This window comes from Hemiscyllium ocellatum, chromosome 23, assembly GCF_020745735.1.
Source record: "Hemiscyllium ocellatum isolate sHemOce1 chromosome 23, sHemOce1.pat.X.cur, whole genome shotgun sequence".
NCBI classification, from domain to species: Eukaryota; Metazoa; Chordata; class Chondrichthyes; order Orectolobiformes; family Hemiscylliidae; genus Hemiscyllium; species Hemiscyllium ocellatum.
In genome coordinates this window covers 32,297,047-32,369,135 of record NC_083423.1, presented here as the reverse complement: position 1 = coordinate 32,369,135, position 72,089 = coordinate 32,297,047, and positions in this window count along the sequence as shown.

The following is a 72,089-nucleotide window of genomic DNA, read 5'->3' as shown; positions in this document are numbered from 1 at the left end:
ACTTTTAATGGCTCTCTGAAATTGTACAGTGAGCCAATCAGTTGTGTAAAACTGCTGCAGAATTTGAGCACTGCACATGTACCTGCACTACATGGACTTTAACAGTTTTAAAAAGGCAGCTCATCAGCACCTTTTTAAGGGCAATTAGTTGTGGCTTTGCTTGCTATACAATTGTGTTTGACCCAACACAATTTTGAGCTTTACATTTTCCACGCGTTTTTGGTATAGTATGTGGTTTAGGGGGAGTGGTATAGATATGCTTGTGCTTTGAGGCAGAGTTTGGATGTTAGTGGAACATTGGACACTGCCCATCTTAAACTAGTGCACGTTCCCTCCTAAGACACATAGCCAGAGTCAACCTTTGCCCCCAGAAAAATGGGCACTCATGAAAGCTCATCTAGTGGTCATAAGTGAGAAACATGAATGGAAGCAAAGATCTAGAACTTATTACGAGGTACACCCTCGCATTTTACTCAGTGTTTTCCTCAACAAGCTGTTAGGTTTTGCTACACTGATTTATGTAAGGGTTGAAGGATCCCTAAAGCTGCTGCTATCCAGGATGCTGCTCACCAACATAACGTCTGTCCTCTTTGGAGTGTCTGAGAAGGCTGCTTCACTCTGACATGGTAGCTACATAACCCAGTACGACAACAAGAATGACAGTTGATCAAACATGTACAATATTAATGGTTATATATTTGCAGATGTGGAGTTTATTAATTACTTATATTACAACAAAATATCGGCCATGCCACCTATGTTCCCTCAGAGTTTTTTTTTCATTTTTTGCCCTAGGCACAGGCTCAGGGTCTGCAACAGGATGGAGGGGAATTGTTCTATACTGTGGTGTTTTTGCCTGGAGGATTTGGGAGGGAAGTCTCAGGTTATTTGTGACTAGAGGGTGCAGAAATGCTGGGAGCATCCTGACCAGATGCAAGCTCACTCTCCTTGCCTGCAACTTCCACATGATTTGGGGATTGCAGGCAGAACAGAGCTGGAGGGGTGTGGGATATCTGGAGTGACCTAGGAGGAGATGTCTGCAGGGCATATGTGCAGTTCCTCCTCTATCTGGGCACCTATTGGCACCACGCTGTCTCCTTCAGAGGAATCAACAGCTGGATGGAAGTTTGCCCCTCTCTCTCTTTGCTGCTGAAGCTGAGCATCAAAGACTACAGTAATGAAATGTAAGTCTGCATGCATTTCCAGCATCCACTGAGCATCCTGTTGGGCTCAGCCTTGAACCTGTCCATGGAGACAGCTAAACATACATCCCCGAGACCTAGAGGGGACTTAAAACATTAGTGAAGACCTCCATCCTTTGAACTAGTTTAAAAACCTTGACTGCCAGCTCTTTGACTATTTGATTCGAGAGTTTGACTTATTTAGAAAGCTCATACCTGCAAGCAAAATCATGAAATGTATTTTCCACTTGAATGAGAAACCAGCTTGGATTGACATGAATAGGAAGGGTTTAGAGAGATGAGGGCCAAGTACTGGCAAATGGGACTAGATTAGTTTAGGATATCTGGTCAGCATGGTCGAGTTGGACCGAAAGGCCTGTTTCCCTACATCTCTATGACATTATTATTTGCAAGACATCTCCTGGCTGCATTTTCCACATGGAGAGCTCATCACTCAGTAAACATTGCAGAACAAGTTGGTATGTTTTCAAAAGTGTGGAAACAAAATTGTGCATTGTGCTTCAACAGGAATTAACTTGTCAGGAGAGGAGATTGTTATACCTAATATAAAGGCAATGAAGCATTTAGAGAGGAAAGCCCAGCATAATGGACAGGTGATAAAATGGTAGAGATTACTAGAAATATCTTTTCCTGAAATATAACCTGTTTCTTTTTTCAGGTGTTGACAGATGTACTTTAATAACCTTCAGAGCAATTAAGTAGTATTTCCCCTCATGAGGATTGATAAATAAAGAAGGCTTTTTTACATTCTTTCTTATACAACCATGATATTTGTAAAAAACCTTTTGCTATTTTATACTGAGAAAGTGACAAAATATGCTGACAATCCTGAATTGACAGGACTTACAGGTGAAAGTTGCTTGTACATCAAAAAGGCTAATTTGAAATATTAACACAATCTGTGAGTACAATGCTCGTCTCATTTTTTTCCTTTCTCTATAGCAGAAACTTCAGAAAAGTTGCAATTAATTGCAAATAAAAACAGAAAATGCTGGAGAAACTCAGCAGGTCTGGCAGTATCAGTGGATAGGGAAACAGAGGGAAGAATCTTACCGGGGTCTTGTGAGTTGGGCTATGATGAGATGCTTGTCAGTATTGGGAGACAAGCATGGCAGGAACCATCTCAACACAAAGACCATTTCATTCCATATTATATGATTGTCATAAGAGGCATGCCAAGATTCTGACTGGGTATTGGCAAGATACAAATTGAAGGTGATTGCTGCTTGATAAACACCTTGTTGTTTATACTACAACTCACCTCATTAATATTTAGACTCTGATCTTAACAAACTCATCAAATAAACTTGGTACTGGGAAATATTGACAGGTAAATAGGCCTGGTGGATTCAGCTCGCTGCTTGCTCCGAATAACCTCCATTTTGGAAACTGGGGCATGCTCCACGGGCACTGGTTGCAAACTTTGTATTCCCAAGGACATTGGCACCTAACGTACGTCAGCTTTTAAGAACCCTCATGGCACACCTCTCACTCCACCCAAACATTGCTTCTTCAGTTTTTCACCTTGGAGTACATCAACAATGATCACTGCAATGCTCTGGGCGGCACGGTGGGCCATGGTGGGTCTACCGCTTTGGGCGGCACGGTGGCACAGTGGTTAGCACTGCTGCCTGACAGCGCCAGAGACCTGGGTTCAATTCCCGCCCCAGGCGATTGAGTGTGTGGAGTTTGCACATTCTCCCCGTGTCTGCGTGGGTTTCCTCCGGGTGCTCCTCTTTCCTCCCACAATCCAAAGATGTGCGGGTCAGGTGAATTGGCCATGCTAAATTGCCCGTAGTGTTAGGTAAGGGGTAAATGTAGGGGTATGGGTGGGTTGCGCTTCGGTGGGTTGGTATGGACTTGTTGGGCCGTAGGGCCTGTTTCCACACTGTAAGTAATCTAACCTAATCTCCTGCAAGGACACTGTGTGCTCAGGGATTCACACTCAGCTCCTGGACTGAACCAGGCTGTATCACAGAGCTCTTATCTTGTTATCATAAGGCTCATATCCTTTGATCCTACTTGGATGTTCATGGCATCTCTGCCTTGCATTGTCTTGTCTTGCCTTTTTGGCTTTTGCCCCTTCGGCCCATAATACCAGGCTCAAATTGCTATCTTGTCATACTATAGAGCAAACACACAACCAAGAAGCTTTCCATAATGGTCAGCAGGTCTCAGTTAAATTAAGAGGGGTTTCAGGGGTTTATTCAGGGGTTTCTGGCACAATAAATTAAGCATTGTCTCCAACACTAGTCCAGTCCAAGACTGGGGCAGTGAGAGGTAGGATCATCTCCTCATAAAGAAGTGAAGGGTCAATTGAGACCACACTCATTTAATTCTTTCTGCCCCATTGTGGCCAGTTTTCATTATGGGCTGAAAGAGGTTGGCATTATGGGAGATGAAAGCGGTCACCCTGCTATTACCCTTGGTGCAGGCAGGAGGTGTCCCAGGCATGCGAGTAGGCAACCCCGTGGTAGGTGAGAGCATTTGGGAAGATGTGGTGGGCAATAGTGAAAGTGGTAGGGCGTGAGCCTTGGTGAGCTTTGGGCACAGTAACCGAGGTAGAGTGAGAGCGAATTATCACAGAGAAGATGCTGGCACTTATGCTGGCAGAGTGGAGAAGGACATTGACTTTAAAACCAGGTTGACATAGTCTGGTCTCATGGCCTCAACTGCTGATCCTGGTGGGAATGGGAGCAGGCAGGGATGGGGAGGTGGTCGGGGGTGGAGAAGAGGAGGGTGCCCTGCATTGAACAGATCCTCCAGGAACTTGCCTGTTAGCCTTGTCTGTGACAAATGTCAGCATCCATGCATATGCAGGTCTGGACTGACAGTCCTTGCCCAGGCACACAATCACCCTTTACAATATTGTGGGTGCAGGGGATGTTGGTGAATTCCAGGATGCCCATTGACAGGTGAGTTGTAGGAACAACACATGGTAAGATGGGTGGAAATCAGAACTGGAGGATCACATTGAGGCATAGATAGTAATTAATGGATACCGCGAGAATTGATTAGGCTTTGCAGCAATAAACTGTCCAAAAGAAAAACTTGATTGCAAATCAATTTTAGCCAAAAAACAAGCAAGATTCAGTCCAGAGTTGACACTAAATGTCAGTAAATGTAGTAAACTTTATGTGATCACTCATATTTGTATCATGGCTTAGCACATTTCTCAGGATATACCCAAACACTTCAGATGCCTTGAATTGCTTTGAAGTTCATAAAATGCTGTTATCAACCTCTAAATAACATGGTATTGCTGAGCACATAATGCTACACAATATTGAAGTTCACATGTTAATAGAAATTTCCGCCACTGCGCTTTAGTTTTGCCTTCTAGATATGCTGCATCACAGCAACATAACACACACCCTTAACATTAATGAAGATAGAGACACCAGCCGCCCACAGGAGATTGTTTGATGCATGCAGTGCAATTTCCTATTAGACTAGCCTCTGTATCTCCACTGAGTTGATCTTTTCAAATGTAATTGTGCCATTTCCCACTTTTTACTCTGCTGGTCATTTTGCCTTTTAGACTGTGAGGGTAATATTTTTCTTGAGAGTCAAAGCATGGACATTTAGCAGGAGCTCTTCAACTGTTTACCAATGAAAACTTGCCCACTGCATCTGTGGGTAATGTGCATTACAAATCTTAACCAGCATGTTCTTTTTCCCTCAGTAACTGAGAAACGGAAAACCTGTCCTCTTACTGCAAAATTCTCAAAATGATCACAGCTGATGTACAATCTGACTGAAATATAACTTGAAAGAAGCTGTGAAACAAGTCTTGGTGAATTAGTGAACCATGCAAATGACACCTGATTTATTTTCTACTGAAGGAAAAAGAAATCAGATGAAGTGCAAAGATGGGCTGCTAATCGTTCACAACAGTTTTCACGTTACTTCTTGAGATGGATGTAAATACTTGTCTGTATGTGCGCAAATTCAAAAGTTTAGAACACCTGTGTGAGGTACAAACCTTCCACAAAGACAGGAGAAAGCTAAATAAAAAAGCAGGAACATCCCATTAGATACACATAAATTAAGAATTAGAAAAATGTCAGAAATTAAACTTTTTAATCATTAAGAGGTTTATAATTTGTTATTTTAGTACAGGCCCTTATCTGCAAGTTACATGGCCTGTTTATGTAAAATAGTTTGATACATATTTTGTGTTTACTTAGAAGTCAAAAGAACTGAATTCAACAGCGTCTTTTCAGTATAACAGTTTAGAATGTAACAATAACACATTGCAGTAGTTGTGATTAACCTTCAGTTCCTTGTGACAACAAGGACATATCACAGCGAAAAGGCTACAATTGAGAACAGAATTGGTGACCAAGACAAAGTACAGAAAGTAATGATATAACTTTGTGTGGAACAAGATGGTTTTGAAACTACAAGGAATGTAGAAACATGTTTAAAAGAGGCACAATGTTTGAGGTGAATAATGTAAAGTATTTGATCATTTGGATGAGCAAGAAGGTTTCTTCATGCAATGTATTAAGAGAAACACTTGATAGAGCAGACTTCGCAGGCATGGGGAAAAGTGAAATCAGTTTTTAACCAAGAAAAACTCCAGCTCTTTATATCTGGATGGTGAATTCTTGAAAAAAATTCTTCCAAATTTATAAAGGAAATCAGTCTTCCATTACTTTCTTTGTAAAGTCAAGAATTTGACAGTAAGTCGGCTTTATTTTGTTTGACTTTAGGCTAGGGAGGTGATGGCACAGTGGGAATGTAACTTTACTAGAAATCACAGGTTAACACTCTAGGGACATGGGTTCACATTCCACTAGTGAAATGTACATGCACCTTGGGCCTGGAGAATCCATCAACAATATTCAGGGCCTAGTCTGTCCTATCAGGAGGACTGTCTAGTTGTTGGTTTATGACCTCAGCCCATCTATATATGTTAATTGTTTTCCTGGAAGTGTCGCAATGCAGAGCTGCAGTCTTGTTAAACAGATGTATTGTCAATTCATAATTTTTCAATTTGATTGGATTTATTATTCTCAGATGCTCCTAGGCACAGTGAAAAGTTTGGTTTTGCATGCAGTACAGGCAGATCATACCACAGAAAGTGGATTAGGGTAATAGAACAGAGTGAAGAATACACTGTTACGGCTGCAGAGAAGGTGCACAAACAGCGAGATCAACATTAAGTTTAAAATTTGAGCAGTCCATTCAGAAGTCTAATATCAGCGAGGAAGAAGCTGTTCTTGAATCTATTGGTATGCGTGTTTAACCTTTTGTATCTTCCACCAGATAGAAGAGGTTGGGGATAACCGGGACGGTAGAGGTGTTTGATTATGTTGTTTACCTTCCCGAGGTGATGAGAAGTATAGATGGAGTCAATGGATGGAAGGCTGGCATTGCTAGAGTGTTTGCCACTGTGTGTGAAAAAACAAACTGTCTGTTTTGCTTAACATCACCTTACATTTCGACCAGTTTTGTGAGTGGAAAGGTGCAGCCATTTTGTCTTACCAATTTTTCAACTGTGGTTTGTTTCGTTCTTAATTTATGAGTTTATTTCAGTATTTCAATAACAACTTTCACAGCTCTGAACATTCCTATGTTGTATTGTCAGTGCACTAAATTCTTGTTATTGATGCAGAAACAGGCAGGGAGCTATCGTTAGGCTAAAATGTAGCTAGGGCTACAATAGAAATCACCTCTGTACTGTTGGGACCTGACAATTAGGGGAAAAAAATGGAATTTGGAGCTGAACTTATGAGTATGAAAATTCACAGGTAGCCAATCTATGTAGAATGAGGAGTGAGTCGAGTTGTGCTTCTTTGTTGCTCGTCCATTGTCAGGTTCAGCTTCACATCCGATACCATGTTCTGTATTTGCATAGTAGCAGTCTGCTCAGAATAGGGTTTTTCACAAAATGTCTCAAAGATGGCTTCATGCCACATGCATGTGCCTTATAGTAGAGGTCATGTGACTATGGCAGACCAGGAAAGATGTTTTTGCAGACGGATTTCAAAATTTGAATTCACACCACGCATTCACGCTGTTCAACTGTTTTTTAGCAAGAAAGGAAATGAAGGTCATTTAGTTAGTATCATTGCTAAGGGAGCTTGGACCTTCTTTTTTTAACCACTATAAAGACAACCACTGGGAATAATCTTGAAACATTTCTGTCAATTTTCTGGTATAACTTTGGTGGAGGATCATTGTGATCCCAAGATAGAGACATAAACAGAATGCCTCTCTGTCTATCTTCTCCTGAAGTTGAAACAGTAAATCTGGAATGGCCCAGTGGGTATTTTCAGTGAACACTTTTAGTGCCACTGCAGATTTTAATAAATAATTCCTGGTTAAGGATGAAGGGCAGCAGGGCAGTGACATAATTACCACAGCTATAACTTATAACGATTAAAATCCTCAATCAATGGCTAACTCATCAAGTAACAAGGGATTATCACAAGGAAGATCACAGATTTTGTCATCTGCAGCAACATTTTTTTTCCACTGTATTAGCATCAGTTAAGTAGCTGCAAATACAATTTAAAATGTTTTCTAATCCCTATTTAGCGATGTTAGTACACACCTCTGGAGAAGATAGGAGTCGAACTTGAGTCTCCTGGCTCAGAGGTAGGGATAGTACCAATGCATCACCACAGCCCCTGCTGCAGTAGTTAATCTTAAATTGTTGAGGAGTATTCAAGTGTAAATGGGTTTTAATAATAATGGGTTATCATTTAATTAATCTTATTTTGTTCCCTTACTTGGTTAATTTTAGTGATCAAAATGAAAACTAAATCCAACTGATTTCCTCTCTTATTTCATCAGGTAAAGGGTCTTTTTTTTTCCCAATGACTTTCTCCTTTCTGTACTCCAAATGAATCCTGAGAAACAGATTTTGAATTGCCAATTAAAACTGACTTTTAAAATCCTTGCACATTGTCTGTAGTAGAGTCAGATGAATGCACTGAATGACCTTTTCTCATTCTGTGTTTTCCAATTATCAGGCTCTAACATCCTTTGTAATAAAGTGGGTTGCACTGTACGGTAACCAATGAGATTACTGCTTGAATTCTTGTGACATTCTTCAACTGTATGGCCATTTTTTTTCACTGAAATAACACACTTGGTCAAATGCTCTTAGAGTGGATTTAACTGCATCCCTTATTGACTGAGATTTTTTTCTGCTTTTAATTCTTTAACTATATAGGAAAAGAGAGAAAGTATTCTATTAGTCAAATTTACAGACAATTATGTTTGTAGCTGAATACATTTTAAACAGAAAATAATTTCAGAACAGATCTCAATGGATGTCTCCTCAGTTTGAGTTTTAGTGTCACTGCAGCATTTTAATGTGCGGATTAGTACTGAAGTCACTGTATTAAGCATTTGGTGAATAAAAGCACACAACAATGAAACACAACACAATTTCAGGCTATTACAGGATAACATCAAGCATCAGCAGGGACACAAAACATTGTGAATTTTCATTTTCAATTATGTACAAACCGATTTGCCAGAAATAGCTTATTTTACACAATTGCACTAAGTCAAGACAGAGTTTACAAATTGCTGCAATCTCAGAATGGAGAATATAGCAAGAAATATATTTCTGCAAAAAGCCTGAAGCTGCAGCAATAAGATTGCACTGTTTTGAGAAAAATAAGACATCAATAAACTATCAGAATACCAATTTCAACAACTGATGTAGATTTATCAACCTTGAGGAATGCAAACTAAAATTCCTTCAGAGCATGTCATTTCCTGAAGTTTCATGTAACCGCTAAATGCATTTAAGAACATCTAAAATTTCAATAGATCCTGATAACTTAAATGAAAGATGCAATCACTCAAAACAAAAACAGTGAAATGCAACACAGGCAAGGTTCAATGTTCTGACTTTGAATTTTACGAGAAAGAGATGTCAAAGTTGAAGCAACTAAATGAAAAATGACCATATATTGTAGGTTTTATTTACAATAATGAAATGGGAAGTCAATCACTCAACTTCAAAACATCACAGATTCTTATACCATTGACAAAATGCATTTAACCCTAGTGGGCCTATGTAACTGTTGATTCTGCCCATGGCTGAGAGCAGAACAAGATGGCTGAAAAGCTGCCCATGGCTGAAATCAGCACAATATGGCTGAAAGTAGTTTCAGTTAACGTAAAATAACTTGTTTGGTGCAGTTTGTTTTGAAATAAATCAGAAGTTAGAACAATAATACCTCTGTAGACAGAAGATATCCAAGGTAACAGAATAAAATAATGTATACAGGCAGGCGGCAGCTAGAACAACTAGATAAGAGCACCCTGTGTGCTGATAGAAGAATTTTATACTTCATTAAATTGGAATCCAAGATCTTTTAGAAATAGTCTATTTACTTTCGTTAAGAATTCCAGACAATCATAGTTATAGATTTTGAACCAGTTGTAGATTTTAGTTACATATAACTTAAAAAAAAGCACAATAAGCTTTAAAGAGAATCCATTATGACTTCTATAAAAAGATAGCCTTGGAGAGTAAGAAAAGTGCCAATCTTACATACACACACACTTCCTCTCTCTCTCTCTTTCTATTAGCAGGGAATATGAACTTTAAGAAAACTGATTAACTGTGTGAATAGAAAGAATTATAATTGCAGCTGCAAAATGGACTGGCTGTGTTTGTTTGACCTTCCAAGGCTACCTGAGAAAGAAGCTGCTCCCATTCTAACATTGGATGCAATATATAAGTTTAGATATAACTAACTTTATATCGGGACTGATATCACAAATTTACAACACTTGGTAGCATTTAGCATCCTCTGTATCATTTACAATAAGATTGGTAGAGAATATAAATTGCACAACAGAATTTGAAAAGTCCTTAGCAATTGGCTAATTTATTAGCAATGAATTTAATGCAATGGGCAAAGGTCTGTGATGGAGTATAAATGTCACTAAATTGGAATGTGTTAAATAGTTCATCCATTGTGAAAAATCCCTAAGAAGATGATTAGGGTGTCTGGGAAACATGAGATCAAGAGATACTAAAGGTTGTCCATAAGCCATCATTGACCATGCAGTCACATGATTAACCTGATTGGAAGTGTATGTCATTAATTAATAATATGATAGGTCTGTAACTATTAAAGTTGGGCTGAACAGTTTCTTTCCACCTGTTTGATGTTGGAAGTGGACCTCCTGCCAGTGTTGACTGATTCATTTGGTCATTCCAGCTCAAGAGACAACTTTTGAAAAAGTTTGCCAATTAATTGTGGACTTGTTGGGCCGAAGGGCCTATTTCCACACTGTAAGTAATCTAATCTAATCTAATCTAATTCGAATTCCCTGATTTCCCCATAGCGGGGCAGCACAGTGGCTTTGTGGTTAGTGCTGCTGCCTCACAACACCAGAGACCCGGGTTCGATTCCAACGTCAAGCAACTGTCTGCGTGGGTTACCTCACACAAGCCAAGATGTGCAGGTTAAGTGCATTGGCTATGCTAAATTGCCCATAGTATTCAGGGATGTGAAGCTGAGGTGCATTAGTCAGGGTAAATGTGGAGTACTAGGGTAAGAGAATGGGCCTGGGTGGATTACTCTTCAGAGGGTCAGTATAGACTTGTTGGGCTGAAGGGATATGTAGGTGAAGTGCATTAGTAAGGGTAAATGTAGAGTAATAAAGTAGGAGAATCGATCTGGGTGGGTTACTCTTCAGAGGATTGGTGTGGACTTGTTGGGCCGAAGAGCCTGTTTCCACACTGTAGTGATTCTATGATTATTTTTCCTTTTCAAGTGTATATCAAATCCTCTTTTCAAATTTATGATTGAATCTGTTTCCATCATTTTATCAGATTGTGTATTTGAAATCATCATAACATGCTGTATGAAGAAAGAATATCCCTTTACTTTTGATTATTTTGCTCATGATTGCGAATGCTTGCCTTCAATCACTGACTCTCCTGCCAGAGGAAACAAGTTTCCCTGTCAATCCTGCTGAATTCCAGTATGGATTTGAATATATTTATTAAATCTTGTTTTACATATCTTTGAAAGGCAAGCATGATTTGGAGATGCCGGTGTTGGACTGGGGTGTACAAAGTTAAAGATCGTACAACACCAGGTTATAGTCCAACAGGTTTATTTGGAAGCACTAGCTTACAGAGCGCTGCTCCTTCATCACCCGATGAAGGTGCACAATCACCTGATGAAGGAGCAGCGCTCCGAAAGCTAGTGCTTCCAAATAAACCTATTGGACTCTAACCTGGTTTTGTGTGATTTTTAACTCTAAAAACACAACACCAGTTTCTCTGATCTGAAAGGTAGCTGGAGTCTGTCATCATTGGTGGCATATCGGTAAACATTCTAGCCCTCTCAAATATAAACCCATAAATTGTGGTCCTCCTTCAATATGATTCTTCATTCATGATTTAAAAACAAAGCCAATGTGACAGAAAATGAAGATGTTTGCTGTGAGTTTTCTGTAAATCAACTCTCTTTAAAGGTTTGGCTTCACGTCTTCTGATTCCTTACGAACTACCATTATTAATGCAATTTTCCAGTCAAGTTTGGTCCTGGATTTTTCCCATAATGGAGAGCATCTCAGTCATGGCAAAAATGGGCCCTGAGCCCAGAAATCCCGAGTTATGCTCCTCAACACGACATTCTCCATTTTTCTGAGTGGGAATGGGCTTGGTGGGAGGAAATGGAAACGGGATTGGGATGATTTATGCATGATTCATGGAAAGAATTAGATAGTTAAATCATTGGCTGCCTCCACTTCTGCATAATTTTGAATGTCTGTGAATGCAAACTCCAAAGTGTGTGTCTCCGAAAAGCAGGTCTGAGTTTTGTGAAATCACTTGGGTGGACAGATTGCCCCTTACAGAGGTATCATACCTCTTTAGCTACAATCCAAGACACCTGGGGGGAGGTGAGACACACTTTGGAGGAATAAGGTGCCTTTCGGAATGTTTAAATGTTGGCATGAATATGCTTAAAAAGTAGATTAACTCATGAGCTGGAAATTCCATTAGAGCTATCAACGGACATCTTAAAATTCATTACATAAAGCGTCGAAAGCAACTAACACGACAACCTATCATAATTGTAGAGATAACCTGCAAAGGTGGGCCTGTCAAAACCAATTGCAAAATGGAGCTGTCCAGCAGTCAAAACTTTTCCATGTCCTGCATGTCAACTCTTAGAAGGAATGTGTGCAGTGTTCAAAAAAACATTTCTTATTATTTCATTCCATTTGTTGACAGATGTCTTAAAGCTTTCATGACTGGGTTATTGCTATTTGATTGATTTCACAACCATCCATCACCACAGTAAAGCTCCTTCCATTTCACTGTTTGATTGGTAGCTCCAAATGATTATGGATTCTGTGAAGTGAGACTGTAAATGAATGGCAATGCTTGTTGTTATAAGGTATTGTACTCTTAAATGAAATGTTTGTTCATATAAAGAATTATATGGTCGAAGAAATGTAAAACAAAATAAATTGAGAATTGTGGTGAATGAGTGTTTTCTTCAATAGTGTTGTTTGCAATGCCAACTCAGAATTTTATTTTATCTTATCCATGCTGGGTTCTGGGGTCTGACCATAGTGGATTGTAGATGGTTTGGCAGGTTAGGATTAAAGGTTAAATTTGGTCATTAGGAAGGCATGAATTGAAATGAGTTGGTATAAAGTTAGCATAGAAGCTTTAAAGTAGGTGCACACAAATACATAGGTTGGCACAGAGAGTTTGCAGGGCCGAGGAGTAGATACCTAAGCAAACATTGGCATAGAGCATGTAAGAAGCCATTGTGGCTGAGTTTGGAGTCAGGACATGGCATGGGCTGGCATGATTAAGCATGAAGAATGTACAGGAGAATGAAGGATCCTGAAGGGTGTAAGTGGTGAGGCCTTGGAGGGTTGCTTTATTCTTCTTTTTGAAGCATCAACACAGTTTCAATGCATGTGGGAACACCTTCCACCCAGTGGCCTCAAGACCTGAGTCACCACCCCTTCACTCCAATCTCTCCAGACCGATAATCTGATCTCAGGGCAGTCAATTTTTAAGGGCAGATTTATGTAGCTTGGAATTTTCCCAACTTTCCACCTGACTCATGGACAAGATCCAGGCCTTGGTGTCAATTTAATGTTGGGGAACGAGAAAAAATGGGGGATGTCATGTTGAGGAGCATAACTTTGGATTTCTGGGCTCAGGGACCATTTTTGCCATGACTGAGATGCTCTCCAACATGGAAAAAATCCAGGACTAAATTCAAATGGAAAATTACATTTATAATAATAGTTTAACTGTTTAACTTATGGTTTATGTTGCCAAGATATAGGCTATTACAACATGTAGGTAAAAACAATGACTGCAGATGCTGGAAACCAGATTCTGGATTAGTAGTGCTGGAAAAGCACAGCAGTTCAGGCAGCATCCGTGGAGCAGGAAAATCGACGTTTTGGGCAAAAGCCCTTGATCAGGAAGCAGGCAGAGAGCCTGAAGGGTGGAGAGATAAATGAGAGGAGGATGGGGGTGGGGAGAAAGTAGCATAGAGTACAATAGGTGAGAGAGGGAGGGGATGAAGGTGATAGGTCAGGGAGGAGGGTGGGGGAAGGTAGCAAAGGGTACAATAAGTGGATGGGCGTGGGATGAAGGTGATAGGTCAGAGAGGAGGGTGGAGTGGATAGGTGGAAAAGAAGATAGGCAGGTATGACAGTCATGGGGACAGTGCTGAGCTGGAAGTTTGGAACTAGGGTGAGGTGGGGCAAGGGGAAATGAGGAAACTGTTAAAGTCCACGTTGATGCCCTGGGGTTGAAGTGTTCCGAGGCAGAAGATGAGGCATTCTTCCTCCAGGCGTTGAGTAGTGAGGGAGCAGCAACGAAGGAGGCCCAGGACCTCCATGTCCTTGGCAGAGTGGGAGGTGGAGTTGAAATGTTGGGCCACAGGGTGGTATGGTTGATTGGTGCGGATGTCTCAGAGATGTTCCCTAAAGTGCTCTGCAAGGAGGTGCCCAGTCTCTCCAATGTAGAGGAGACCGCATTGGGAGCAACGGATACAATAAATGATATTGTTGGATGTGCAGGTAAAACTTTGGATGTGGAAGGCTCCTTTACGGCCTTGGATAGAGGTGAGGGAGGAGGTGTGGGCGCAGGTTTTACAATTCCTGCGGTGGCAGGAGAAGGTGCCAGGATGGGAGGGTTGGTTGTAGGGGGGCGTGGACCTGACCAGGTAGTCGTGGAGGGAACGGTCTTTGCGGAAGGCAGAAAGGGGTGGGGATGGAAATATATCCCTAGTGGTGGGGCCCATTTGGAGATGGTGGAAATGTCGGCGGATGATTTGGTTTATGCGAAGGTTGGTAGGGTGGAAGGTAAGCACCAGGAGGGTTCTGTCCTTGTTACGGTTGGATGTTTAACTGGAGGAGAGTGGGAGCCAAATAGGTAACTTGTTAATACACAGGGATAATATATTTGCTTGATTAGAGGATTGACTTCCAGAAAGCAAACAGTTGGGATAAATGGATCAATTTTTGCTTAGCAACCTGGAATTATTGGGGTGCCAAATGGTTTGGTTCTCAGGCCATAACAATTTACAATTTATATTGATGACTTGAATACAGCGATAGAATGTTGTTTAGCCAAATTCGTAGATGGCATTTAATTAAGTGGGCAAGTAAGCTGTATTGAAGAAATGAAATATCTACAAATGGAAATAGATAAATCAAACCAATGAACATGGCAGGTGGAGTTGAATGTAGGTAAGTGTGACATTATCCATTTTTATCAGAAAAATCTAAATAAACGAGAACTTCAAATTGCTTCGGCCCTGAGAGTTTTGGGTGTTATTGTGAATGTATTGCAGAAAATTAGAATGCAGATGCAACAGGTAAGAAGGAGAGAATATGGAATATTGGCATTCACTGCTAAAGGGTTGGAATGTAGAAGTAGGGTAGTGCTGTTGCAAATATACAAGGGTTGGTGAGATCCCATCAGGAGTACCAAGTTCTGTTTTGATCCCCTTACTTGAGGAAGAATGATGAGGAGGTGCAAGTGTTGGACTGGGGTGGACAAAGTTAAAAACCACACAACACTAGATTATAGTCCAACAGGTTTATTTAGAAGCACTAGCTTTTGGAGTGCTGCTTCTTCATCAGGCAGCTAGTAGGGCAGGATCATAATACACAGAATTTATAGATCTTGTTCCATAAATTCTGTATCTTATGATCCTACCCCACCAGCTACCTGACGAAGGAGCAGCACTTCGAAAGCTAGTACTTCCAAATAAACCTGTTGGACCATAACCAGGTGTTGTGTGGTTTTTAACTTTGAAGAAGAATGAATTGTATTGGAGGCAGGTCAAAGTATGATCACTAGATTAATCCCAAAAATGAGAGGTTTGTCTTATGAGGAGAGATTGAGCAGTTTAGGTCTACACTCACTAGAGTTTAGAAGAACGAGAGGAGGTCTAAATGAAGTATATAACATACTAAAGGGCTTTAACAAAATCGACATGTTTCCCTGTGGGGAAATCTAGAATGAGAGGTGAGAGTGTCTGATGTGGAGAAACTACTTTTCTCAAAGGGTTATGCATCTGTGGAATTCATTACCCCAGTATGTGATGGATGCTGGGATATTGAGAATATTTAAAGTGGAGATAAACAGATTTTAAATTGGTAATCCGTTAAATTTTAAGGTACGGACAAAGTAGTAGAGTTGAGGCTGAGATGAGACCAACAATGTTTGTATTGAATGGCAGAGCAGGCACGATGGGCTGAATGGCCTACTCCTGCTCTTAGTTCTATTGTCTTATGTTCTTATTTTACATACAAAGTACTTTGACTTGTTCCTTTTCTGAAAATTGTTACTGTAAAACATGCTTTCTGATAACACATTGTTCAGATTCTTTATTGGTATTTCGTCACTTCAATGTCAGTGTTCAGTTTTATTATTGTGATCAGGGTGTCATCTGTCATTGCTATTCGGTATTTGTTTTGTTACCTGAATAGTTACCAATTCCCTGAAGGCCATTTTTTAAAACTAATACATTGCACAGCAAAAAGTTCTTGTGCACATTCTACAAAATAGCAGTAAGTCATTGATAATGGACATGTAGGGAGTTTCTCTTTTGATCTTGGTATGTATTTGCATGAGCAACACAAACTGGTCCAAACTCCTGTTTGTTTATGAGAACCCTGATGACCTTTTTTTCAGATTAGATTCCCTACAGTGTGGAAAGAGGCCCTTCGGCCCAACAGGTCCACACCGACCGTCCGAAGAGTAACCCACCCAAACCCCTTTTCCCTCTGACTAATGCGCCTAATTGACGATTTAAGCATGGCCAATTCACCTAACCTGCACCTCTTTGGACTGTGGGAGGAAACAGGAGCACCCGAAGAAAACCCACGCAGACACGGGGAGAATGTGCAAACTCCACACAGACCCAATGTGCAAACCCAAGGTTGGAATCGAACCCGGGACCCTGGCGCTGTGAGGCAACAGTACTAACCACCGAGCCACAGTGCTGCCCATGCTATAAATGCTATATTTTCATCCAGGAAGGGCAGGCAATTCAGACGAATGTAATCAGAATTAAATGGAGTTTCCCTGCCTCAGAATATCAGTTAACCATAGCCACAGTGTGGCCTATCTATGAAATCCTTTGCAACAACTTACAAAGTTGCTTCAGCAGCACTTTTCAAATTGTGATTCTTCCTCTTAGAATAAAAGCAGTAGGTGCAAAGGCACAGCCATATCCCCAGAGAGCCTTCCACATCAGAAAACAATTGCTTTCATTGGCATCGGGTCAAATTCACAACTCTCAAACAATAGCAATGCGAGAGCACCTTCTCGAGAAGAGCAGCAACCCAACCTTTGAGAAGTAGTTAGGGATCGGAGTGTCATCAGTGCTCATAACACAAGAGTGAATTGTTAAACAAGACCCTGATCTGGATCCAGTTTATGCACTATGTTATGCATAGGGTAATTAGATGAATCTATACTTTCAGCTGCTTTTCCTTGTACATAATGGGATGATGATTGATAGACAGATGATTGTTCAAGTCTCTGTTATGAGTCCTGTTGTCCATGATCAAGGTCAGCTCTGCTTGCATGATTGTGTCCATGTTTGGAGTAAATGTCACCCTATTGTTTATCCTGCAATAGTTGGTGTGAGTCAGTTGGTGAATGCGAGTACAAACATACAGCTGCAGCACAAAGAGCCAATATTACTTTAAGGGGAACACCTGGAACATTAGAGGTAACGTCACAGCTGACTTTCACCTGAGGCATCTTTATTTCAGTCAAGTAACCGCAAGTTGTCATTTTGCAAAGCGATGAATCAAAGATCAAATGTGTCCACGTACTGATGATGTGGGAAAGTAGAAAACACTTCTTCAGTAAGTTGGAGTCTCTGTGTGAATAGCCTTTAAAACATCTTCTGCAAACAGGTATTTAAATTTCTCTAAGTTTTTCTTTTCCTCTGAATGCTTTGCTTGCTTCACCCACAAATATGACAAAGTTGCCATTCTTACTTTACTTTCCCCATGCAGCTTCACAGAAGGTAAAGTTTAATTTTGTTCCCATAAATTTAACTTCTGCATAACTCTGCTCAGTAAAGTTGGTGATTAACATAATAACATTTAGCTTTCACAACGTGGGGTCATTTTACAAAAATAATTTAAATATTATTGAAAGAAGAACCCAGGTGCAGCTATGAGTCACGTGAACCCCAACTCTTTGATGGTATTTCAGTTTATTTATATTATGTTCCAGGCTTTGTTAGTGGTCTTTGTTCAAACAATGGGAACCTGTAGTAACTGAAAGATAATGCTAACATAGCCTGGGAACTCACTGCACTCACTGATACTGTTTGGGCCTGTTGTGCAGAAACCAGTCAACATGCAGTGATAACAAAGGAAATATAAAGTAGCAATTCCGTATCATTCCATGAGAAAACTCCTTCAGGCAGTTCTTGCACCCAGTGACCACCTATAAAACACAGAGATACAAGTGTTTTTATGTGTTTGGTCTTCACCTCATTAGATGCATTGCCAGTCAAAGGTGTGACGTTTGCCACTCCAGTGTACTTGTGATAGCTGTCACATACTAATACCAATTTAGCAAAACTGAAGTGACCTTATGGTGCTATATATAACCTGTTAAATTTATGTATTTTGAAAGTGGCTGTCCCTTTTTTTAGTTTGGATGTTTTCTTGAAGTATCAACAACTCAGGACTGTTAAAACGCATTTATTCAGCACTCTATGAAGGGAGAGCCCAGCATGTCAATGTAAAACACAAGGCTGAAGCATTCACAATAATCTTCTACCAGAAGTGCCAAATGGCTGGTACATCTATGCCTTCACCTGAGGTCGCCAGCATTACAATACCAGTCTTCAGAATTCAATTCACCCCAAGTCATATTAGGAAACAGTTGGAACCACTGGATACTGTGAAGGCATGACAACATTCTGGCAATAGCACTGAACACTTTAACTCCAGATCCTGTATCTCCAAATTTGCCATCCTCTTGGCTAAGCTGCTGCAGCATATTGGCTTATACCCAAGAATGTGGAAATTGCCATAATATGTCTTGTATCTAAAAAGAACGATAAGACTAATCTAGTTAATTATCATCCCATCAGTCTACTTATTATCATTATTATTCCCATTATCATTAGAAAAATAACGGTGGGTTTCACATGCTCAGCAATAACCTGCTCAGTAATGCCTTGTGTGAGTTATGCAATGGCCACTCAACTCGTAACCTCACTACAGCCTTGGATCAAATATGAGCAGCAAAGTTGAATTACAGAGGTGAGTTGGAAATGACAGCCGTAGCCAGCCCTTGATGAAATATGGTGTCAAGGAACCCGAGCAAAACTGGAATCAATGGGAGTCAGGGGGAAAACTGTCTGCTGGTTGGAATCATACCTGGCACATAGGAAGATTGTTGTGGTTGTTGAAAGGTCAGCCATCTCAGCTCCAGGACATCTCTGCAGGAGTTACTCAAGGTAGTGTCCTAGGCTTAACCATCTTCAGCTGCTTCGTCAATGACCTGCCCACCATCATAAGGAAGGAGGTCTTTGGTGATGATGACACATTGTTCAGCACAATTCATGACTCCTCAGATACTAAAGCAGTCTTTGTCCAAAAGCAGCATTACCTGGGCAATATCCAGGCCTGGGCTGAAAAGTGGCAAGTAACATTGCACCAGCCGTATACATGCAATAGCTACAAGAAGTCAGAAGCAAGAAATCTTGCATTGAGTACCTCACCTCCTGACTCCCAAGGCCGGGCAATCATCTGCAAATCAGAATTCAGGAGCGTGACGGACTCCCCAGTTGCTTGCTTGGAGCTTAACACAATCTAGGACAAGGCAGCCCACTTGATTGGAACCACATCCACTCCCTCTATCACTGCCAGTCAGTAACAGAAATTGTGTACCATCTATACAATGCACTGCTGAAATTTGTCAAAGATTCTTAAACAGCAGCTTCCAGGACCACCTTTATTTAGAGTGTTAAGGGCATCAGATACATGGGAACACTACCACCTGCAAGCTTCCCTCCACACACTATTCAGACTTAGAAATATATCACTGTTCCTTCAGTGTGATTGGGACAAAATCCTGGAATACGCTCCCTAACAAGACTGTGGATCCAACTACAACAAGAAGACTGCAGTGATTCAAGAAGGCAGTTCACCACCACCTTCACAAAGTCAACTAGGGACAGGCAGTAAATGCTGGCCAGCCAGTGATGCCTAAATCTCTGAATGAGCAAAACATTAAAGAAATTAAGATATGCAAATAGTGCTGTCACTGCCTACTAAAGAATCTCATCTCGTTGTTGAAACCTTAAGGGCAAAATAGGACCTTTTTCTCTCCACACTGAGATTCTCACTTCTACTTTCTCACACTGTGCTCCCAAATGTCTTGTCTTTGCTCATGCCATTCTGTCTCTGGGAAATGTTTGCCTCCTTCAAATATATCATTGCTTTGCCTAAGAGATGAGATGTAACAAATGTTCACCAGATCCTGGGTTGATAATAATGCCCAAAGTGAAAAGGTTGAATAAGATGGACGACAACCCGTGGACTTCATAAGGACTGAGGTGTTCTCTTTGAAACACGTACAGTTCTAAGAGAGGTACAGTTCCAATAGGGTAACTGTTGAGCAGCTGTTGCTTCCGGCTGGAGTGTCCTGAATTAGCAGTTTTAGATTCAGGATAAAGCCCGGACTGAGATGAAGTGGAATTTCTTCTTAAACATCCTGTGCCTGATTGATGGTTGAATAATTTGAATTTTCAAGTTTGGCACAAGATGAACAAGTATATGATGCAAATTTTGACAATTTGATTGTGTCCTGATTTTGTACTCATTTCAATCCATTTTATGTTCAGGAGTGAGATTCACAGTAAATTTGTTTGCAGCTTGGCATGGGCTGAATGAGGGTAGAAAAAGACATAATTCTAAGCCTTTGATCTGGTTTGTAACTACAGAAAAAATTCCAGAGCTACATTTCCGCCTGTGATATCATAAGTAAAATAATTTCTTTTCCTGCGGATCTTGTTCAGTGAGCAGATCATTACTAGCTCATGGCTCAGTTGCCAGATCCTTCTTAATTGCAGGTTCCGCAGTGCCAAGACTAAAATTCTCTAGTGTGTCAGCTGCTATACCCAAGCAGCTGACAAATGAGCTCCTTAAGATAATTAACAAGAGTATCAGAGCATCAAGGTAAGGGCACAGGATAGCTTCTGATCTCTACATCCTATTAATGTGCCATTCTGTGCAGATTCCCATCCAACCCAAGCAATCAGACATGCTTAGATTCTTTGACACTCACTACTTGAGCACTGACTCGGGTGACTGAATTAGATGAAAGTTGAATCTCAGAGCTAGTTATCAGCCTTTAGAACCACTATTGGTGTATTTTCCCTTTGCTTTCTATGTCAATTGGTTAGGAATGGGTCAGGTTCTTCCACTTCTACTCTAAAGCTTTATGCAAGAAAGCCATAAAAGTTACACATTCAACAATTACATTTTATTGCCGGGAACAACAATCTCATTAATAAACCAAGACTTCGAATTATTAATGAAGGCAGAGCTTAGCACTGCCTGAGGTGTATAATATGTCCTGTAACTGTTTGGTAATAACAAGTCCCAAGCAGCAAACACATTTAGTGTGTCATTTAAAAGCCAATCAGTGAATGCCTTATAAGGTCAATAAATCACACTGCTGCCAACATCATTCTTTCTCAATGTAAGTTGCAGCAGAGTGTAAACTGGCAAAAGTGCAAAGCAACAATAATTCCAGTGGGGTGGAGTGTTATGACAATAACAAGGAAATCGCAGGAAAAGAATGCTTATAACTAATGACATAAGTCACATGTTTCAAACATTTATCCTTTCTTGAGACCATTCAAGTGTTCCTGTGTGGTAGATACACCGTTATGATAGTGCAAGTGCCCAGTAAAACCATTATACTCTAGAAGCATGATACAACATGCATAACTTATTAAAGGCATTAGTTAGCAATAATGCCTTAACACTTCTCAACTGCCAAAAAACCTGAGTAACCTATGACAGAAGCATCAGTTGATTACTGCCAATTAGACTACTGCTACAGTTCAGCCTCTGATCTGTTTCTGTTGCTAGTGAACCATTAAATCTATCCACCAACAATCCAACAATTAGAATGTATCTAAAATGATATGAAAATCATTTTGAATATTGAAACATGATTTGTATTGAGGCAAAGTCACTGTTTTCATGTCGTTGGGCTAAACACACCTGTAGCCTTACCTAACTTGCCAGAGAGCACCTGACAGTGTGGCAAAGCAGTTAGATCACTATTTCTAGAATTATACAGCACAGGAAAAAGCTATCATACCCTGTATTAGCATCTTACTTCTGTTATTTTGGTTGGCAGTACCTCAATTGAATGAAGTTGGGACTGGTATTGAAAACAAATTTAAATTTAAAAGCACACCTTCAGTGATTTTGATGCAGTGATTAAATCCAACATGTTGTGTGCATTTAGTTATTTAAACCAGGATGTTTTTGCTTTCATTATAGTTCAATACTGGAGTATCTTATGCTTATAAAAGGTGTTATACAAATGCAAAACCCTTCTTCTTACCTTCTCAATTGATTTAAAATGAAATAGCAGTGAAAATTCTGCAGTTGGTTGATGCCATGGGTTTTTGTCAATTATCTAAAGGCTTCAAGCGTGTGGGGACAAAGTTTTACAAAGAAAATGATTGATCACCCATCACCGTCTTTCTTAGCGAGCAGCCTACAGACCACCATGAAGTCTGTCCTGCAGCTATAACATGCCACGGATGAGGTACATTACTGGCATGTGAGGTCTTCACTGCTAAGTGGGGAAGGTCTCATCTTCTGGCATAGCTAGCCAATCTGATTTGGGGGTAGGGGGGCATGTGATTAATGGATAGAGAGGGAGTTGCCACCTGCAAAGCAGGTCACTGGGATTGAGTATTGGTGAACTGGTGAGTGAGATGGAAGGAACAATGGTAGGGACAATACTAACTTCTGTAGCTAGTTGTGTTCCCATTGCGTGAAAGGTAACCCTCTAAGGTAGTACTGTCTTCCTTTCCACCCTTTCACAAGCAATTTTGTTCAAAGCAGGCAGCCCACATCTATCCATCAGCATATGCCATCCATATTATGGCATTGGCAGCATATTTAGACCACCAGTTGGGGGCTAGGTAAGTTCAATTGATCCTTAATTATATATTAACATGCAGTGGGTGGGCTGCCGCTCTATTATGTATGTATGCTCAGAGTTGGCTGAGTACCTGATCCTACCTGAGATGGGGAACGAACATAAAATCCAACCCTATTTGTACAGTGCTGAGTGTGTATGAGATCAGGACAACTCTGTAGGCCCAGTGCACCATTGATATTCACCATTCAAGGTCCCAGGAAAACCAACAAGGCATTTCGGCTTACTGTAGAAAATGGTGCTGTAACTGTAGTACCCTATCAGAATACAAATCACCATATTTAGCAAAGAAAGAAAAGAAAGTAAAGAAATGAATTCAACAGAACGCAGTTGTTGAGATGCAAAAATTTCAAAATAAAAGATTGTTGAAAACCTTAAGAGATATCGATTTCTAAAAAGCATGTTCAACTTGTGACAAATGCCATTTTATTAAATTCAACTTTTGCAGAGCTTTCATTTCACTTCGTAAAGTTTCTATTATCTGATTCTTTTTGAACTTATCCTCCTGAATTATTGAATTGCATTTTTCTAGTCTGTGTAAACCTAAGGCTGGAACAAGAACTGTTTCACGTGTGATAGCTGTGAAACGTGTAGCAGCAGAATTGGGGCGATTCTTCCATTTCCTATCATTTCATCTTGAGGTAAGTTCAGCTTGAGCTACTTATATCCTGTTACGGCAGCTTCAGCTGTTCAAACACCCTGCCGTTGTTCATGTGCCCTGACACTACACCTTGAATTCTCGTAAATCTTATTTCATCACATTGAAGCATCCATTTCAATGTTACTTCAGCTCAAAGTTTACCTATCACTCCGTCCTCAGGCAACCATCCCCTTCTTTGATTTAGAGAGATAACCTCATTTATCTTGAAGTTTCTCATACACCCCCTTGTACATTTCATGAAATTTCTTTTTCTCTCCTGGGTCCCCCCAAACTCCGCAAAACTGAGTAGATTTTAGGGATCTTCGGAGAGCAGATAATAAGAAGACTTCTTGCAAAAAAGATGTGCTACCAAATGGAATAGCACTACTCATTGCCGTCAGTTAATGTTGAAGTGCTGATAAGTGATCCTTTCATCTGTAAGTTCTTAGATGCCATTCCATCACCTTAAGATGAAGGTGCACAACAACTTACCTTGGCATACTCTTATACTTGTCAATTTACTTTAAAGAGCTTATTACACCGTGCTGCTTAGACATGAATATTTATACCACAATTACAAGAACATTTATTATTTATATATCATTCAAGACTAGGGGGTTGAATGGTTGGGGAGGGTGGAGTTGGAGGCACGAGAATCATGATTATTTAAAAGTGTGTTAAATCAATATATTTCCAGTCAATAAAAAAATGTGTTCCTTTGCAGGAATAAATTGGCTGTTGAAGCCACAAATAAAATTTAATAAAGACATAATTGAACCGTAAGTAAATATGTGGCTGGATTAGATATTGATTTGAGTTCATAAATTAAGACCTATTTAAAACAGAGCAATTTTTGAAATTCTCCAGCTTTATTTGTTGTTTTTCTCTATCATCTATCTTGAGTTTCATTGCTTAAGCATTGATGTTATGGAGTTTCTAAATAACCCAGATTTCTTCTGAAGGTTTCATGTGTTTCCAGTACCTATTATAATTTGCCTGCATTTCCATTGAGTAAGAAGCTGTTTGCTTCTTTTGACATCAATAACTCTTCATCTGTTTGATGGAAGTATTTCTCAGTCTGATGCTATTTTCGCAGCAGGCTATGTTAATTTCTTGATGTGTGATTTAATTCACTTCATTCAAAAACTGAGAAATTGGGTAAAAAAATAGGACAAATTGCATTTAAGCTCTTGCAGTCAAAGTCATGTTGTACACTATTTACATTTTTTTTGTAAAAAATGGAGACAGTAAGATGTGCTATCGGAGCAGGAAGCAGATTGATATCACTCTGGGAGCAACTCAACTTAAAGAGGGCAGTCAGAGCAATAACAGCAGAAGCAACAGAGTGAAGAAGAGTGACCCTGGGGGTGAACAGCAGGTTAAATACCTGAGGAGTGAGGTCAGTCTGAGTGACCCTGGGGGTGAACAGCACGTTAAATACCTGAGGGACGGGGTCAGTCAGAGTGACCCTGGGAGTGAACAGCAGGTTAAATACCTGAGGGAAGGGGTCAGTCAGAGTGACCCTGGGAGTGAACAGCAGGATAAATACCTGAGGGGTGGGGTCAGTCAGAGTGACCCTGGGGGGGAACAGCAGAATACATACCTGAGGAGCAACGTCAGTAAGAGCATCCTGGGAATGAATAGCAGGATAAATACCTGAGGACTGGGGTCGGTCAAAGTGGTCCTCGGGGTGAATACCAGGTTAAATACCTGTGGAGCGGGGACAGTCAGAGCGAACCTGGGGATGAACAGCAGGTTAAAAAGCTGAAGAGGCGGGTCAGTCAGAGTGACACTGGGAGTGAACACCAGCTGAAATATCTGTGGAGCAGGGACAGTCAGAGTGAACCTGGGGATGAACAGCAGTATATGTACCTGAGGGGTGGGGTCAGTCAGAGTGATCCTGGGGGTGAGCAACAGGATAAATACCTGAAGAGAGGCTTTCCTTTATTTGTCAGAGTAATGAGTACAGGAGTTGGGAGGTCATGTTGTGGCTGCACAGGACATTGGTTAGGCCACTGTTGGAATATTGTGTGCAATTCTGCTCTTCTTCTTATCGGGAAAGATGTTGTGAAACTTAGAACAAAGAACAAAGAAAATTTACAGCCCAGGAACAGGCCCTTTGCCCCTCCAAGCCTGATCCGATCTAAATCCACTATCTAAACCTATCGCCCAATTCCAAAGCATCTGGATCCCTCTGCTCCCCAAGTATTCATGCATCTGTCCAGACAGACCTTAAATGAATCAACTATGTCTGCCACCACCTCCTCTGCTGGCACAGCATTCCTGGCATCTACCACCCTCTGTGTAAAGTACTTGTTGCACATATCACCCTTAAACTTTTCACCTCTCACCTTGAGTGCGTGACTTCTCGTTATTTAATCCCTCACGCTGGGAAAAAGCTTATCTCTATCTACTCTGTCTATACTCTTCTTGATTTTGTAGACCTCAAGCAGGTCCCCTCTCAATCTCCTTTTTTCTAATGAAAATAATCCTAACCTACTCAACCTCTCTTAATAGCTAGCACCTTCTATACCAGGCAACATCCTCATAAACCTTCTCTGCACCCTTCCAGTGTGACCATATCCTTTTGGTAATGTGGCGATCAGAACTGTACACAGTATTCTAAATGCAGCCGATCCAAAGTCTTGCACAATTTTAACATGACCTGCCAGCTCTTACACTCAGTACCCCGTCTGATGAAGGCAAGCATACCATACGCCTTTTTGACCACTCTATACATCTGTGCAGCCGCCTTCAGGGTACAATGGATCTAAACTCCCAGATCTCTCTGTTCATCACCTTTTTCCAAGGCTCTTCCGTTTACAGTATAGTTTGCTCTAGAATTATGCTTCCCGAAGTGCATTACCTACACTTGCCTGGATTGAACTCCATCTGCCACTTCTCTGCCCAACTCTCCAGTTTATCTATATTATCATGGATTCTTTGACAGTCCCCTATGCTTTCTGCTCTTCCACTAATCTTGGTGTCATCTGCAAACTTACTGATCAGACCAACAATGCCCTCTTCCAGATCATTCATGTATATTACAAACAATAATGGCCCCAGCACTGATTTTTGTGGAACACCACTTTCTCCATTTAAAGAAATCCCCTTCAACTACTACTCTCTGTCTCCTGTTGCTTAACCAGTTCTTTATCCACCTAGCTAGAACACTCTGCATACCATGTGACTTCACTTTCTCCATTAGTTTACTTTATATATGTAAAGTATATGAAATGAATATGAAATCTTCTTTCATCTATCAACTTGGTCACTTCCTCAAAGAGTTCTATTAAGTTTGTAAATCACAATCTACCCCGCACAAAACCATGTTCCTATCACTGATAAGCCCATTCCTTTCCAAATATAAATAGATTTTATTCCTCAGTACCTTCTCCAGCAACTTGCCCTCCACTGCTGTCAGGCTCACTGGTCTGTAGTTACCTGGAATATCCCTACTACCCTCCTTGTACAGGGGGACAACATGAGCAACCCTCCAGTCCTCCGGCACCTCACCTGTGTTTAAGGATGCTACAAAAGATATCTGTCAAGGCTCCAGATATTTCCTCACTCACCTCCCTCAGCATGCTGCCTGACCTACTGTGCTTTTCCAGCAGGACTCTAATCTTGAACCTGGGATAGATCCCATCTGGTCCTGGGGATTTGTCCACATGAGTATCCTTTAGCCTACCCAATACATCTTCCCTCCTTATGTCAATGTGATCCAGAATAAACAAACTTCTATCTCTAATCTCAGCATTCATCACCTCCCCTTCCTCAGTGAACACTGATGCAAAGTAATCATTAAGAAACTCACCCATTTTTCTCAGAATTGACACAGAGTCTTCCTTCTTTATCCTTTAGTGGCCACACCCTCTCTTTGGTTAACCTATTGCTACTTATATAAGAACTTGAATGGGTTCAGAAAAAAATTACAAGGATGTTGCCAGGGTTGGAGGATTTGAGGTAAAGGGAGAGGTTGAATAGGGTAGGGCTGTTTTCCCTGGAGCATCGGAGACTGAGGTGTGACCTTATAGAGGTTTATAAAATCATGAAGGGCATGGATAGGATAAATAGACAAAGTCTGTGAGAAGATTTGTAACTCGGGTGCTCGTTGATGTGGTTCTGTTCGCCGAGCTGGGAATTTGTGTTGCAGACATTTCATCCCCTGTCTAGGTGACATCCTCAGTGCTTAGGAGCCTCCTGTGAAGCGCTTCGATGATCTTTCCTCCGGCATTTGTAGTGGTTTGAATCTGCCGCTTCCGGTTGTCAGTTCCAGCTGTCCGCTGTAGTGGCCGGTATATTGGGTCCAGGTCGATGTGCTTATTGATTGAATCTGCGGATGAGTGCCATGCCTCTAGGAATTCCCTGGCTGTTCTCTGTTTGGCTTGTCCGATAATAGTAATGTTGGCCCAGTCGAATTCATGTTGCTTGTCTGAACACAATGGGAGAAATTTTCAACATTACTACCTGGTCTACACCTTGGTTGAAATTGCCTATTGCTGAAACTGCCCAAACAAATTTTGAGAGGGTTCTTTCCAGGTTGGTGTTTGAGCAATCCAAGTGAAGCAGTTAGTATTTTTAAATGGCTCGCCGAACCATGTCCATGTGAGCTATCTTTACTCCGCTTTTATTCATGACAAATCCGTACAATGGTATTTGATTTTCATCTGAAATGAAATTGCAATTTTTATTAGATTTTGTGTTTGCTTCACATTGAATTCCATGAGCACCTGCAGCACACACCCATATATGTGTGATTTGACAATGAAATAGACCACACAGTCAGGGAAGACATGAGCAAAGCCTGACCTGATCTTAATCCAACATCCACACTTTTTACAGTTCGCAGACTACATCATGAAATCGTGAATAAGTCAAGGTCAGCTTCAGTACTGCCACTGTCACCCTGACGTAGATCGACTGGTAATACATAAACCAGGAGTTCAAACTGAAGACTTTTCTGGACAGTGCAGTTCATCGGGCAGTACATTTAATCATCAGTCACAGGAGGAACTATTTGTAACTAAGAAGAAATGCTGAAAATATTTAGTTTTGATGCAGGGAGTGCATATGGAGATTAAGAGAGTTTAACTTGTCTTGCTAATTAGTTACACAATATTCAGCAGTAACACTGTGTTTTGACTGAATGGACTGCTTTAATGTTACAAGTGGAATTGAGGTTTGAACGCATCATTCAATGTACTTGAATTTAAAACAAAATGAAGGAGTATGGATTCCAGACTAGAGACTGGTAAGTAACGATCCCCCTATGGCCATGCTGGAATGAAGCAAATATCAAGGGAGTCTGGTTTAACATTGGTGGAATTAGCTTTTCATATTTCTTGTCTGTCTCTAAGCAATAAAAGAAACCAGTGTCATAGCTCGGAGTCTCTAAATGAGCAACCCCAATTCGACACCTGCTGCTTGAAGTCTCAAAGGACTGGCACTCACTCCAATGTAAATATTGTTTGCCTCGGAGTTATTAAAAAATGAAGAACAGGAATAGGCCCTTCGGCCCACCAGGACTGCGCCAACGCATGATGCTTTTATAAACTAAAAACCATTCACCTCTACCCAGTTTGTATCCCTCTATTCTCTGCCTATTCACGTATCTGTCAAGAAACCTCTTAAATGCGCCACCTCTACCACCTCCTCTGGCAGTGCATTCCAGGGACTTAGCACCCTCTCTGTAAAAAAAAAACTCGCCCCTCACATCTTTGTTAAACTTACTCCCTTAGACCTATATCCCTTAATAATTGACACTTCTACCCTGGGAAAAAGACTCCAACTATCCATTTTATCCATGCCTCTCACAATTTTTAAAATTTCTATCGGGTTGCCCCATCCTTCAACATTCAAGGGAAAACAAATCAAGTTTGTTCAATCTCTCCTCATTGCTAATAGCCTTCAAACCAGGTAAAGTATTGCTGTATCCTTTCTTAGGTCTCCACGTCCTTCCAATTTTGTTCAAAGCCACTGCAATTTTGGCAGCTGCCTCATTCAGCATTCTGGATTAGATCCTGTCAGGCCCTGAGGACTTGTCTACCGGAAAGCTTTGTAAAACACCCAATACCTTGTTTTTTTTTTGGACTTACTGTAATGATAGGAATGAGGTTGACGAGGTGGTTTTCATTGAGTATGAGTTCCCTGATTAGGGCTGTTAGCCTGGGTCAATCAGGGAATCCCAGCTGACAGATATAAACAGGAGTTTCTTCCCCCTCCAACTCTATTTTGATTTAGTCCCTGCCCTCCCCTTCTCTGTTTGATCACACAGCATTGCCCTTTGATGTGAAGGGCACTGCTTGTCACTGGCCACTCGGGTGTTTCCTATCTTCCTGGTGGTGGAAATTGAATAAAGATTCGTGCACTTTGTGTCTGTTACTGTGTCTCACACCTGCACACACACACCATGAGTGCTGGGGAAAAATAAGCACTACCGCAGTTAGGCAGTAGTGTGGGGGTTAAGAGAGAGAAAAATAAACAGGAGTTTCAGGGATTCTCCTGACTCTAGAGGCTGGCTCTAAGTCAGCTGATCGGAGTCCATGTACTATACACACTGGGTGATAGGATACCAGCCTCCAAGGAGTTTATTCATGACACACCCTAGAATATCAACACACCACTCCCAAGACTCATCATCCACCTTTGTGAATACTGTTGCAAAATATTCGTTAGGACCTCACCCACGTCCTGTGGCTCTATGTGTATATTCCCTCCTTTGCCCTTTCCCCAGCTACCCTCTTGTTCCTTATGTTTGTATAAAATGACTTAAGATTTTCCTTAATTCTGTTTAACAAAGACACTTCATGGTTCCTTCTAGCCTTCCTAACTCCTAATTTGAGTTCTTTCCTGCTATCTTTATATTCTTTGAGGGATCTGTCTATCTTCAGCTTCCTAAATCTTACGTGTGCCTCTTCTTTCTTTTTGACTAAGTTCTCAATTTCTCTTGTCATCCAAGGTTGCCGAATCTTGCATCTTTTTCCTTCATTTCACAGGAACATGCTGATCCTGAACTCTAATCAGCTGGCCTTTACAAGATTCCCACATGCCAGATGTGGATTTAATAACAAACAGCTGCCCACAATCTACACTTCCAGGTCTTGCTGAATTTGTAGTGGTTAGCCTTCTCCTGATTTAAAAGTTTCACCCAAGACTACTCTTATCCTTATCCATAAGTAGCTTATGTGTTAAAGGTCTCTGCAAGAGCTAAAACATCATTGTTATGTGTATTAATCCAAGCTCTACGTTCACTACCACACCTGTCATATTCCTGGCAATGAAACAAAAACACCTCAGTCAGCCAGTCCTTCTGTGTTCAATAACCTCCCTTGATTGTTCCTCCTCTTAGTCATACTTGTCTTTGTCTCAAACTTCTCCTCATTTTACAACCTACTACTCTGGTTCCCGCCCCCGCCACACTAGTTTAAACCTTCCCGAGTGGCACTGGCAGAGCTCCCTGTCAGGATAATCCTCCTGATACAGGTTCGTCCAATGATCCATAAGAGGCCTCCCTCTTACACCAGTTCTTTAGCCATTATCTAACTGTACTATCTTCCTATTCCTAGTCTCACTGGCACATGGCACAGGAAGTAATTGTGAGATTACAACCCTGCTTTTCAACTTCCTTCCGAACTGCCTGAACTTTCTTTGCAGGACATCATCACTCTTTCTGCCTATATCGTTGGTAGCAATATGGAGCAGAACCTCTGGCTGCTCACCATTCTCCTTCAGAATGTCCTGTGCCCACTCGGAGACATCCTTCATCCTGGCACCAGAGAAGCAACGCACCATCCTGGAATCTCACTTGTGACCACAGAAGGGCCTATCTGTGCCTCGGTCTATAGAGTCCCCAATCATCACCACTCACTTACACTTTAACAGCCTCTGCTGTATAATAGTCTCAGTCATGGTGCCAGTGCTGCTGCTGTTGCTTTCTCCCCAACAATATCCAAAACATTTTCCCTGTTTGAGAGGGGAATGGCCAGGGGGTCTCCTGCACTGCCTGCCATGCTTATCCATCTTCCCAGTGGTCACATGACCCTCCTCCATTTGTGGTGTGACCAGCTCAGTCCACATGCTATTCACAACATCCCCAACCTCAGGCATGCTCCACAGTGAATCAATCCGTAATTCCAGACCTTCCATGCAACAACTCAGGAGCTGCAGCTAAACACACTGCCTGCATTCATGGTCACCTCAGAGATAGGAAGTTATCCTGATTTCCCACAACTTGCAGAAGGACAATTCCAAGAGAGCTGAGTATTTCTGCTTCTAATCTCATTGCTAAATCAACCTTATCAACTACAGACAATAATCCTGGAACTGATGACACAACCCAATTCACTTGTCAACAAATTTAAGATTCACTCTTTATTCTGAGCAGTCTACAATTATAAAGAGTAAGTACTTTATCTCTCTCCAGATACTACTCCCTCAGTCTGTAAACCCAGTTCCTTAGCAGACAAGTTTACATCACTTTTGAGTTATGGTGCCACCTCCAGAGCTCCGTCCTAGATTCAGTTTCATGTTTGCTCTGACTGATACCATTCCTCAGGTATTTATCCTGTATTTCACCCCTAGGATCACTCTGATTGACCCCACTCCTCATAGAATCATAGAGATGTATGCACAGAAACATAACTCTTCAGTCCAATGCATCCATGCTGACCAGATATCCCACTCCAATCTAGTCCCACCTGCCAGCACCCAGCCCATATCCCTCCAAACCCTTCCTATTGAAATACCCATCCAGATGCCTTTTAAATGATGTAATTGTACTAGCATCCACCACTTCCTCTGGCAACTCATTCCATACACATACCACCCTCTGCGTGAAAAGTTGCCCCTGAGGTCTCTCTTATATCTTTCTCCTCTCAGCCTCAACCTTTGTCTTCTAGTTCTGGACTCACCCACTCCAGGGAAAGACTTTGTCTATTTATTGTTGTGGTTCTGTTCGCCGAGCTGGGAATTTGTGTTGCAGACGTTTTGTCCCCTGTATAGGTGACATCCTCAGTGCTTGGGAGCCTCCTGTGAAGTGCTTCTGTGATCTTTTCTCCAGAATTTATAGTGATTTGCCTTCTGCCGCTTCCGGTTGTCAGTTCCAGCTGTCCGTTGCAGTGGCCAGTATATTGTGTCCAGATCAATGTGCTTATTGATTGAATCTGTGGATGAGTGCCATGCCTCTAGGAATTCCCTGGCTGTTCTCTGTTTGGCTTGTCCTATAATAGTAGTGTTGTCCCAGTCGGATTCATGTTGCTTGTCACATCTAGACAAGATAGAGGAATGAAAATGATTGCATGGGTTGTGCCAGTAATTTACGTGGAGAACTTCGTAACACCAAGTGAATTGCTTTCATTGTGACCAGTGTTAATAAGACACATATCCATCCATGTAGAGGATTAGTGTCCTGGAACAATACATTGATTCATTGTTGACAGCAATGGATGCTTCATCCAAGCAGGGAAAGTAAATAAAACACCTGACCCAAATCTTCATGGAGATTTCCTTGCATAACATAAAGTACTAAAGTGCTTTACACAACAACCTGGATAAGTAGGCCAATCAGTGATAAAGTCTTGGGAACGAAATGCATATGGAGATTAAGAGAGTTTATCTTTCCTTGCTAATTAGTTACACAATAGTCAGCAGTAACACTGTGTTTTGACTGAATGGACTGGATCTTCGCCTTGTGTACCCGCCAGCCCATAATTTCCCACCGATTCACTTTAATAGACATTAATTATGGGTTGGCAAATACAGAAGAGGAAATCCCTGGCTTGTCTCTTTAGGCAATCCCAAAGGTTATTTTACAAGCTTGTATCACTGCTGGAGAGCTCAGCAGTAGCACAGGCTCATAAAATTCTTCTCCTAATATCATTCTATAAATATAGAGATATTATCCTAAAAAGCAGTTGGACTTTGGATTGAGTTCAGGCTATATGTTAAAGAATATAATCCAAATGAAAGTGTTTAGCAAACTGCCTTGTAGTTGTGAGCAAACAGAAGCACAATAGCGTGGGTCCAGTGATACCCTCTCACCTATCTGTCTCGACATCACAAATGCTCAGTAATCCAGGAACAGCTTTAATGCTTCTGGTTGAAGTGAAGCTCGTTTGTTTATCCTGCTAGCAACTCTAATAACAACAACTTATATTCATATAGCACCTTTAATATAATAAAATGTCCCAAGGTGTGCCATAGGAGTATTATCCATCAAAGTGTTGAGACTGAACTATATAAGGAAACATCATGAAAAATTTGGCAAAAGTGCAGGATTTAAGTAATGTCTGAAAGAAGGAAGGAGAGATTGAGAAGCAGAAAAGATTGTGGTGGGAATACAAGGATTGAGGACTTATTCGTCTGTAGCTGCCAATGGCGGAGCAATTAAACTTAGGAATGCCCAAGGAGCGAACATTTGGAGGAGCGTTGGAGAGATTTGTAAACAAGGTCGAAAATTGTAAAAGCAAAGATTTGCTCAACCAGGAACCAATGTGTATCAGTGAGAACAGGAATAGGAGGTGAATAAGAGTCATGCAAGTTAGGCTGCAGGCAGCACGGGGTGTAAATGTTTCTCAGAGCTCCAGGTTAAATACTGCCCCTCTCCCCAAAGACTCGGTCCTTTTGCTGGGCTTAGTTTCATGAATGAATGACATGAATACTTGGAGTGCTCATTCCAGTGAAATGGGATTCTTCTACATTAAGAGATGAAACCAGCATTATAAATCATGCCGTTATTAAACAGCAGTTGACCTGTACCTATGCTGTTGTCAACTCCGGCAAAATCAAAACATTGTTTTCTCAGTTTGTCTTTTCACCAATTCACTGATAAGTCTTCCACATCTCAGTTTTTCTTTTCCATTTCTGATTCCTCTGTGAATTGTCAATACTCAAGATTGGAAGGAACAACTCAATGATATCAAGAAACAGTGGAGGTAGGGTGAAGATTTGGGAGTTAAGTCTGTTGCCGATTTAAACTGGCAAAAATTTACATAGAAACTTGTGCGCAATGTACTCATTTTTAATTAGGTTCAAGTAATGCTCATTTTGCAGCACAATAGCCTCGACCTACTCTACACAGACGTAGATCCCATTTCTGAACATATCGCAATCATTTATTAAACACCACATGTGGTAAATCTGACTGCATGAGGCTTAATCACCAGGGGAGATGTTGTTCAAAGGTAGGTGTTTTCAAAACCTATTGCTTGAAAGTAGAGACTGAACAACATAGGAGGTCCTCCCACTCCACAGTATTTCTGAAAACCATTATCAGTCCAATTCAGACACCCCCTCATCTATCTTGAGGATTACTTCAGTTGAATAATAACTGCCCAAAATTGTTGTCAGTTTTGATGGTGAGTTATCTGAAGGAGAATATATGCTGATGTCTTTCCATTATTTAACCTTTTCTTAGATAGTATTTTTCTTTTGGCGTTTAGTTGATTTTTATAATTTTCTGTTTACTGTCCTTCCTGCTCAGGTTGCTGAAAGTTGCCTCTATTTAGTAAACATTAATCCAGTTCTTTCTCATCTAATGTCTAATTTAATGTCTCTCTTATATTTCACATGCAATTCAAACATTCAGCCTCTGGCACAGAAACATTCTGAAGCATTTTACTGAAATGTTGTCATGGCAATCATTTCATTTTAAACAGACTTAACTGTATATAAGCATGTATTCATGACAATATATAGCTGTTCATGATAATAAAAAGCATGCATCATAGATATGATTTTTGGATATCTGAATTTTTTTGATGTAGGAAACCTATAAGATGGACCGAGACATTTTCTTTTTTATTTTTGGCATGGTATAATCATATCTACATTCATTATAGTATGGTACCTTTTCAAATGTTCACCAGTAATCTTTCTGAAGTAAAAGTAAGATGACTTCACAGCTCCAAAAAATTAGTGACAGGTCCCCCCTTCAAACATTGCTACCAAGATGCAACACTTTCAAAATATCAGACCAGATATTATTGGAAGAATAGTTGTGTTCACTGTTATTGAAGTGTAAATCAGGTTGTAATTTTCAGCAAATGTACACACAGAGACAAATGTGATAATCTGAATGTTACTGAGATAATTCTTTCTCTATCAAAAATTATTCTTCTTGCAATCTGATTTATAGTTTAAATGTACTGAACAGCATGATGTTTGTTTATTTTGAAAAGTGTTACCTCAAAAATTAGCAACAAACACAGACACTACTGGAGAAACTCAGCAGGAGTTTAACTGAACCTGAACAACTGAAGAACCTCACTTTTGAAGGAGTGTCATAAAAGATTTGAAATGTTATCTCTAATTTTCTCCACAACGGCTGCCAGACCTATTGAGTTTCTTCAGCATTCCAAACCATGTTTGGTTCAGATTTCCAGCGCCTGTAATACTTCGCTCTTATTCAAAAATTCACACTTGTTCATAACCATCTAATTGCCCTTAATTCATTCTGATAAGTTTTAATTCATGCCCAATAACCTCTCTCATGATGAAAAGTAATGTTTACAAGTGTGTAATTCTGTCTGTCCCTTTTATTCCTCTTGACACAGTCTTCCTTTACTGCTCTTTAATTTGTTTTCTTTACCTAATTTGATACCAAATTCATGTTTCTAACTCTCACTTCCTAATTCACTAATACTTTCTCACTCACACTTCCTAGTTCAGGATCTGTACTGCTCATTGACTTTTAAAGTTAAGGGGCTGCAATGTATTTTGCTCTGTTCACACATGTTCTGAGTAGAGCACATTGGAAGGTTGGCCAACAGCAATTTTTCACTTAAAAGCACATACAACTATGAGTGAGTTGTCAAGTTACTGCTCCAATTTGCATTTTTCCTAAATACAATATTTAACAGTATAACCTATTTGGGTAGAAAAGTGAAATGAACTTTCAATTGGGAATCTTTGGCATAGTGTCAGTGGGAAGAATGGGCGTGTCCCCTGCTGCCATAAGGTAAATTTAAATGTCCAGTGTAAATGACAGTGAATATGTGAGCGAATGAATGTTTGAAAGGGTAGGTTAGTAGAGTAGGCAGATGGGTTTGATAACTGCGTTGAGTAGATAGTGTGGGTGAGGTAAATGGATTAGGGTGGTAAGTTCATAGGCTGGCAGATGGGTAGCATGACATCTGAGTGAGGGTGATAGGTTGGAATGAGACACAGTTGTTTGTGCTGTTCCATCAGTTCTCAGATGGTAAAGTTCTCCCTCAGTGATGGCATCAACATGCACCATCAGCAGATTGACATGTAAACATTTAGTAATGTGCAAAGTTATTTCAAACCAACTTTGAACCATTAAGTTCTATGTGACAGAAAAGAAATAGACACTTTGAAAAATTTCTAATTGAGCTGACTTTTCCCATCATGCCAATTTGCTGAAAATTGGAAAGTGTTGGAAATACTCACATTGGACAGCATTTGAAACTTCGGGGCACAATTTTCCATCATGCATTGAAATCCTGCCTCAGGGTTCATACAAAGAGAGCACCATGCTGTCAATGCTCCCACAGGCACAAACTTCTGTAAGTCAGCCTTTTAAATGGTCACCACTGCATATGCAGTGCTATTAAAAAGTTGCATGCTCCTCAGAGTCTGGCATAGAGTTTGGCTGACCTGCTAGCAGATATAATACCTGCTGAGGCAGGCAGGTATAGTCAGGCAAATGCTGAATAAAGCTGGTGGCTTCGATATTCAGTAGGGGGATATGCTAACAGCACAAAAATACCAGCACCAGTGCATAATGGCCCTTAAGTACTTCCAGCATTTTATTTTCATCGAATGATTCAGTACAATTTGTTTCAAGTATGGCTCAATATTTGGTGTGTCCACTTTAAAATGGTCACTGTAGTTATCCAGAAAAGCAGGGCAACCCTATTCAAATTACAGTCAAACTCAACAAAACAAGATTCTATGTAAGTCTTTGTTATTTGAATTCATAAGACTAAAAGACATTGGAGCAGAAATGGACCATTCAGCCAAATGGGCCATTCATTCAATGAGATTATTGTTGATCTGATTATCCTTAAATCCACTTTCCTGCATTTTGTATACAACACTTGATTCCCATACTGTCTATGTCAGAATCCCCATGTAAAAACTCTTCCCATGTAGGATGCAATATTCTGGTCACAAAGGTATTGTTTGTAATCCATGTGATTGATGCAAGTTATGTGAATCTTCCTTCATATGACATTCAACTTGTAGGCTTCATTGTGCTTTATTCCTTAGTAAAACAAATAAAGATTGAGATAATATCATAACTCTTATCTTTAAATCCCACACAGTTTGTTAGCATTATTTGAAATTTTAGGAAGTTGATTTATGGTAACCAGATAAGTAAAATTGTGTTTTTATTTCAATGGATTCTGGAACCTTTCCAGTGATTCTGGCATTAAGATCATTGATCTCTGCTGAACAAGTTAGATTTTGTTTGTTAAATATGGGATGCCTGAATCTCCTGTCCTAAGTTCATTTATGTCTCCCCTTAAATCTATTCTTTTACAAACCTTCTCAGAACAAAACTGTCCTTTGATCCAACATTTTCACTCGTTCTCATCCTTCCCACTATGGCACGCATCCATTTTCCTGTCCCTTTTCATTTCTGAGCTGTCAATGTGGACTCATTTTCATGCTGCAGGCTGTTTAAAAATATTTACCTTTGGGGATTGAGCTCTTCATACAATCAGCATTCCCATTGCTTTATATTTATCTTCTGAGTATACTTCATCTGAGTTATTTTATAAAATATGTACTGGTGGAGTTTCTGGAAATGTCTTTAAATGCCTTTTTTTTTCATTTTTGCTGACAGAACACAACAACTGAAACCAGATTCTTCCTATCTAGATAATATTTTGCTGCATGTAACTAAGGAATTATAAACTAGGGTTTAACCCACGGTTAATCTTTGTTTCCTTTATAAAGTACAAAGCTAAAGACTAGAATCTTTAGTAGGATTATCCTGAATGCATTACCAAAATACAGAGGGCTTGAATATATTGTTCCCTTGGTAGCTCAAGAATGATTAGCAGGGCAAAATACTTCATGGCATTATATTAAAGTGAATGCAGACAGACTATAAATCATTCAGACTGACCACAGTAGTTCATAAAAATCCTGAATGACATCTAATGAAAATGCTCCATCACCTTTACATTAAGTTGTATTGGAAGGAATGAGCAATATTTGTGTTTGGCAATAAGAATCTGCATAACATTGCTGCATCTGGCCGTAGGCACTCTTTATAAATATTAAACGATATTCATTGTAGCTCAATATTTATTTCTAGAATAATTCTGCAAAATCATCTGCAGTGATTGAATAGCTGTTTATATTGCAGGAGAGTTCAGTATGTAAAAGAACAAAGAGCTAAATTTTACCGAAAAACATGGTGAAGAGTCAAATTTGGGAAATTTATTGGAAAATTTCTTTCCATGAGCTGTAGCGAGTTATCTCACACAAATCTCTGCAGCTTGTATTATGTACGCGCCACACTTTGTGGGGGCCCTGATCGTGCCACTACGCACTGACCAATGGAGGACACATCACTGCTCAGCCTTCCCATGACTCCTGGTATTGGTGCCATATCTAATTCCTAGCCATGTACCAAGTCAAGCACAGTCAATCAGGACCTACCTTTCACTGTGTGTGTAGTGGGAGATGAATGAACAAGGGTAGCTTCTGAGACACGTAGATGGCACAGATGATAGTTCATTATGAATACAAATTGAGATGTTAAGGCCTTTGGCAAGGTCCCACATCTGGCACTAATAAAGAAGGCAAAAGCACATGGGATCCAGGGTAACTTGTCAAGTTGATCCAAGTTGACTTCGTGGCAGAAGACAGAGGGAGCTAGTAGTAGGCTGTTTGTGTGACTCAGTCAGTGTCAGTGTCTCGTGGCATACACAGGCATTGGCAGTGGCTCCTTTATTGTTTGAAATAAATATAAACTGTGTAGATTAGAACATGATGCAGATGACACAAAGATTACCCATGTGATTGATTGTGAAGAAAAGGGTTGTAGGTTATAATCAAATATAAACGGATTGGTCAAGTGGGCAGATCAATGGCAGATGGAATTTAACCCTGATATGTATGAGGTGATGCACTATGCAAGAAGTGAAAAGATAAGAGAGTACTCAATTATTGGCCGGACCCTAAGAAGAACAGTGGGATCTTGGAGTGCTTACCTACAAATCACTGAAGGTGGCAGAGTAAGTTAACAGGGTAGTTGAACAGGCAAACAGAAAGCTTTCCTTTATTAGTCGAAGCATAGCTTACAAGAACAGGGAGGTTATGTTGGAACTGTACAGAAATTTGGTAATACCACCGTTGGAGTATTGTGTGCAGTCTGCTCAGCAGACTATAGGAAGGACAGGATTGCACAATAGAGGAGATTCACCAGGATGTTGCTTGGGATCAAGCACTTTTTCCTGTCATTTTCTTTGGAGTGTAAAAAGCTGAAGGGGATATTGATAGATGTATGTGAGATTATAAAGTGCATGGGACAGGAGAGATAGAAAACGATACTGCTCTTTAGTTGACCAGTCAATATCAAGGGAGTACATGTTTAAGGTGAAAAGCAGGAGATTTGAGGAAAATTGTTTTCACCCAGAGCATGTGAAGGTCGACAATGTACTGCCTGGGATGGTAGTTGAGATGGGAATCCACACAACCTTTATGAAGTACATAGATGAGCATTTGAAGTGTAATAACATTCAGGCAGTTGGTTTAGTGACAGAAAGTTGGACTAGTGTGGATTTAGAGCAGTTTTTCTGTTACAGACTCAATAGGCCCAAGGGTCTCTTCTGTACTGTATAATTTTATGATCATTATTTGTCTCATTTATGGTTGTCACAACTGCAGCCACAAGAATCAAGCTACACAAGTTAACCTCAGCACCGTCCCAACTTAGAGCCCTCTCGAAGGGGATGCTACACTCTCCTTAAGGCCCACACAGCACATCTTCTCAGTGTCCAAGGCAGATGTGTCATGTATCAGAAGGTCTTCAAATTGTTGAAAATGTTCATTTTTATACAACAGCAGTAAAAGCCGTTACAGTGATTCCTTCTGGTAACAACAGGGATTGCTTACCTTTAAAGCAACAGAAAGATTTCCAGTCAATAAATGATCACTGCACCTAGCTCTTACCTATTGGAAATGAATATCAGTGAAGTCATGCCTGCCTCGTTGAGCCTTTCTCTGCACCATTCCACCATGCTGGAGATGATGATCCTCCTCAATGCCCTCACCGTCAGTGGAAGACTGCTGCCACTCTTGGAGTCATGAACTTTGGTTGAACAGCATAGCTCTAACACAAATAGTCAACATTTCTGTCACATATAAAGATGGATTACATAGTCCTTCATACAGTGGAGAACTCTGATTAGGAATCTCTCTGCAAAGACCTTTGACATATGGGACCTAATTGTTATATGCAGTATAAGCCATGCCACATAAATACAATAGGAGATTATAAATGTGGAAGCATTACTGAAACATTGACACTCACCCCACACACCCCACATTGTCCAAGGATTGCAGCATTGCATATAAGAGAATGCTGATGAATTTGTACTGTTCAGGGTGAGAGAAAATCCGTTCCATATCCTTTGCAGTCTCTGAGACCTTTGGATTGTCTTTGTGAATTGTCACCCAGAGGTGACACATTTAAACTCACCTGTGATTACTTTTGTTTTACAGATAACAAAATCCAATCTGCAATGACCAGTGACATGGTTGATTACTTGTGACTAGGATTTGAATCCCACACAGTTAGATATAATATGCATTTCATACACAGGACATTATGACTACAGTTGCCTTCAACCTATATTGTGATAATGGTGATTATCCCTTGAAGCCCAGGTACCGCCTACATATTCAAACATTTACTCTGTTTACTCCCAGCTTGGTCACAGCCATTTTCCACTTCCCATGTGCATCTACATGTCACAGGGGGCAGAAGGCATTGCAGGTTTTGCTTGGCACTGTGTCACAGTCTCAGCTGGGAAATCAAGTATTCCAACTCCCCGACCCTCCATCTTCCTTTTCTGTTTGCACTCTCCGTCATCCCCATCATTATTGAACTTCCACATATTTCTTCCTGTTTACATCTTTATGCTGCCTCTACTTCCCACAGTTGACTTACCCAACGTCCCGAATATAGCAGATCTCCTTAAAAACCTCCTCCTTTTTGGTTTGCACTGAGCAGACCCCCACCATGAGCAACTTGAATGGGCAGCTCCAGTTGATGAGTGAGTGGCCACCTGATCTCTCTGCAGCTCACTGACTGACTTATCATGAACCCCCTGGATCTATTGTGCTGGCATTGCTGGATTTATCAATGGCTACTCCCCAGATTACAGTGGAACAGAACTTCTGTCCCTGATTGCTGCAAACAGCCAACTGACTATATCCATGTTGCTGGACTGAGATCAGACTATGCCGTTGACTGACTGCGGTAGGAGTCTCTGACTGATGACAGCCACTTGACTTTGGCAAAGACTCCATCCGTTAACCTAAGGGCCATAGCTACTTGATTGAAACGCATTTGATGTGTTTGCCATATAAAACTGCCACCACATACCTGTCATTGCCCAATGCCGCCCAGCAATATGTGCACCCCTCCACCTGATGTCTGCTGACAACCAAGACATTTTAACTGTGTCAGTACTAAATGGTAAGATAAGATAGAAGTACTGTGGGTATTTAAGTTCTGAATGAGACAGCAAGGCTCCAAAAGGCAAAGCAAAGCAAATGGCTGTGAGCATCTAATTATGAGCAAAGTGAGTAAACACTAAGAGAGCAAGCAGGAAGTCCTGATGTATAGGCTGCTCCGGTCCATGAAGTGGGTGCTTGTCTCTGCGTGTAGTGTAGCCAGCCAGCAGCATTGCATTACAAGGTGCTGGCAATCTCCAAAGTGTAACATTAAACTGTAGGACTGTTGTAGTTACGTTCGAGATGTGCCATGATGATGCAATGTCTGATGCCAATCTCTTGTGGGTGGGATGGGCAGGCAGTCACTGCCCATTGTGATCTTCTGTCCAGGAAGATGTCCCGGAGGAACAAGTGGTGAGCTAGAGACATGAGGTATCCATTTTAAACTTTGATATTGGAAATTGTCATCATTTAGTTTCTCTCAAGTGGATTGGTGAATATGAAACTACATAACAGTGAGGTGAGATTAGGTTCTAACAAGATGTACATGCATGCAAATAGGCCTCTTGTCACTCAGTCGCAAAATTCTTATCTTGATGTTCGAAAATGTGATTGCAGAGTCAGGCTGTTTGTTTCTTGACTTGGCAAATTGCACTGTGTCAAACTTGTCATATCGTTTCCAACTGACTTGCCATTGTCCAATCCATTCAGGGGCTTAGAAAATTCAGCCCAATAAGTGAGATGTCATATGATTTGATTTAATTCGATTTATTATTAGCACATATACTGAGGTATAGTGAAAAGTTTTGTTTTGCATGCAGTACAGGTGATTATACTATCCAAAGTGCATTCGAGTAAGAGAACAAAGTGAAGAATACAATGTTACAGCTGCAGGGAATGTGCACAAAGAGTGAAATCAACATTAAATTTAAAATTTGAGTGGTCTATTTAGAAGTCCAATAACAGTGGGGAAGAAGCTATTCTTGAATCTGTTGATACCTGTGTTTAATATTTTGCATCTTGAGCCCAGTAGAAGAGGTTGCAAGAGATTATAATTGGGATGGGAGTGGTCTTTGACTATCTGAGCTGACATCTCAAGGCAGAATGCTTTCTATGGTGCATTCATAAAAATTGGTAAGAACTTTTATGGTCATGCCAAATCTCCTTAGCTTCCTGAGGAAGTAAAGGCAATGAAGTGCTTCATGTTGTCACATTAGCAAATTACATCTCTTGTCCTCTTGGCCATTTAGTAATTTCTGGAAAAATGATGAGACATCTTGAATCTTGGTGAGATACTTATTTTTAAGCATTTACTTGTGGCTCTATTGGGGATTACTATGCACTTGTAGCAGTTTAGAGGTCTACAAACCTCTTAATAGTATGATTAATGTTCCATTTAATGCTGCAATTATTATGTTACTGACAGTTTTTTAAATATAATGCTGTACAGTTCAGTAGGTGAAGCCAGATCCCCACTTGTGTACTTCCAATACTTATAAGTGGTGTTAGTTATTAGCATCTGACTGCTGAAGTGATTTTGAATGCTTGGAAAGGGTTGACAGGAAGGGAAGCTTTTTTTCATTCATTAGAAAGTTAATGAGGATAAAACAGGTTGCAAGAGTAAAAAAAAACCTTAAATAGTAACGCATTCCAGGGTGTTCACAGCTCTGATGCCAAACTATACATGTTTGTGAAACCAGTGGGAGTTTGTTGCATGCTTTCCATTAATGCAATGTGATAGATTCTGTGCCTAATGTAGAGAGTAACTGGCACATCAGATTGGATCAGAGATGTGTTATAACATGATCCATGAGGTTGCACAGATTCACAAGACAGCACGAGAAAGCAGACAGCAGGCTTTAGACCAACGAGATACGATTAATTACTGACCTCATAATGAAAGTGTCCCTCAGTAACAGCGACCATCAAATGGGTGAATTTTACACACCGTTAAGGGAGAGAAATGTGGGTCTAAGATTACTGATTTGAATGTAAACCTGTGCAATTATGAGGTCATGAAAAAGGAGGTAATTAAAGTGAACTGACATTTTAGTTTCAGGAAAGGGTCAATAGCATTGAAATAGCAAATAGTTATGGGAATATTCCAGAAAATGCAGAATAGAGACTTTCCACAAATTAAGAAAAATCTAAGGGCAGGCCTACCATCTGTAGTTAAGTAAAACGTCAGTCTCAATGACAAGATATACAATTGTGCAGAGGTAGGTGGCAGTTCAGCGGATTGGACGAGTATAAAAGAAAACAAAGAATTGCTAAAAGATTTATAAGGAGGTAAAATAATGTATAGCAGAAAGTTAAGTAAAATAAAAAAAATAGATCCAATGGAAAATGAATCTGGGGAATTAGTCATGGAGGATAAAAAAAATGGCAGACAGATTGGACAGATATTCTGCATTAGTCTTCACTGCAGACCATGAGACATAGGAGCAGAAATGAAGCCATTCAGCCCATTGAGGATGCTCTGCTATTTACTTATGGCTGATCAGTTTCTCAACCTCATTCTCCCACTTACTCCCTATAACCCTTGATCCCCTTGAAATCAGGAACCTCTGTCTGTCTTAAATATAATCAATGACCTGGCCTCCACAGCCTTCTGTGGCAGTGAGTTCTATAGATTCACCACTCTCTGCCTGAAGCAGTTTATCCCCTTCTCCATTCTAAAGGTTCTTCCATTTACTCTAAGGCTGTGCCCTCGGGTTCTAGTCTCTCTTATTAATGGAAACATCTTCCCAACATCCACACTGTCCAGGCCATTCAGTATTCTGTAAGTTTCAACTAGATCCTCCCTCATCCTTCTAAACTCCATCAAATAATGGCCCAGAGTCCTCAAATGTCTGCTGACATATGTGAAGCTTTTCATTCCTGAGACCATTCTCATGAACCTCACCTGAATATGCTCCAGGACCAATATGTCCTTCCTGAGATATGAGGCCTAAAACTGCGCACAATACTCCAAATGTGGTCTGACCAGAACTTTATAGAGCCTCAGAAGTACACCCTTGCTTTTAAATTCAAATCCTCTCAAAATAAATGCTGTAAATCAGAAATAAAAAGGGAGAGAGGAACTTAAGAAAATTACTAATATCAGGGAAGATGCACCGAATATAGTTTCGGAACTGCGCATTGACAAGTCCCTGGGCCCTGATGCATTTTGTTCTAGAAATTTAAAAGAAGTGGCTAGCAAGTTAGTTAATTCCATAAGACCAGAAGACACTGGATCAGAAATAGGCCATTCAGCCCATCAAATTTGGTTGGCTATTAGAGCAGATCATACCTGATCTGATGATCGTTAACTACACTTTCTTGCCTTTCCCCCCATAACTCTTGATTCCATTATTGATTAAACATCCATCTATCTCAGCCTTGAATATACTGAGTGACCTAGCCTCAATAGTCCCTCATGGTAAAAAAATTAACATTCACTTTACTACAGGAAAGGAAATTTCTGTCTTAAATAAGCAATCCCTTACCCTGAGATTGTGCCCTCTCATCTTAGACTTTCCCACAAGGGGAAAACAACCCTTCACTTCAATCCCATCAAGCCCACTAAAACTTTTATGTGTTTCAATAATGTTGCTTTTCTTCTAAATTTCAATAATAAAGGCCCCTCATCCTCAACCTTTCCTCATAAAACAGTTGCTCCATACTTGGTGTCATCCATGTGAACCTCCACTGAATGATCTCCAATACCTCGGTTTTTTTAAATATGTATCCCAAACCTGTTCACAATATTCTATCCCTGGTCTGAATAATTCCTTACATGGTTTTAGCAAATGTTCCCTACTTTTATGTTCCATTCCCTTGAAATAAAGACCACCATTCTATTTGCTTTCCCTATAACCCACTGAATTTGGCTGCAACTTTTTGTGATACATGCACAAGAACTCCCAAATCCCCCTATGTTGTAATTTACTGCAGTCTTTCTCCACTCAAATAATATTCACCATATGTTTTTCATGCTAAAATGCATAAACTGACATTATCCCACATTATATATTCCATCTACCAAGTTTTGCTTATTTGGTTAACCTGTCTATATCCCCATGCATATTCTGTGTCATTCTCACCACATGCCTTCCCATCTAAATTTATGTCATTGGCAAACTTAATGCAATACGTTCACTTTCCTGATGTAAGTCATTAATATGTGTAGTCCCAGTTGTAATCCCTGTGGCACTCCACCAGTTCTACATCCCCACATTGAAAATGTCTCCCTTATTCCAACCCTCTGTCTTCATTTAGTTAATCAATTCTATATCCATGCTAAGATATGACCTCACAACACAATGTGCCCTTATCTTATTAAGTAGCATAACATCTAACATACTGTACCTAAGACTTTCTGAAAATCCAAATTATTACATCCACCACTTCTCCTTTACATATCCTATGTGATACCTCCTGAGAGTTTGGAGTATATTTGGGGTAGCATGGTGGCACAGTGGTTAGCACTGCTGCCTCACAGTGCCAGAGAACCGGGTTCAAATTCTGCCTTGGGAACTGTCTGTATGGAGTTTGCACATTCTCCCAGTGTCTGCGTGGGTTTCCTCCGGGTGCTCTGGTTTCCTCCCACAGTCCAAAGATAAGCAGGTTAGGTGAATTGGCCATGCTAAATTGCCCATAGTGTTAGGTGGAGGGGTAAATGTAGGGGAATGGGTCTGGGTGGGTTGTTCTTCGGCGGGTCAGTGTGGACTTGTTGGACCGAAGGGCCTGTTTCCAATCTGTAAGTAATATAATCTAATTTTTCAGGCATGATTTCCCTTTCATGATGCCACATTGATTCTGTTTCATTATATTATGTGTTTCTAATTGGTCTGCTATTAGAGCTCTTGTAATAAACTTTAACATTTTTCCAATAGCAGATGTCAAGCTAACTGGCTTTGATATTTTGCCTGCTTCCCTTTTTAAAAAGAGATGTTACATTGGAGGTTTCCAATCTGCTAGGACCTTTCCAGAATCAAAGAATACTACCTGTACAAACATTATCTTGGAACTGCTTCCTTTAATATCCTAAAATGTATCCCATCAAGTCCAAGGGATTTTTTAATCTTTGGCACCACTTATTTCCCTAGCACTTTTTCTCTCATGAGTCATTTTATTTATTACCTCTCCTATATTGCCTCTGGATTATTTAGTAATTTTGAAATGCTTTTATTGTGTTCTACTGTGAAGATTTATGAAAAGCATTTATTCAACTCCTCTGCCATTTCCTGGTTCCCCATTGTTATTTTTTCTCATTAGATTCAGGGAAGACCCCTTTAGATTGTAAAATAGCACATGTAACTTTTGCATTCAAAAAGTGAAGGAAGGCAGATAGCAAGGAATTACAGGACAGTTAGCTTTTACATCTGTCATAGGGAAAATGAAGCTATTTTTAAAGATATTCTAAAAGGACACTCAGGCAAGTTCAAGGTAATTAGGTTCAGCCAACATGATTTAGTTAAACATGATTTCCCTTTGACAAATTTACTGGAGTTGTTTGAAGAATGAATTTGTTCTGTGGATAAAGGAACCAGTGGGTGTGTTGTCCGTGATTTTCCAGAAGGCATTTGATGAGGTGTCACATTGAAGGTTATTGCATCAAATTAACAGCTCATGGTGTAATAGTAACATATTGTCATGCATAGAAGATTGGCTAACTGATGAGGAGCAGAGAGAAGGCATAATGGGTCTTTATCAGCCTGATAGGATGGCATGAGTAGTGTGACACAATGATCAGTGCTCATCCTCAAATCTTTACAATTCAAATAAATAACTTGAATGGAGGGGCCAAAGATATATTAACTTCATTTGCTGAAGACACTGCGATAGATAGGAAAGTGAATTGTTAAGATGACATAATAAGTGTATCAAGGATATGAATAAATTATGTGAGTGGGCAAAGATTTAGCAAATGGACTATAACGTGAAAAGTGTGAAATTGTCCATTTTGTCAGGAAGAATAAAAGGGAAGTGTATTAACTAAATAGTGAGAGGTTGCAGAGCTCTGAGATGCACAGAGATCTGGTTGTCCTCATGCATGAATCACCCAAGGTTGGTATGCAGGTACACAAGTAATCAGGAAAGTTATTTGAATGAAACATTTCATTGTTGGAGCATTAAATGCAAATGTAGCTAGGATATGCTTGAGGTGATTAGACATTGATTAGACCATGTCGGGAATATTGTGTACAGTATTGGTCATCATACTTACAAAAAATTGCTAATCCCTTGGCAGTAGATCAGGGAAGGTTTGCAAGACTAGTACCTGGAATGAGCAGATTGCCTCATGAGGAAAGATTAGATAGGCTGGGCCTGTATCCTCTGGATTTCAAAAGCGACAGAGGCAACTTAAATGGATCATATAAGATCCCGAGAAGACTTGATCAGTTGGATGTTGAAAAGATCTTTTATCTTGTGGAAAACTCTAGAACTAGAGGACATGGTTTAAAAATAAGAGGTCACCCATTTAAGGGAGAGATGAGGAAAAGGAATTCTCTCTGAGGGTTGTGAGTCTTTCAAATTTACTTCTTCAAAAGGCAGTGAATGAAGAATTTTTTTTATTCTTAAGGCAGAGATAAATAGATTCTTGGCTAACAAAGGGATGAAAGATTATTGGAGATATGTAGTAATATGGAAGTTAGGTTAATATCTGAGCAGCCATGATCCTTTAGAATAAGGGAGCAGGTCCCCAGCACCAAACGGCCTACTCTTATTCCTTTGCTGTATTTTCATCTATTACTTTAGAACGAAGCAATAAACTGTAATAATTAATATAGGTGTCTTCATTTAAAGGGACTGACTACACTCTAATGTAATGCAACCACCTTGTATTTAGAACTAAAAGCTTTATTCATTTACAAATATAAATATACTTGTGAATTTAGTTCTATGTAATCTAACAAAGTAATATTTGACAGTGTTTCACGGTAGAAAAACTATGATCCATTGTCCATAAGTAAGAAGGGAATATGCTCACTAAATGCTAGTATTGTCACACTGATGTGTAAAAACCTCATGAAAAGGTTGGAAACAGACAGATGACAGCTGCAATCTGTTCCAAAGCTTATACTTTGGTTTTGACACGAAATGAACACATGGTCCTGTTATTATAAAATGGTTTTGAATGCTGAACAATTTGTCTACTAGTAGGATCACTCAGATTGCTGCCACCTGGGTTCCATTCTGAGTTATGTGATGGAAATCTATCAGCTGTCTCTTAAAACTCACAAGGTGCGCACCTGGATGAATACCATTTGGAACAAAGGTTCTTTCGATTTGACTTCAAGTTTACTCCTAAGGGACAGTGTAGACACTGCGAAGTCAAGAAAACTTACATGCTTTCTCTTGGTCATACAGATGATAGTTTAGGTTCATAATGTCCCATAACTTTCTCTTGTGCCTGATTATTATTTCTGTATCTTGAATTTTGGTAAGATCCACTTTGAACAAAGATCTCTTCTTCCTCAATATGTGCTTTTTTCATTTGCTATTTCCAGTGGTTGCACCAGCTCTTAATTGACCTTATCTGAAGATTGGAGTTTTTCTCTAATCACGTTATGATGTTCTCTATGCGTGATTGCAAAGCCAAGTTCCATAAAATTGTCTTCTTCCAGCAAAAACAGGACATCATCAGTGCTGCCGGAAGCTTTGATGGTTATGAATTTATATGGAGGCTCTGAGAATTCGTTTCTATGTAACTCAATACCCCATTCTGATTTCATAATCCAAGAGAGGTCAGAGTCTGTGGTACCTGTACTGCCTGTAGAAATCATTAAAACTTCAATAAAACTTAAAAACTTAAAACAAGTAAAAGGTTCTAAATTCCCACCAGTGATTTGAGCTTCTATCCTAGGAGGAACCTTTTCATATAAATGCAGTTACTGAATCACCATGGTAGGGTCTGTGCAACAAATAGACCATTTATTTCTTTCTTACCCCCTGCAAAAAGAGAAAGCTGGGTTTTCATGAACAATGCCATGAGAATTCAAAGGTACAAGAACGTGCAAATTTCTACGACATGGGGTAAACCCTCCTGCTTAAGTTAAACTAACAACACTGAAAAGATTTATCCCGAGCAGTAATCTATGAAAATTCGAGTGGCCAAGAACTACTAAATGAAAATTAACAACTTTATTTCTTAAAGTATTATAGAGAATAATTAAGTAACAGTTATTTACAACTCCTTTTTCTAACCTACCTTTTACTTTCCCTTCTATAATACAAGTCTGATAAAACTCCCCAATTTAAGATTTATTAAAAAAAATTCAAATTTCAAAAGCAACCAGCTGTTGAATCTTCTCTTTGCAGATTTGCTCTCCAGGTTGATGTTGATGTTTCTCTCTGTGCAAACTTCTTCTCCATACAGGTACCTCTCAGACAATTCTGATTAGCAATCTACATCTGTTGGCATTGTAGTAGTTCTCCTCCCAACTGTTCAATTTCCCCTAGTCTTATATCTCTTCTCTCTCCCCCCCACCCCCACCCCCTCCTCCCCAAGCATCGGATTGTCTCTTTGGCTTTTAAGATTGTCAATATACTAAATTCAAACTGAATTGGAGTTTGGTATTTTTTGGGGTATAATTTAAACTAATTTGAATCTGATTAGTTATTTCCAGGCAACCAGCTACCCTAGCTACCCCAATAGCTGCAGCACATGTGACATTTTATCTTATTGAGAACACCTGGTGCTGTCACTGTTAGCTTCTAACTTTCTTAAAGGTGCACTTACATCTTCATAACAAAAGTGTCATACTTCAGTAAATGAATTGTGTTTCCTTTCCTGTGACTATATGTTGATGTGCAATCCAGATTTTAAAATTCTCTGACTCTTTGGTACCTTTCCCTCCCATTATTTATAGTTTCTGTTTTGAGAGAAGTTAAGGGTTTCCACCAGCTTCTTAGCAATGCTAGGGCTGGGGTGGAGGGTGATTCTTGATGGACTGGGTTGATGTCAGCATCTTTGATGTTTGCAAACTGAAAATAATTATGATTCTACAAGTAAATCAACGTAATAAAGAATTATGATGATTCAGAATGATGGGCAAGATTACTATAATTTCACTTCCATTGTAGCACTCGGATCCCAGTGCTTCCTAAACCACCAAAACTGTTCTAATGATGGTCATGAAACCTTTGATTGCCATAAAAACCCAACAGGTCCACTAATATTCTTTAGAGAAGGAAAATGCATCATCCTAACTTGTCCTGGCCTACAGGTGACTCCAGTTCCACAGCAATGTGATTGACTTTTAATTTCCCTCTAAAATGGCATGGCAAACCACTTAGCTATATCCAATTGCTACAAATTTTTAATAAAAGGAACAAAACTGTACAGACCATCTGGCATTATCAAGTCACTGGAAGTGACAATGCACCCATAACTCAGTCAAATCTGCAACATCCTCCTTACTAATACCTGGGGTTTGCACCAAAATTGTAATTACTGCCTCATAGGCTCATCAAGCAACAGCCTGACATTGCCACTGTCACGAAATCATACCCTACTGATAATGTCCAGACACTACCATCACCATTTCTATGTATATCCAGTTCCACTAACAGGTTAGACCATCCGAAGGTGATGATAAAGAGCTATTCAGTTAGGAAGGAGTTGTCTTGTGAGTGTTCAAACTTGACTCTTGATCTCTTGAAGTCCTTAACATTTGATTCCCTCACCAATTAAATATCAGTTAATATCAGCCTTGAATGCACCAAACAATCCAGCCTCTATAGCCCTCTATGGTAATAGATTCCACAGATTCACTATCCTGAAAAGAAAAGTTCCTCCATGTTTCTGTCCTAATTGCACAATCCCTTACTCTGAGGTTATGACCTCCGGTCTTAAACTCTTCCCCAAGAGGAAGCAACTTCTCCATGTCTACTGTGTCAAACCCACTAAGAATCTTGCGTGTTTCAATAAGACTGGCTCTCAACTTTCTAAAGTACATTTAAATGGCTCAAACTATTTAACCTGTCTTCAAAAGACAATCCCTCCATACCCAGGATCAACCTAGAAAACTTCCTCTGGACCTCCTCCAGTGTCAGATAGGAGGTCCAAAACTGTTCACAATATTTTAGATATTGTCTAACTGGTACCTTTTATGGTTTTGCAAGACTTTATTATTTTATATATTCCATTCCCGTTGAAATAAATGTCAACATTCCATTTACTTTCCCTATTATCTGCTGAACTTGTCAGATAGCTTTGTGAGACTTATGCATGAGGATTATCAAAATATACCTGTGCTGCAGCTTTCAGCAGTGTGTATTACTTAAATAATATTTAGCTCCTCTATTCTTCCTGCCAAAGTGTATAACCTCACAAATTCCTGCATTATATTCCATTTGCTCACTCACATAACTTGTTTATATCCCTTGCAGACTTTGTGTCACTCTTACCACTTAGCTTCCCACTTCCGTCATCCACAAACTTGACTGTAGTGCATTCTCTTCCCTCATCCCAGCCATCACTTTATATACATTAGATAATTGTGTCCCAGCATTTATCACTGTGACCCTCCAATATTTACAGATTGCCATCCTGAAAATTCCCATTAATCATAACTCTTTGTCTTTTTTCAGTTAATCAATTCTTGATCCACATCAATGTGCTATCCCTGATCTCCTGGGATCTTATTAAATAGCATAATGATTAGTACCTTATGAAGTGCATTCTGGAGATCCAAATATCTCACATCCATTGCTTCCACTTTACGTACTCTGTTTGCTTTCTCCTAACAGAATTGCAGTAAATTTGTCAGGTATGAGCTCCCCTCCATGATGCAATGCTGGTTCTATTTAATTAAATTATGTATTTCTAAATGCATTCACTGCACTCATGTGATATCTGCACTCTTGTCAAGTGAACTGTCACAAGCTATTTACAAGGAATATAGAAAAAGAGGATATTTTACCTGGAGCACTGTAGAGCAAGTCTCAAGTTCCATGTGATCTAATCTCTACAAGACGTAGCTCAATTTGCACACATTCAGTAGCTAACCTTACAGTGAGGATATGTGGTTTGCTTTACACTTCTTATTTTTGTTTCTGTTGTTTCCATGCTGAATGAAGTTGAGAATTCGATTTCTTTGGTAGATGCAACAAACAATTGGAAAAGTGTTTGCGTATCTACACTGAACAATCTTTATTGCAGAAATGTTTCTCTAAATCATTCAGTCAATAGACTCAAGCAAAAAAATTCATTTCTTTAATTTCACTATTATTTAGTTGTAGATATCTAAACATAACAACCCATTGTACACACCTTTTTTTTCTACCTTTTTTGCCACCATTCAAGAAGAAGCTTCCCAGTGGTGTGGACATTACCTACAGGGTGGATGAAATTTTTTTTTTCACCTAAACTGGTGGAAAAGGCAAGACGAAAATGACATCAACCTCATTTGTGGAACTTCAGCATACAAATGACAATGTCATCTCCATTCTCTTGCAAGAGAATCTTCTGGCCTTGTTCAATGCATTCGCTGAAGCATAATGAAGAATTGGTCTCAGCCCCAACCTCAAAGACTCAAATCCTTTCCCAAACCATCCAAGGGCAAGTTCTGGTTCAGCAAAATAAAAAAGGGCAACTCACTTCACTTTTCATTTATGTCAGGCATGCGATGAACTGAGAAAAGGGCAGATACAATTAAAAAGGCGCTATTCTGATTTTGATTTAAACACAAGAACTGATTCGGGATAGTCAACATGGCTTTGTGCGTGGGAAATCATGTCTCACAAACTTGATTGAGTTTTTTGATGAAGTAACAAAGAAGATTGATGAGGGCAAAGCAGTAGATGTGACTTCAGTAAGGCGTCCAACAAGGTTCCCCATGGGAGACTGATTAGCAAGGTTAGATCTCATGGAATACAGGGAAAACTAGCCATTTGGATACAGAACTGGCTCAAAGGTAGAAGACAGAGGGTGGTGGTGGAGGGTTGTTTTTCAGACTGGAGGCCTGTGACCAGTGGAGTGCCACAAGGATCAGTGCTGGGACCTCTACTTTTTGTCATTTACATAAATGGTTTGGATGCGAGCATAAGAGGTACAGTTAGTAAGTTTGCAGATGACACCAAAATTGGAGGTGTAGTGGACAGCGAAGAGGGTTATCTTAGATTAAAACAGGATCTGGACCAGATGGGCAAATAGGCTGAGAGGTGGCAGATGGAGTTTAATTCAGATAAATGCGAGGTGCTGCATTTTGGGAAAGCAAATCTTAGCAGGACTCATACACTTAATGGTAAGGTCCTAGGCAGTGTTGCTGAACAAAGAGATCTTGGAGTACATTCATAGCTCCTTGAAAGTGGAGTGGCAAGTAGATAGGATAATGAAGAAGGCATTTGGTATGCTTTCCTTTATTGGTCAGCGATTTGAGTACAGGAGTTGGTAGGTCATGTTGCGGCTGTACAGGACTTTGGTTAGGCCACCATTGGAATATTGTGTGCAATTCTGGTCTACCTCCTATCTGAAAGATGTTGTGAAACTTGAAAGAGTTCAGAAAAGATTTACAAGGATGTTGCCAGTGTTGGAGGATCTGAGCTAAAGGGAGAGGCTGAACAGGCTGGGGCTGTTTTCCCTGGAGCGTCGGAGGCTGAGGGGTGACCTTATAGAAGTTTACAAAATTATGAGGGGCATGGATAGGATAAATAGACAAATTCTTTTCCCTGGGGTCAGGGAGTCCAGAACTAGAGGGCACAGGTTTAGGTGAGAGGGGAAAGATATAAAAGAGACCTAAGGGGCAACTTTTTCATGCAGAGGGTGGTACGTGTATGGAATGAGCTGACAAAGGAAGTGATGGAGGCTGGTACAATTACAACATTTAAGAGGCATTTGGATGGGTATATGAACAGAAGAGTTTGGAGGGATATGGGTCAGGTGCTGGCAGGTGGGACTAGATTGGGTTGGGATATCTGGTCGGCATGGATGGGTTGGACCAAAGGGTCTGTTTCCATGCTGTACATCTCTATGACTCTATGACACATCAAAGAATTAAAAACATATAAAACATAAGAAATAAGAAAAGGAGTAGATCATAATGCCACTCATTCAATACGGTGATAGTTGAACTTCTACCTCGATCCCACTTTCCTGCCAAATTCCCATATATTCCATGATTCATTTGAATATATTTCTTGACTCAGTTTCCACAGCTCTCTAGACCAGAGACTTCCAAATATTCACAATTCTCTAACTGCAGGTATTTCTCCTCATCTAAGTGGTCAATAGCTGACCTTTTATCCTGAGACAGTGAGCCCTAGTTGACAACTCTCAGCAAAGTTAAACAGTATTTCAAAATCTATTCAATCAAGAACATGTTTCAATGAGAATGAGTTTACATTTTAAATTAAAAGGTGCCTCCCTTTGAAATTCCCATGTGGTTACACTAATTGCTCTTTATTCGAAAAGAGTCTTTCATGTGATGTTTGAAGCTGGAACATTATCATCAATATAATACACTTCTTTTGTCCTTGTTGTAAGGGGGTAACAGAGTGAGAAAAATAAAGAATTATGCAATTTCTTTGAAATACAAGACAGTATGATATCTAACCTCTATCAATTTGCCTGAAAGATATCCTATCACTTTCCCTCATTTTCCAGAGCTTATTGTCAACTGCTTGTCAATTCAAGTGACAAAAAGGCTAAATTATCCTTTCTTTACACAAACCTCTCTCCATTTTCATACTGTAACATTTCTGGAATGTTTTCTATTCGAACTATGGCTTTGTTCCTACATTATAGAGATTATTTACATGTGTTAGCCACAACTTTCTCATTAAAACTGTGCATTGCAATTGGGCTGTGTTCTTCCATCCAATATGTTTAGTATCGTAAGTAGGATTGTTTAGAGGCTTCACAGGTATAAGATTACAAGGTTAACTTCCTATCTTTTCTCAAGGAGTAGCACAAACTAACCAAGATATCTTCCTTTGTCTGCAGTTCGCATTTTTGTTTCTTGTTTTACTCAGTTTATGGTTAGTTTTGGTTTTGTGCTTTGCATTTCCAGGTTTCATTAATTGGTCGACGATACTATCCATTGCTGTGTTAAGCACAGGGAGTGACTTGTTCTTGGCTAGCTGCATATCTGTAGGGGTCAGTGATAGCATTAACATTCAGGAATAATGCCAATTTTCTGAGTGTTTACAAACTTGATTTTCCTGCCTTGAAAACAAACAACAGGCTCGGGTCTGAAACTTTGTTGAAATGAGATGTACATTTGCTGACACCAGGAGGCTTCTGTAATGTTCACTTTGGAGCCTTGGCTTACTGTTCTTCAGAGACTAAGGTCCTCCTCAATTTGCAAGGAATGGAATTCAACTACAGATTAATAAACAATAGAATGGAGAAGCATGGCCAAACTTAGCAAACCATGGCAATGCAAAATTTTGCAAAGTCCCAGAGAGATTCATTTAAACCATTTTCACCAATTTGATATCAGTTTCAATTTTAGAGTACACGACCATGGAGATGTACAGACACAGAGGATGTTAGCCAGTCTATTGTGTGAAGACAGACTCCATGCTAGATTGACTCAGAATTCTCACTCCTTGCCTTCCCCACATCCCTTTATCTTCCTCTATTTCAAATACCCATCGTCTTGCCTTCTTCAAGTTATTTTGGCCTCTGCCTTCCTCTATAGGAATCAACAACTGTATCAATAGATGATTTCATTCCCTTCCCTTCTATTAGGCTTGAAGCTTTATTGATCCCTCTCCTATGATCTATCAGAATGAGATGGAACTTTTCTATATGTCTAACCCAACTGCACTTTGAAAAGTGTACTTCAAATTTGAGATAGGGAAGAAACCGAGCACAATTTACAAGATAGTATTAAAACAAAATAAAGCAGGTGCTATCTGACTAGCAGGGTGTTTGCCCCACTGAATAATACAGCTGACTTTAATTTGTTTAGTTTTTCAATCTGGAATCTTTATAAGGATGACTCGTGTGCATTTGAATTGGGAGCCCATTTGATTATGAAGATTGGAAGCTTCACATGCAATGTAGAGGTATCACTGCAGGCCACTCGAAAAGTATTAATTCTTTTTTATGGGAGTTAAGCAGCAGGTGGAGCAACACTGGAACTGCAAACAATATCTAAGCTGCAGATGGTCCATTTCCTTACCCTCAGGATCACTTTCACCCTGAACTATCAACTGCCTGAATGTTGAAGCTGGTCAATTTAATCTCCTTTCAAAAGCTGATGAGATGGAAGTGCCCACCTGGTGCCCACAGCTCACCAATAGAACATAAATTAAACCTGCACTCCTCTGTGGCAAGGACAGACAGTAGCAATTGTGTGCTACCTGCTGATCAACCTTCTGTGTCAATAGTTAAAATTAGGCCTAATGTTCACCTCAAGTTACACTGAGGTATGTTGTTTCTTTAAATTCTGTGAAACAACATGGAATTGCTGAAAATAATTTACTTTAATAGAAAGGATACTACACAGCATGTCAGTTAACTTAATTTTCTCGCCACATTTACAACGATTAAAAAAACCTTACAAAATATGCCCTTCAGTATATGAAGGATAATGCACAGGAACAACTAAAACAATAGAGTTAGATTTTCAGCTGACTTCATGTTAATCTACTATAGTAAATTATTCCCAAGTAAGGGGACAGCTGCTTTGCTTATTCCAAAGGGCAACTTGTTCTAGAAAGTAAGGTCAGTGCAATGGAGATAGGATCAGTTCAGATTCTGTATGGCCACTGTACCTGTTGTCATATCAAATTATCTCATTAATGCATTAGCAACTGAAGGTCTTGTCTCTTGCTCTAAGTTAGCTCACCACCGTTTTGGTGGAAAAGACTCGTGGAAAGGAGATTGCATTTTGAAGGAAAAATACAACACAATTTGGTTTAAGTAAATCCTTAAATATTATGAAAGGATAAAGGGCATTACTTGTAACTCTTACGATGTTATCCCAAAATATTGCCAAACAGCAATGAATTCCAATATATTTACTGGGTTCAGCTGGTACTCACTTGGCAGCTAAACTGACAAAAGGAATAGCATTCATACTGTTGGGCTGTGTAACATTATTGGTTATTGAAATTATTTTGGAAGATGTCTCTTTGTTTACCTTTAACAAAGAAACAGCTCTATTCTTTTTACCAGTCTTCTTGTGGATTTCTGTCTATTTTTGGAAATCTGTTTGTTCTTCTGGGATTCAGCCCATAAAAAGCTGCAAAATGCCACTAACATGGTCACAGTGACCTTCATAGTTTGATTGCATAATGTTCCTGGTATTAGTGTGTTGATTGTGTGAACTATGTAGTGGAGCTTTACATTTTTTAATCGAATATATAATTAATTGTTGTCAGTGGTATTGTTTTCAGTAAATTAATTATTATCCACCCTGTATTGAGACAGTAAACATTTTTCCTAGTTTAGGATGACTGAAGCTGTTTATGGCCTCATTTCTGCCTTCATTTTCTTTTGGCAGGGATGGAAACTAACAAGAGTGAGTACACAATGTAGAACATATAGTTCCTGTCAACATCTAGCCCACTGTAAATTTGGAGTACGCTGGGGAATTGATATCCAAACTAGCCACAAGGCTCATTAAGAAATGCAAATTACGACATCATGATATGCAATGAATCCCCAATGCAATTTAAATGTTGCAGAAAATGTTGTACAGGGTTGTTCAAACTGCATTCAGCACAATGCAAGTGGCCCAGCCATGCATCCTTCAAGAGACTGGTAGGAAAAAGGTTGAGTTTCTTGAAACTATTTTTGTGCGTCAGCAAGGAACATTGACACTTTTCCAGGCCATATTAGTATCTTCCTATTCATTGATAAACCTCTCATATACACATAGAGGAGCCATCAATTTCCCAACCCTTTCCAGATGGGAATTTTTGCATTCAAGCATAATGGAATGCCAATACTGTTTTAATGAGGTCCAAATATCAGAATGGTTCAAGCCTCCAGCGAAGTTCACTGGGCAGCCGGTGGGTCCCAAAGACAAGGAGCTACTCTGTGCAGTGATTGAGGGAAACAGATATAATCAGTTCTGCTGTAACATGGTAGTTTTGTTCTTGTGCAATCCAGTGTTATAAGAAAATTGTGTAACAGCAGCACCTTTTAAACTAATGGGGTCAAATCATATTAGAACCAATACACACTCCAAAAGATTACACTTTAGAAACAGTAACCTCAATTCATCAACTGTGTTAAATTGAATTCACATTAAAGAAACACATATTATAGCAGAATGACCTGTAATTGCCAAGTTTATTTAACATACATTTAAATGATAATTGTAGCTTTATCAAATTTTACAGAGCAATGAACAGTGAAAGATGAGTCTGCGTGAAATTAAGTATTGCTCAGTATAAATAAATCTAATTATTCTGTTTGATGGTGAAGCCATGGTGACTGGAGTTGGAGCTTGTCAGTTTCTTGCTAAGAAAAGGATATGGCAACATATGCTTAAGACCGCCACTTGTAAGTTCCTCTGCCTTTCCCAAGTCGCACACCATTCCTGACTTGGAACTATGTCAGTATTCCTTCACTGTTGCTGGGTGTACTAATATCACAAAAACTGCAGGTGTTCACAAAGGTGGCCACCACTTTCTCAAATATAGTTAAGGATGGGCAATGAATATTTGCGTATTCTGTGAGGCCCACACCCTGCAAAACTAATAAATAAAAGCAGTGAGATATATGTGTAAGAACAATGCTACATGGATGAAAGAAAAATTATTTAGGTTCAACAGGTCACTTCACTAACTAATCCTGTTCTTTATATGTTTTTCCTTGATGCTTTCCAATTCCTTCCTTCTCAAGTTTATTATAACTTCACTTAATCTGTTCATTTAGTATGATCTTACAATTGCTACCATATATTCTGATGACTTGCATGTTTCATGGTGAAACTGACACTTCATAGTGATTACATTCTTAACATTTAGGACAAGTTTATACATTTCATAATATTAATTGTTATAATCCATTCATCTTTCCAGTTAGCAAATTTCTTTCAATATGTCTTTGTTAAAATCACTTGACCATACAATTTTGTCTAATCATAGGCCTGGATATTTTATTCATTACATAAACACTAATGCAATGAGCAAAAAGAGCATCAAAATAGTCAGGGCTTTCCCTGGAATAGACTTGACCCCAGTTTGTTTTTTTGTCAAGCTATCACAATTGATCACTATCTGTTATTTTCTGTCATTCAGCAATCATATCATTCCATTTTCTTAGTCACTGTCATAAAATTCCTTTGTAAAATCTAAACAAATGTATCTTGAAATTCAAGAGATTAAATATTAGCCACATCATTATCATTCAGTTTTGTTACATTGTTGCACAGTGCCAATGGGTTATTCAGCTTGACTTGCTCTGATTTGAAGTATTGTCTTGACTATGGTCAAATGGGTTTGAATTGCTTCCATCATAAAAGACTTGAATATGTTTCCATTTACATATTTCACACTAACTGGTCTTTGTTCAGTTGATTGTGTTCCTGTCCATTTTAAAAGATTTGAATTGACGTGAGTTATTTTCTGATCTTCTACTATCATTTCTATGCCCACCAAGCTGTGAAATTTTCAACCATACTTACTTCTATTCTAACTTCTTACAGTATTCTTGGATACATTCCATCTGGTCTTGTTTTCTTATAAATATTTACATATTCTTACCTTTAACAATTATTTTCTATTTTCTCTAGAGAATCCCACAAACCTCAAGTATCAAGTGGGATTTTTGCCAATAATTTCGTCCATGAAAACTATTGAAACGTATTAAAAATATCTTCCATATTCCTATCTCCCAACAATTATTCTCCAACCCCTCTATTACATCATCTCTCTAACTTTATTTTAAATCTATCTAGTTTGTTTCTTTCACATCACTACAGAAAATATTGAACTGAATGGGTGAAGTAGCAGCACATAGGCCCACTTAAATCCAGTTTTATTCCACTGTATGAAGATACACACAGTGCAACAGTTCTCACTGAAGTCATGACAAACAACTGACATATAATTTATAGTTGTGCAATAATGAAAAGAAGGATTTTTTGCACTATTGCACTTCAGTGAGTGGTTCTCCTTAAAAACAATAAGCTGACTGTACTCCTGCCTTGTGGTGCAGTAGTACTGACCCTATGTTTAGACCAAATACTTCATGTTCAAATCACAGACAAGGTTATATTGACAATGGAAGGAATTCTGAGGCAGTTCAACAGACTGATAATCAGTATAGGAATGCTTCTACCATTTACCCACATTTCTCCACAGGGAAGTGTGTGTTTGAAGAATGATTTCTAAAATGATATCTGGCCTGCATTCTCAGAATGACACTGCCAGCTGTCTATATTCCATTTTATCCCTGATTTGTTTCAGAATATCGACTGATTTATGACTTTGAATTCACAAATTAAGATTGTGCTGTCCATACAAATTAAACCCCTTTAATATTTAATTCAAGTTGGACTTGAACATAATCTCAATCTTTTCCTTTGTAAACTTGGTGAAGTATGCTGAAATGTGTCCCCATTGAATCTACCAACCTCATAGTTACAAATGTCCAAATATTTCCCAGCTACCAAATCATCTCAGGTTCATTATTAAACATTGACTTTGTATTATTTCCTGTTTCCTCTCTTTAACATGTTTTATCAAGAAGTGCTCTGATATTCTACCACTTAGTTTGCCTCTCCCTTTTGAGACATATTGAGCAGAATCTTTCAATCCTGGAGAAAAAGAGAAGAATGGTCGGTGGGGGGGGGGGGGGGGGGGTGAGGGGGTGTGGGTGGTGGAGGGAATCTTCATTTCTTTCGTGATTATTCACTCCTGGGGTTTGGATGTCACTGCAAGGACCAGTATTGCTGTCCATCCCTTATTGCCCTTGAGTGGATTTCAGGGCCATTTCAGGGGCAATTAAGGGTCAACCACATTGCTATGAGTCTGGAATCACTCTTGATCATAATGGGAAGGGATGACAGATATCTTCTTCCCCTGCAGGAGATTAGATTGGGTAAGAGTGAACATAAAAATCAGCATCTCACTGGCAGGATAAAGCTTTGCAATGTAGTGTAGACAGTCTCAATCTCCTTACTCTCATCTCATCTGACAAGGGCATTGTCTCTAAAATCAATCCCATGTCTCCAATCCAAAATTATATGTTCATCCTTTCCTAAATCATGAGGCATACGAAATGCTGATGATGTGAGACAATAAATGGTCTGCTGTCAATAGGCCAATTCACCTCAACAAGCCATAGAGATGCCATTGTACATCTGCAAAAGGGAGAAACACTAGCCAGACACCCATGGGATTTATTTTGGGATACTCGGAGACACTCTTCACCCCTTCTCTACCAGTGCAACCATTCCCTCCAGCAGATCAGGCTGCGTAGGGTATTGAGTTCTGATGGGGGAAGGTGTCCCATTCTTTTTAGCTCAGCCAACCACATCAACATCAAGTGGCAAAATGAGGTTGCAGCATGTATGCAGTGCAACCCCAAAGTTAATTACAGTAGTGAGGGTTATATACATTGAATGACCACCTGTTTATCCATGTCCCCTCAAAACCTCTTCCTCTCACTTTACCAGTTTCTAGCCCAACATCCCCAGTTGAGATGGAAGCAGCCTGCTGAGGGCTACACCCTGATGACTATGAAGACAGTCGTTGTGGCCCCTGGGGCTTTGAGGCTGAGGCTTGCAGCCTGCTAAGGTCTCCTGCATGTGTACAGTGGTACCCTACGCAGCCTGATCTGCTGGAGGGAATGGTTGCACTGGTACAGAAGGGGTGAAGAGTGTCTCCGAGTATCCCAAAATAAATCCCATGGGTGTCTGACTAGTGTTTCTCCCTTTAGTAGACGCACAATGGTATCTCTAGGGCTTGTTGAGGTGAAGGAGTGCCTGGAGGGAACTGAGTTGCCCCCAAACTCAGTGATATACTGTATCAGAGCACTTGCAAGATGGAGCCAAAACAGAAGACCAAACTTGGATGAAGCCTGCACTTAGTCTCCTGAGATCCTCTGGGATCACTGCCAGGTTATGCCCTATTTGTCTCTGCAGGTCGACTGTGTTGCTTATTGCTAAGTATATGTCATTTTCATGGGGCAGAGCAGGGCTGCTAGCAGTTCTTTGACTGCTGAAGAACATTTGGCCATTGTTTCCAATGCTCCCTGCGAACCTATGTACACGGTGAGCCTTCTCTAAAACGTCTCTCACCCTGTCTTTGTATTTAAAAAGAGCACATTCAGGCCTTTTCCTCTCTCCAGGAAGGCATCGTCCTCCACTCTGAGGCCTTCTTTCCAAAATCAGTGAGTGCTTGACTAGAAAGCACTTGTCTGGTTCTTGTCCTGATGTCTGATAAAGGTGACGATTAAGTGTCATCATGATTGTGCACAAACATCCATACTAGATCCTAAGTCCTCCCCAGTAAGGGATTAAATAAGTATGCTGCTTGGGAATTAATAGATTGACAATATGAAGTGACTGAGAGAGAGTTTAACCCCTTCAAGGTCCTGGTGGTGGCAAAATCTTCTTGCCTCCCCATCAGATTAACCATTGCATTTGTTCAAAAACTCACGTCGATGCTTAATGATCTGAAAATTGCATGATTGCTAAAATGCTTTGTATGGAAGTATCAATGCAACAATCACTTTGTGCACAGAAATGAAGTGAATGGCCTGTCGCAGATTAATATCGATTGAATAAGGAATGTCAGTTGAAACACTAGGAATGCTACAATCATAGAATCCCTACAGCGCTGAAAGAGGCCATTCATCCCATCAAGTCCACACTAACCCTCCAAAGAGTATCCCATTACACTACCCTATGCCTTTAACTCTGCATTTTCCATGGCTAATCCACCTGTGCATTCCTGAACAATACAGGGTAATTAAGCTTGATCGATCCAACTATTCTGCACAACTTTCGACTGAGGGAGGAAACCGGAACACCTGACAGAAGCCCACGCAGACACGGTGAGAACGTGCAAAGTCCACATCGCTACCCAAGGCTGGAATCGAACCCATGTTAACCACTGACCCACCATGCTGCCACTGTACTTTCTCTTAACTCAAAGTTATGAGCTTCTTTACTGCTTTCAGATCTCAAAGTGTGGGTCTCAAGCAGCCAAATACGTTTAATTTCTGGTTCTCACTTGGACTAATGTCCAGGAAAAGGGCTTCTAGCACCAAGGATCTTTTCAAATCCCTGCTGTTTTATATTCAGCTGGCAATTGGCTGTGAAAGATAAAAATTCAATGAATGCAGGAATATTAGAGTTGATGAAACTAAAAAAAATGCTTTTTAAATCCATCTAAAATACCAAAAATTCCATCATTAAAAAGACAGCTACTTCCTCAATACAGTATTTAATCAATACTACATTGAATTCTCAAGCTAGATGATGTGCTACAGCCACAAAAATACGAGAATAAAGAGCAAGGGTAGGACACTTAGTCCCTCAATCCTGCTCCACCATTCAATAAGAACATGACTGAGCTAATTCGGATCTCAACTCCACTTGAATGTTTGGCCTACTCTCAACTCTTTTGTTGATCAAAAACCCATCTAACTTAGCCTTGAATGTATTCAATGACCCAGCCTTCACTGCTCCATTGAAGAGAATCCTAGAAACCAATCAACTTCTGAGAAATAAAAGGTTCACTTTATAAGAGCCTTAAATTGGAGACACTAATTTTTATTTTGGCTTTCATCTCCCTTACAAGAGGAAGCAGCCTTTCACTTCTTCACCCTGTAAGTTTAGTCAGGATCAGTTTCAATCAGATCACCTCTTACTCTTCAAGACTCTTATAGCTGTAGCCTTTTTCTGCTCACCTTTTCCACAGAAAATAACCTTTTTGCCCGTGATATCAGTCAAGTAAACATTCTCTGAACCATTTCTAATGCAATTATATCCTTTCTTAAGGAAACAAAGACTTCATACAGTACTTCAGGTGTGACTCACCAATATACTGTCCAAATGTAGCATAAATTACTTTCTTTTATATTTGATTTGCTTTAAATACAAGCCAACATTCAATTGGCCTTCCTTATGACTTGCTACGTCTACATATCAACCTCTTGTAATTTATGTTCCAGGACATGAAGATTCCTCTGTACTTCAATGTTCTGCAGTTTCTCTCCATTTAAATTATATGCTTCTTTTTCACTCTTCCTGCGAAAGTGGACAAATGTGCCAAATCTTTGTCCACTCAGAATCTAAATTCTTCTGTGGACTCTTTACATCCTCTTGACTACTTCTTTTCATCCTTTTCTGCATGTCATCATCTAATTTAGCTGCCACCCAAGTCATTGATAGAGATTGTAAATAGATGAGACCCCAGCATTGATACCTGCCATTTCCCATTACTGTCAGCCTGATGATCTGAAAATGACACACATTGCAGGCCTTGATCTCTTATGTTTTTGATTTAGAGATGAAAAAGCTTTAATCTCAGTCAAACTTGTACAATTGGAACAAATTTGGGAATGCATTAAAAGCTCAGTTCCATTTGCATTTACATGTTAATTTATGGTTGACATTAATAATATGTTGTCTCTTTTGTGACATTTTGATTAATGGTTCGCTATATTAGCCCACTAGGTACCTAAAAAATGATTCGACTGAAAAATATTTTTAGAGACAGAATTGCTTAGTGTGGTAATATTTTTGAAATGTACACACCCTACACTGTGTAAGCACTTCATAGTGAAACACAATTATGATATCCCCTTTTTGTTAATTTATTGTTTGATTCCTTTATTGTCCTGCCTTTTAATGTGATCCTGAACTTGGATCAACAGAAGCAAGAGGTCAGGGAATCTTTTATTGTCAGTCTTTTCAATGGGTGACACAAATGGTGGGAGGTAGGCCTCGTCTGAGCCAGGAGGCAAGAATAGAGTGTGGCTGTCACAGAGTAGGCTGGCTGTTTCACCCTGGGGGAGCAGAATGCATAGAGGAATGCTAAGAATAGCATAGTTATTGTTTCATTTGCTTGAATTGAAACATGCAGTAGAATCTTACACATGCCTGAGCGATGAGGGCTATGGCAAGATTTGTGGCAGAGTCAGGCAGGAAGCCCAATGTGGCCTACTTGATTTGGAGCATTATGCTGCATCTTTCATGCATTTACAAAGTAGCGAGGCGAGTTTCTCTCAGTCAGGGAGAGTTATTGTTTGTTATATGTTTTATTAATACTACAATTCACCTCCTTAATATTCGGTATCCTATTGGACCAACAATGCCAAAGAAGCTAAATGTCAAACATTCCTGACATGGAAGTTTGACCAGGCACTTGTCACTTGCTCCAAAGGACCTCCAAGGTAGGCACTGAAAGCCAGCATTGCTGGGCGCAGTCCACAGGCACCACCAATTGTAACCCACATCCATGGAGATTGGCAGCCACTATGTGCTAGCCTTCAAGAATCCTCCTCACACATCTCCAATCCACTTACTGAATGGTGCTGCACTTCAATGCTGCACCTTGGGCTGCATTAGCAATGGTCATTGTAAAGCTGTAGCAAGGACACTGCCCTCAGTGACGTAGCTCATAGATGGGACCAGATTGCAACTTCAAGCTCTTGGCTCACTGTCAGGGTGGACATTCACCCTAATGCTCACAGCATCCTTACAGTGCATTACCTTAATCTGCCTTTTATTACTTCGCCCCTTCAGCCAGAGACACCAGACTCCTATCCATGCAGCCTTTCCATGCTGGTTAGAGCAGACACAAAGGAAGGAAGCTCATCATCACTGTCAGCAGGCCTCAGTCAAATCAAGGGAGATAACCTTCACACAGGGAGTCCCAACACAGTACACCAAGGACAGCCACTGATAATTGAATAAGAGCTTGGTCTGGGAACAGTCAGAGTCTGATGCTGTCCACACGGGAAGTGAGGAGTTAAATCTTGGGCAGTATACTACTCATCTCTGCTGTTTCTACCCTATTGCTGCTATCTGCTGGGATGCAATAGAGGCAAGTATTAATGGAGCTGAACATGGGTGGCACTGCTGTTATTTTGGTGCCGGTTGGGGAAATGTCCCAAGTGGACAGTGCAGAGGGCATGCATGGTTAGAGGTGTTGGGATGAGAGTGAATGAGGAAAGATGTTGCAGGCAATGTGAGAGTGGTAGAACATGGGCCTTCGTGGGAAGTGGGCACTGTAGCAGAGATAGAGTGAATGTGAGGTACCAGAGAGAGAGTGGTGGGATTTACACTGGCAAAATGGAGAATGTCATTGACTTTCTTCCTATACAGCTGTGCATTGCTCCATATAGCTGAGACTAAAGTGACCTGGGCGACAACCTTAGACCAGGCTGGCATGGTATAGTGTCATTGTCTCCACTGCTGGTTTGTACCATCTCCAAAGCAACTATCAGACTGATATCAGAGCAGCTGGGAGCTTAGATAAGTGCAGAAAAGATTTTTAAAGATGTTCCTGCCACAATTGAAGACGATCTTTCAACAGGTATCCACTGTGTGATGAGTTGTTCTGGGAATGGCACATGGTTAAGTTGGGATTGAATCTGACATGAGGGAGGGTGTGTGAGTAGTGTAGGTGGTTAATGAGACTTGTTTGGTAAGGCCTCATTGTGAAAATTCCTCTTCAAACCTCCATGCCATTTGCACTGAGCAAACAATTCTCAGATTCAGTCCATTGACTTTTTAAAGTTCGGGGGTTTGATTGATTTTGTGAAAATTATAAGTATTTACATGTTAAACAAGAACAGTTGTGAAGTTAAGCATAGTTGTTGCGATCATGTGCCGCATCAAAGCCATGTTTACTGGTACCATTGAAAGCAAGGCCTCAGGCAAAGAGAAAAATCAGTTGTAGACCAAAATAGAGCCATAGTTACAAAGGTTTAATGCCATCATTGTATTTCTACTGAGTGCAAGCACACCCTTATTTCTGTACTTCCATGCATTGTGATTGTGAACAGGACTACACAAGGTAAACATAGGGAAGATATTCCCAGTGACTAGGGAGTCCAGAACCGGGGATCACAGTCAAATGACATTGGGTATGGCATTTAGGACTGAGATGAGGAGAAATTTATTCACCCAGAGAGAGGTAAGCCTGTGGAATTCTCTGCCACAGAAAACATTTGAAGTCAAATAATTGAAAGTTTTCAGTAAAGAATTTGATATATTTCTTAGGGCTAAAGAGATCAGAGGACATGCGAAATCAGAAACAGGATACTAAGTTTGATGATCAACTATGATCATATAGAATAGTAAAGCAGGCACAGAGGGCATTATGGCCTACTCCTAGTTTCTATGTTTCTGAGGAGCAATTATGTTGTGATTGTAACAAGGTCAGCCAGCTAGACCTCATAGAATATGAGTTCCTTAATTGTGGCTGTTATCCTGGTCCAATCAGGAAGCCTGCACTGACAGATAAGAAGAGGAGTATCAGACATCCAGCCAGTTTGAGAGCTGGCTCTGAGGGAGTTGGATTAGTGTCAGGGACCCTCTATCTGTAATAAAGGGTGACTTGGTAACAGGATACTGGCCTCTGTGGAGTTATTTCATTATAAGTTCCCTTACCTCTTCATTTTGGCAAATAACCATGAGGTGCATTTAAAATGGATTAATTGCTTGCTTCCAAATTACTTTGTAAAATGACTGGATCTCCCATAAATGATGTAGATAGGAAGCAAATCATGAAAGTCACAAATCTCTAAAAGTTTTTTGTCTTCAGCATGAACCTATAATAGATTCCACAGTAAAAAAACTACTTGCATTTATTTTGCTTTTCATGACAAGCAAGTATCACAATTACAGTCACGGAAGTTTATATATAAGATATAGTCACTGTCTTAATGTGGGAAACACAGCAGCCAATTTGAACACAGTGAATTCCCACAAATGTCATTATGACCAAGCAATCTGTTTTTGTGATTTTGACTGAAGGTCAAAAACTGGCCAGGACACTAAAGATGACTCTTCCATCCTCTTTTTCAAAATAGTACCATGGGATCTTTTACAATTGAGAGGGCAGACAGGATCTTATTTAACATTTCAGCTGAGGCAAAGCACCTCTGACATTGGAACTCTCACTCTGTACTGTACAGGAGTGTCAGCCTAAAGGTTATGCTGAAGTTGTGGAGGGGGAGTTGAACCTACATATTTCTGACTCATAAGTGAAAATGTTACCAACAGAGCATGGCTGACTAGACAGACACTAATCATAGAAACAGATAGAAAATGTGCCCAAAAAAGACTACAGTAAAATTCATGTCAAGTGGCTTACATTGGAACGGAGTGGTGCTGGTAAATCACAAAATGTCATTTAGCCCTTTACAGTTGTAGCACTTGTAAGAATCAAATAAAATACACTCCTTGAGATATACTGCAATCTTCTGAGGTTCAGGGCTTCTCCACCTTTGACTCTTTTCACTGTAAACAATGAAGGAAAAATACTTCAACTTCCGGGCAGTTCCTCTACAATCACATCAGATTGACAACATTGGATTTTACATGTTAATAGTGATGGGGCGGTAAGTGAGGGGAGGGGAAGGTGAAACTGGGGGAATACCAAAGATTCTGGTCAGTAGAGCATTATGGTTGCTGGAGTACTAAATAATGCAGTTTTTACTGTAAGAGGATGCTAACCTTTATCACAGAGGGTTTGAATTATGAAGGTGAGGAAATGATGTCTAATTTGCACAAGAAAGACTCGGCTGGACCTTGGAATGTTGTGATCATTCCTGGGAATTGCATATAAGGAGGTTATATTGCCCTTGCATGGGGGTATAGTGCAGATTCATTACAATGATTTCAGGTCTTAAAGTATTATGTTTGAGGGCAGATTGCTTCCTCTCATGGAGGAATTCAAAACAACCAGCCACAGTCTTAAAACAAGAGCTGGGTCATTTAGGGGTGGGGTCGGGAAGACTTTTTCATTCAAAAGTAGTGCAAATGTAAAAATCGCTGGGTAAATTGAAATTTTCAAAACTGAAATTGCTAGTTTTTTTTTGTTAGGCATGGATATTAAGTGTCATGGAGCAAGATCAGTGAGTCTCGAGAGAAATTAATGGAGTTTTCTTATTCCCACGTCCCCTTGCATCCCTTATATGGATGTGTTTGCATAACTGAATATCATATTTAATAATTATTTTAGTAAAGTTTGAATAGTTTGTCTTTCATTGATTATGAAGACAAAATAACATTTCAGGGTGGTCCTTCAGAGCCATACATGTTGTGTATCATTAATTTTTCACAATCAAGACAAGACCACCAGAGGACAAAAGACGTTTTGTCCCCATTGCCTGTTCAAAATGTCTATTCATCACATAACTGGCACTCACCCTTAACAAACAAAAAACGCATTTAAGCAGAAAAATATTTGAACAGAACCCAGTTTTCAATAGTAGTTATTTTCGCATTTTACAGCTGCTTCACTAAATGACTAATGTGATGGAGGATTTTAAAATTCTCTGCTGTTAAAAATAATTTGAAGCATAACTTATTCTTGATACTAATTGAAGTTAATTGAATTGAACTGATTAATATGAGAATAGTTAGGTAGCACTGTGTGAATTAACTAGGTTTTAGTAGGGCAGTACTTGACTCCGTTAGCAGCCACAGTTAGAGAGGTAGCATAATTGAATTATAATTCACTTGAATTGTGCCACATGACTAAAGGAGAATTTAGTATTTCAAGTAATATCTGCCAATCAGGACCCCATGTGGTTGCCATTATTTGTTAGAAATTCACAGGTCTATATTAGACATTTTCTTGTGTTCATTATTATTGGTCAATTTCATTAGCTGACTCTCATATGATCCAGAATCTACCTTTACTGCCAAAATATCTCGTTAACCTGATGGCATAACTGGAACATTATTTGTATGCACATGCCACAAATGTGTTCTCATCATTTTAACCGAGCGACACTTTAGGGAGATCAGGGGCAGGCTTCTTAATTTCAAAGTGGTAAATGTGCAAACTTGTGTCCCTGGCTGAGGTGTCTGCTGGTACCATTGTGCTCACAGACCTTCTTTCTGAGGATGGGGGTTGACATGCTTAACCAGCTGAAAGCAGCGGAGAGGTAAATGAACTAGTAAAATGCCCATTCATGCCTAATTTCACATGGCAATTAAAATTTTCCATTTGAACTCCAGAATCCCAAGGCATGGGAAACTGGGCTAAGTACTTAGAGACAAACTCATGGCAGCAGACCAGTAGCCCATGCTCCAGGCAGCTTTGGATGACCTCCCACTGCACCAGTCTGCTCATAGCTGTGGTTGCAAACTGTCCTCCCCAATGATGATCCAGCTGCTTATTTCCATTCATTTTCATCTCATTATTTGCCTCATTTCTACATAGCTCCCAATTCTTGTCTTCTTCCCCAGAAATCTAGATAGTGCTGATTCCCAACAGGAAAGTCAGAGCAGTTATCTGGCAGCAGCAGTTCACCTCTTGTCTCTCTGGGCCTTCATCCAACTCTGTCTTCATCACAACATCCCTCTATGCTCAATGGACAATTACTGTTCCACTCCTCATCCATGCAAGTCAGCCTTGCAAAACACCAGTCTAATCACAACATCATACCATCTTACAGGCCAGCTCACACACTACTCAGTCCTTCAGGACTTCACTTTGGAGGGGCATGGATAGGATAAATAGACAAAGTCTTTTCCCTGAAGTGGGGGAGTCCAGAACTAGAGGGCATAATTTAGGGTGAGAGGGGAAAGATATGAAGATACCTGAGGGGCAACTTCTTCACACAGAGGGTGGTACGTGTATGGAATGAGCTGCCAGAGGAAGTGGTGGAGGCTGGTACAATTGCAACATTTAAAAGGCATTTGGATGGGTATATGAATAGGAAGGGTTTGGAGGGATATGGGCTGCGTGTTGATAGGTGGGACTAGATTGGGTTGGGATATCT